The 70,731-nt window shown below is 38.8% G+C and overlaps 6 protein-coding genes and 1 long non-coding RNA gene across 14 annotated transcripts; 1 reads left to right on the top strand and 6 right to left on the bottom strand.

The window, feature by feature from the left end:
- Positions 1–7,964: 7,964 nt before the first annotated feature.
- On the bottom strand, positions 7,965–9,751 carry LOC133726899 (2-alkenal reductase (NADP(+)-dependent)-like). The gene is made up of 4 exons (XM_062154534.1): positions 9,284–9,751; positions 8,981–9,158; positions 8,728–8,894; positions 7,965–8,620 (listed from the first exon to the last, which is right to left on the bottom strand). The coding sequence occupies exons 1-4, from the start codon at positions 9,584–9,586 to the stop codon at positions 8,159–8,161; spliced, it is 1,110 nt and encodes a 369-aa protein (XP_062010518.1). The 5' UTR covers positions 9,587–9,751; the 3' UTR covers positions 7,965–8,158.
- A 9,725-nt stretch (positions 9,752–19,476) lies between these two features.
- On the bottom strand, positions 19,477–21,726 carry LOC133726898 (uncharacterized). Of its 3 annotated transcripts, none has more exons than XR_009854946.1 (5): positions 21,409–21,726; positions 21,191–21,255; positions 20,945–21,055; positions 20,488–20,545; positions 20,146–20,285 (listed from the first exon to the last, which is right to left on the bottom strand). XR_009854946.1 is itself a non-coding variant. In XM_062154533.1 (3 exons), the coding sequence occupies exons 1-3, from the start codon at positions 20,621–20,623 to the stop codon at positions 19,534–19,536; spliced, it is 369 nt and encodes a 122-aa protein (XP_062010517.1). In that variant the 5' UTR covers positions 20,624–20,631; the 3' UTR covers positions 19,477–19,533. The 3 variants fall into 3 exon arrangements, 1 of the variants encoding a protein (XP_062010517.1); XR_009854947.1 differs by having other exon boundaries at positions 21,415–21,726; XM_062154533.1 differs by lacking the exons at positions 20,488–20,545; positions 20,945–21,055; positions 21,191–21,255; positions 21,409–21,726 and adding exons at positions 19,477–19,721; positions 20,583–20,631.
- Positions 21,727–31,585: 9,859 nt separating this feature from the next.
- Positions 31,586–33,163, bottom strand: LOC133708137 (F-box/kelch-repeat protein At3g23880-like). The gene has a single exon (XM_062133597.1). It carries the CDS (start codon positions 33,152–33,154, stop codon positions 31,829–31,831), a length of 1,326 nt encoding a protein of 441 aa, XP_061989581.1. The 5' UTR covers positions 33,155–33,163; the 3' UTR covers positions 31,586–31,828.
- A 6,395-nt stretch (positions 33,164–39,558) lies between these two features.
- Positions 39,559–43,206, top strand: LOC133708128 (uncharacterized). Of its 3 annotated transcripts, none has more exons than XR_009845592.1 (5): positions 39,559–39,703; positions 39,982–40,164; positions 40,257–40,348; positions 41,431–41,782; positions 42,686–43,206. It is a non-coding gene; the product is annotated as an uncharacterized LOC133708128 (long non-coding RNA). The 3 variants fall into 3 exon arrangements; XR_009845593.1 differs by lacking the exon at positions 39,559–39,703 and having other exon boundaries at positions 39,783–40,164; positions 42,686–43,079; positions 43,173–43,206; XR_009845591.1 differs by lacking the exon at positions 39,559–39,703 and having other exon boundaries at positions 39,796–40,164.
- Positions 43,207–48,447: 5,241 nt separating this feature from the next.
- LOC133708118 (2-alkenal reductase (NADP(+)-dependent)-like) lies at positions 48,448–51,478 on the bottom strand. Its single transcript, XM_062133576.1, has 5 exons — positions 51,112–51,478; positions 50,619–50,796; positions 49,699–49,865; positions 49,501–49,583; positions 48,448–48,929 (listed from the first exon to the last, which is right to left on the bottom strand). Exons 1-5 carry the CDS (start codon positions 51,352–51,354, stop codon positions 48,551–48,553), a joined length of 1,050 nt encoding a protein of 349 aa, XP_061989560.1. The 5' UTR covers positions 51,355–51,478; the 3' UTR covers positions 48,448–48,550.
- A 3,342-nt stretch (positions 51,479–54,820) lies between these two features.
- Positions 54,821–55,737, bottom strand: LOC133726852 (probably inactive leucine-rich repeat receptor-like protein kinase At5g48380). The gene is made up of 2 exons (XM_062154498.1): positions 55,304–55,737; positions 54,821–55,175 (listed from the first exon to the last, which is right to left on the bottom strand). The coding sequence occupies exons 1-2, from the start codon at positions 55,735–55,737 to the stop codon at positions 54,821–54,823; spliced, it is 789 nt and encodes a 262-aa protein (XP_062010482.1).
- Positions 55,738–56,876: 1,139 nt separating this feature from the next.
- LOC133708095 (uncharacterized) lies at positions 56,877–61,846 on the bottom strand. 4 transcript variants are annotated; one of them, XM_062133547.1, is made up of 4 exons: positions 59,932–60,176; positions 58,508–59,842; positions 57,739–58,089; positions 56,877–57,649 (listed from the first exon to the last, which is right to left on the bottom strand). In XM_062133547.1, the coding sequence occupies exons 2-4, from the start codon at positions 58,967–58,969 to the stop codon at positions 57,134–57,136; spliced, it is 1,329 nt and encodes a 442-aa protein (XP_061989531.1). In that variant the 5' UTR covers positions 58,970–59,842; positions 59,932–60,176; the 3' UTR covers positions 56,877–57,133. The 4 variants fall into 4 exon arrangements, with proteins under 4 accessions (XP_061989531.1, XP_061989553.1, XP_061989538.1 ...); XM_062133569.1 differs by having other exon boundaries at positions 58,396–59,842; positions 59,932–60,175; XM_062133554.1 differs by lacking the exons at positions 58,508–59,842; positions 59,932–60,176 and adding an exon at positions 61,424–61,846.
- Positions 61,847–70,731: the final 8,885 nt, after the last annotated feature.

The raw sequence follows: 70,731 nt of genomic DNA, 5'->3' as shown, positions 1-70,731 counted from the left end.
ACTACAGAACCTTTGTTACGCCCCGAATCAAATTTTTCATGTTTAGTTGTTATTAAACAAGGAATGACGATTTTCTACACAATTTATTTAAGTTTCGATATTTTATGGGGCCCTAAAAGTTGACTTTTTGACCAGGTCAAAATTTGATAAGTTTTTCTTCATGAAAGTCGTAGAGGACGTTAAACCGAGCGCGTGCATATTTGGTTCGTAAAAATCGGACTTCGTATTCAAAAGTTATAAGCAAAATACGAAAGTTACTGTTCATGGTAATTAGTATACATATGGAAAGTTACAGTGGGTAGGTCAGAAACCTACCCAGCCACTTTTCTCTCTCTTCTTCCCCGATCTCTCTCTTCCTCTCTCTCCCCCGCGTCGGCCCTCTCCCGTTTTTCCTTGATTTCTCCAGCATCCGGCAACCAAACGGCGCGCCACCACCCATAAAAGAACCGTCTCTTTCTCCTCTACACGTTGGTACCTGTGGGTCACGGCGATTTGGCCAGAAAACCATCAATTTTGGCCAAAATCGTCACTGTAGCAGTTGTGTTCTCTGGCGAAATTCTCCATTTTTCGGCCACTTCCGAAAGTGAAATCGGTCCTATTAGGAGCGCCTCGAGTCACTGATCATCTTCCCTCAAAGCTTCTAGCTGAAATTCTCACTGTGGAAGGAGAATTTGAAGGATTTCCAAATCGGTGAGTTTGGAAATTGATGAAACTCGGTTTACGGTTTGGGTATTGGACAGTGGCAGTGCCGTAAATTATGATGAAACTCGAGTATTTTAGTCATTTGCCATTAAAATTGGGAATCAGGCTTGATTCATTTGGCTTTTGGGCCTGGGCTCATGTCCTTATTTGTATAAATCTTTTTGTAAGTGGGTTTTCTGTGTTTACGTCTTTGGTCATGTGCTACTATGTAATTTTCTAAATTTTCTATTCGGATTTTGTTTGTTGCAATGGTGTGTCACCCTGGCTGCTCAACTTTGGACTTCTTCTAGGACCTTCTTAATTAACATTTCTTTTTAAAACTATTTGGTCTATTCTTTACCAAATTTAGTAGTTTACTCTTCTGTACAAACACTGCTATATTTTTTTTTTTGGGAAATGATCATTTACCCAATTTCAGCTTAAAAATTGCCCACTTGCTCCACTAACTATTTTTTAACCTCATTTACCCAAAAGACTCTAAGAGATTATTTCCCTAATACCCAATTAATTATTTTTTATTTATTTTTGGGACTTTTTTGCCCTCTCCTTCTTTCTCACTTAGAGGGAGAAGTCATCCTCCACCTTGCCGGACTTCGGTGACCAGTGGCCGGCCGCCGACTCCGGTGATAGGAATCCGGAGACCAGTGACCGGAATCCGGAATCCGGCTACCGGACTGGTGTCGGGATTCCGGTGTCTGAATTTATTGCCCCCTAATAATACCCAGTAACCATATTATTGCCCCCCAGTAATCATATTATTGCCCCCCAGTAATCATATTATTGCCCCTCAATACTCATATTATTGTCTCACAAAAATCATATTATTACATCCAATAATCATATTATTTTCGTCCAGTGAATTGTATACACTCCCAAAACCAAAATGAATACACTACAGGCACAATTGATCATATTATTGCCCCCCAGTAATCATATTATTGCCCCCCAATACTCATATTATTGCCTCCTAATAATCATATTATTGCCTCAAAAATCATATTATTGCCCTCCAATAATCATATTATTGCCCTCCAATAATCATATTATTGCCCTCAAGTGAACCAAAATGAATACATTACAGATACAAAAAAAAATCTCAGGATACCGAAAAAAAAAAATTTCTCTGGGCACCCACCGGAGTGTGAGGCCGATGCAGGAGTGGTCGGGGCGTGTTTTAGGGTGACGGCGACGTTGGAGAGGAGTCGATTCGGGCTGGGATCGGAGTCGGATCGGCGGTGGGGCTGAGTTGTTGGAATGGGCCTTGGATCGTTGGATCTGTGGTTTGGGTGACGGCGACGCCGGCGGTGGATCGATCGAGTTGTTGGCCCGAAGCCGAAGGTGGGGCGCCGGAGCAGCCATGGCAGAGAGAGAGAGAGTCTGGTTCGGGTGACGGCGGCGCTCGGAGGTTGAGTTCGAATCAGGATGCAGTGCTCCAATCTTGGGGCTGGCTTGGGGGACCCATGATGGTTGAGATCGTCTCTGATGGCGGTGGAGACTTGAAGGAGGTGGTGGCCCGAAGCCGTCGGAGCAGCCATGGCACAGAGAGATAGAGAGAGAGCGAAGCCGGAGGTGGGGCGCGGCACAGAGACAGAGAGAGAGAGTGAGTTTGAGAGGAAAGAGTTTAATAGGGGGCAAAACTGTCACTAGAGATTAGATTGGGTAAATGGGGTTAAAAAACTCTTAGTGGAGTAAGTGGGCAATTTTTAGGCTAAAATTGGGTAAGTGGTCACGGCCCCTTTTTTTTTTTTTCCTTAGAACGAGGACTGAAAAGAGAATACTCTCCAACCTCAATTTATTAAAAGAAATATAAAAGAGTTACGACCAAAGAAGAAGAACAGGGTTTAGGCTTCACAAACAATCAAAAAGAAATTAGAAGTTTTGTCATTAGAAATGCTAATGGTAATATGTTAGTTGCTGCTTGCAGGGTACCATTGGGTCTACAAATATTTTAGTTGCTGAAGCCACAGCCCTAAGAGAAGGCTTACTGACTTGGATACACATTTACGCAAGCGTACGTATCATTGTCAAGATAGGGAAATATTATGCCCAAAGTTTATCGTACCACGGGGATTAGTGGCTAACCCACAATCCTTGGGTAATCGGAAATAAAGACACTTAGCAAACAAGGAAAAGAAAAAGAAAATAAATAAAAATGTTAATCTAAGGCACCAAGCCTTAACAATGCTCGACTTTGATTTTCACCAAAGCCTAATCAAAACTAAGAGCCTGGTGATGAATATTTACAATGAGTTGGAGTTCAATATTTTGAGAGTTGATTTTAGATTAACAAAATGTAATGAAATGTAAAGCAATTAATAAAAATGCAAAGAAATTAATAAAAGTGTAACCAAATAAATGGGAATGTCGGGTGTTAGGGATGTTCCTTCACCCAATTTCATGTGTCAGAAGCTAATCTAATATAGATGCAAATTTCCTACTTTGGCGGTAGTCGTATCCAAGGCGGTTCAAGGCTCAAGGACCGAAATTCCCTTTCATGGTATTCCTACTCCGGTTCAAGGGCCGTAGGAACTCACTTGGCATGAATTAGAGCCGGTTCAAGGGTCACTAATTCACATCAAGAGGCGTAGAGATCGAGGAATTAGACTACTAAGCGACCCGCCCGCGCAATCACGCAACGGGTGTAAATAATCATGCTTATAACCCCTCGAATACGAAATTGAAGGTTTCTAGCTTAGGAATTAGAGGGGGTCAAGCCTCTAACTCCGTCCTAGACATGCTCAAAATACACACCCTAGAGTTGACTAGGCTCCTAGACATGCATTTTAACCCAACAAAAATAGATATAAGCATCTATCATATGAAAATTGCATCATTACATTAAATTAAACATATTTTACACAAAAATTTGAGTTAGGGACACAACCCTAACCCCCAACAAGGAAATTACTCACAGCCCATAATCATAGACATCAAAATTACAAAATTCAAATACAAAAGAGAAGAGAAGTGTAGGAGAAAACAAGAATAGTCACAAATAGCTAAAAAACTAGCATGACTAGTCTTGATTTACAACTCCCACAATTACCCAAGTCTTGAATCTTGTAGAGGAGAAGTTTTTGATGAATCTTTGAAGCTTTAGGTGAGTAAATCCCTAAAATAAAACTAAAGAAAATATGGAAAGTGGAGGAGAAAAATGGGGAAGAGAGTGAGAGGAAAGAGAGCAGCCCAAAGGCTGCCCCCTGTTTTGGTATGCGCGGCGCTGCTCGGTTGGTTCTTCTCTGTTGGTTCTGAAAAGGATGGCATGATTTATATATAAGAGAAGAAGATAGGTTTTTGCTAGACACGTGGTGATGTTTGGCTGGTAATGAAATGAAGAATTGTCACAATGCCACGTGTCAAGTGATCAAATAATCAATGGGTAATTAACCCATACTTTCTGTGTGCTGCACGTTGGCAAGTTGATAACCAATTAAGCTTAATTAGTTAATTAACCAATTAAGCTTAATTAGTTAATTAACCAATTAAGTTTAATTGGTTAATTAAGATATCTACCAACTCGTCCTTTTGTCGAAAATTCGATTTTCATCATTTTGCTTCATTAATTTGTTGATTTCCGTGACTCCACTTATTTCCTACAAAATAAATAAAAATAGATTAATTACATAATAATTGACTCGATGATTAACTTATTTCTAGTGTTTTAGATACAATTACATGTATAAAAATGCGTGTAATCACTTACATACAGCTTTTCTTCAAAACATATCGCATATCATTATTGAAGGAGATTCCAATTCTTTTGATTGATAACATTCTCGGGTATGCATCCATCCCTTGGACAATGAAGATGTTAATCAAAGATATCAAGCAGTTATCTACAAATTTCCAAGATGTAATTTATCGCCATACTTTTTAAGAAGCTAATTTTGTAGTTGACCATTTAGCATCTTTAACATACTATTATCAAAACCCTAAAGTTTGGTTTTCTTGTCTTTTCTTGTCTGTGTACCCAGCGTTCTATTTGAATCAGCTGGAAAGGAGAATAGAGCATGGTTTTTCTTTTTCTTTATAATTTAGTTTCTGTCATAAAAAATAAAATAAAAAAGACATTAGAAGCAACACAAGCAACTTAACATATTTGAAAATTTGGGAGATCACTAAGTTCATCTCGCCGACAATACCGACAGATAGAAGCAGGAGGATCATCCCACCATGTCATGCCAGTCAAGGACAATCCTGTCACGCCCCTGATTTTTAACACAAATAAAAATCAATATATAATCCCATAATTATACATGCGTGAACGTTCAGCCATCAATACAACATACCTGGAAAACTTTTTCCCCTTATACAACATACATATTGATGCCCTGAACCCACTATGTCAATATTGACCCGTCCACAGAGTCATATATTACATAAGCTTACGAATTAAATTGTCAACAAAATAAAACGTAAAAGCTCCTCAGAGTTTACTACATAGCGGAAGTCATAACAATGGCAAAGCCAATCAAGTTTGCTTCCTACCAGTTCTGCTGCCAACAAGCTACCTCAGCTTCAGCCCCAATTATCCTACCCTGCAGGATTAACCCCTACACCGTTGGAATGGTGCACCAGGTTGTCACACAACAAAACCCGGTAAGCTTTTGCAAGCCCGTATGAGTAACTCAAAACAACTCGCACAAAACTACGGGATAAAAGCCCGCACGTTTCGATCGAGGAAACAACTCACACAAATCACGTTTAAATCAATAAACAAAGATTCACCATGAAGCCACTAATACATGAATATATATATATATATATATATATATCCCATAATATATATATATATATATGTACACACATAGTCATCCACTCAGAAATGCACGTTTAAATCAATAAACAAATCACGGGATAAACCCACACGAATCACGAGATAAACTCACACAAATCACGTTTAAATTAATAAACAAATCACGGGATAAACCCACACGAATCACGTTTCAATCAAGAAACAAAGCACGGCGGACAGACTAGAGCTCTAACTGATCGTATCCACAAACCCGGCCAAAGGCGTGAAGTCCCGATTTCCCACCCACGATCACATTTCGTGATCCACGACCCTCAACTCGTAAGTCTATGGATCCACGGTATAAATACCAAAACATTAAAGGAGTCGCACAGGACCCAAAATGTTACACGAATCTAAAATGAAAGATTCCCGGTAATTGATCCTTATCAATTACTCCCTGTTCAAGACCCACATTTAAATAAACCACCCGCGAACTAAAATGTTCCACAATACACAACACTTTTCAAAACAATAGAAATCAACCCTTTCACAAAATATTGTTTCACGAAAAGTCACACCCAAAACAATAAAATGAACGCACCCACAATTATTGTTTTATCACACAAAACCACCTACACATATATTTCACGTAAATATATATATACGTAGTCATCCGCTCAGGGATGCCTACTAATACCAACTATAGTTTGCAGTTAACTAAATAACTAACAAAACGAAAAGGTAAGCCCGTTCGTAAATGAACATTGTGAGATTACTCACCTCGAAACTCCCGCTGCGTCTTCAATACAGAACAAGGCAGCCACACCACAACACAACCGTCCAAGGATACCTCGTCAAGCACCTAATCACATACGGTTTCAACTTAGCAACAATCCACAAACGATTTAAGTCCGAAACCCCTGTTTTGAACTAAAATCCCCAAAGTGACGCCAATCGAGGCGAAACCACATCCGAGACCTCCCAAAGTCTCCGGAATACATCCACAATCGATACGTCTCAACCACAAATCGATCGGACGCTCGGATCCTCACGGATCGAATAAATCAACCGGTATGAAACCGTAAAAATCACAACAATTTCATACGAACTCCAAATTTTGCATATTATATATCGAAACGCTCGTATCAACGAGTAGAACATATATAACAGCAGAAACAGTCCCTTACATGGCCGGAACACCACCGGAACGCCGCCACAGGCAGTGGCGCACCGCCGCCGGCCAAAACTCAATATTTCCCAAAACTCCCAACATCAAAAAGCTTCATCTAAGCATGCTTGTGAATTCTCATAACTAGCTCGAAGTCAGAAAACAAGCATAAGGGATCGAAAACTACCTCACAAGTCGTGAACAGAAATCCAAGCTGAGTTGAACCAAGTTTTACGTGAATCGATCCAAACAACCACCAAGGATCGATCAAGGAGGCTGCTCTGAGTTCCCCAAGCCCAGCTAGAAGCCTCGCTTACGTCGGAACAAGGATTTCCGACCGGGTCCGAAATCCTCAACTGCACCGCCTTGCTGCACTTCCTCCACCGAGAATCGCCGCAAGAGGACACCACAGGGATGACCAGACGGGGGAGACGAACCAGCTGACCAAAATTCACGGCCAGAGATCCCCGGAAAAGCCGGGTCGGATCGCCTGGTTCAGGTCGGGTCGAGCGCGGGTGATGAGAGAGAACGGAGCGTTTCTGGTTTCCGGAAAAGGAAAATGCAAAATGGAAATAGTGACTTTCCCGAAATGGAAACCCCTATATATAGCAACTTTCCCAAAACTTCAAATGCTCATAACTTTCACATACGAACTCCGATTTCCGCGTTCCACATGTCCACGAACTCGTATTGATGCGCTCTACAAATTTCGTGAAGGAAGTTTTCAGAGAATCTCAACGTATCAAAAGTCAACCTTGAACCCCTCCTAAATCCACACTTTTCGAATACAAATTCATCCGAAACACTTCCGCTCCGTCCACGAGCCACGAAACCATCAAATAACCACAATTTAAATTCCGGAAAATCCTCGGAAAATAAATACGAATTTCCGGGGCATCACAAATCCAATATTAATAAGAGCATCAGCCACTTGATTGCCCTCCTTTTTTTCAATTTGAAAAGCATTATAAATGACAATTTCGTCTGCAAAAATCATTGAAAAACATTACTTACAATTTTTTTTTTCAACGATTGTGTCATTCCCCTAAATCCCTAATTATAATGTTGTCGGTAAAGGTCATGCTCCTAATTTAATCTTTTAAATTAAACGAATTTTCATTGGTTGATAAACAATGTCGACGATCGTTTCGTGAAAAAACTTATTCACAGAATTTAACTTTTTGAATTTCAGAAGCATTGTCAATGACATACATTTCATCGATAAAAATCATTTTCTTTTAATTTTAATTTTTCGAATATGAGAAGCAATGTGGAGCGGACTTGTTAATTATTTCCCATTGATCGTAAGTGATTAAACAAGAGTAAATACAAGTACTGATTGATGAATTTCAACAAACATAGTGACAAACTTGTTAATTATTTCTCATTAATCATAAGAGATTAAACAAAAGTAGATACAAGTACTGATTGATGAATTTCAACAAGCATAGTGACAAACTGTAGGCAGATCAACCGCAAAGAAGTAACAGAACATAACACTCAAACAAGTAGTGTAGGCAAACTCCATGACTTTAAATGATTCATTTGATGGATCATTCGCGAGCAACTGCAACGACTCCTTTTCCAGCATTGCGACCACTGAAAAGGCGTACTAGAGAAGCAGGACCATTCTCAAGTCCTTCAACTATGTCCTCCACATAGGCGATCTTCCCTTCCTTGATGTAAGGCACCACCAGGTCCAAGAACTTGGGGTAGAGGTGGTAGAAATCAAACACGAAGAAGCCTTCCATGCGAATGCTCTTGTAAATCAGGTGCATCAAATTGGTGATCCCTTCGTGTTGCTCGTAATTGTATTGAGAAATCATGCCACACACGGCAATACGGCCGTGAAGTCTCATGTTGAGTAGCACTGCATCCAGCATTTTGCCTCCAACATTCTCAAAGTAAATGTCTATGCCCTCTGGGAAGTACCTCTTCAAAGCAGCATTCAAGTCGGGCTCTTCCTTGTAATTGAATGCCTCATCAAATCCAAACTTGTTCTTCAGTTTGTCAACCTAGTTAATTGTAAGTAGGAAACAGATCGAATGCAGTTAATTAGTACATTTCATATATAACTATTAATAATCAAGATCGAACTAGCTAGGTAGCGGTAGTCGCGTACCTTTTCTTGACTGCCAGCACTTCCAACAACATAACAACCCATAAGTTTGGCAAATTGGCCAACAATCTGACCAACAGCCCCAAATGCTGAGGAAATATACACATACTCTCCTTTCTTTGGATTGCAGACTTCATAGAAACCAGCATAAGCAGTCATACCAGGCATTCCTATACAATTTACATAATTATTTAGTCAAACACATACATAATACCAACTACCAAGTATTTTCATAAAACTAACCGATATTACTTACCGAGAAGTCCAGTGTAGTAGGAAAGGGGTACATCAGTGTGGTTGATTTTGAAGAAGCTTTCCATGTTAGTGATGAGAGTATACTCCTCCCACTTTGTTATACCCCAAACCAAGTCCCCTGCCTTGAACTCTGGATGCTGAGAATCCACAACTTTTGACACTCCATAACCCACTATTGGCTGCGCACAAATTCATTCACAGTAGTTTAACAAGTATTCAAATTAATTAACTAGTACTAGTTTTGAACCAAAAAAAAAAGAAGATAAATTGAGTAGTTAAATGATGGATGAGGTAGCTAGCTTACAGAGTCAGGGGAGAAGAAGACAATGCGGTCTTGTCCGGTAGTGGCGGAATCACTGTGCTTAACGCCTCGCGTGTAGGGATCGCAGGAGAGGTAGAGGTTCTTCAACAGCGCAGATCCTTTGAACTCTTCTCCTGCAGGTACTTTGAGCTTAATGGTAGACGTGTTAAAGTACATGTCTGACTCCTCCGGAATGGCGCTTATGTAGTCTCTAGCTAGCACTTGCTGGTTCCTCACTTGCTCAACATGATCATCACCATTACCGCCTGCCTTATAATTGGTACTACTATTAACAGCAGCTGCCATATTGATTCTAGCTAGGCTCTCTTAACCTTGATATGCTTATGTAGTTGATCTAGCTAGCTCGATCTCTCTGCTTGATCAGGTATATATTTTGATCTCGGCTGAGGAGAATGAGCGAGCAGATAGGATTATATATAGGTACAAAAGTAGACAGGGGCGGGACTCGATCAAATGCGATGCGAGGTGAGCAATGCTGTCAGCAATCAGCACCGGGACAACAAATATTAATTAATAGGACATTTTGACCAGATGGATGAAAGAGATTCGGACAGGTGTTCCGTCCCGGATATGTTCTGTCCCGTCAATCATATCATGACACATGTCCATCTATATACTTAAAAGAAGTCTAATTCTGCTAATTCTATTATTTTTTCTGAAAACAAAAATGTATAAGCAGAGGAAAATCGTGTTATCATATTTCTTCTTCCTCTGAATCCTCCCTACTTCTTGTCCATCTTCATCATCTTTGTTTCAATTCTTCGACGTCCTCCTCATTCAGTCCATCTCAAGTTCTTTGTCTTCTCTTTCTATTACTTTCTTAAATAATCTCTTTTTGATTCAAACTCTCCAACCAACTCAGAAACAACAATCTCCAACCAATTCTGAGACCATTACCTTTTTCTTTTCTTTTTTTTTCTTTTTTTTTATAAGCTTTCACCGATTACCGATTTACCCGTGAACCTACCATCCAACTTATGGTTCCAAACAAGAGTTGGAATCCTTCTGTTTGCCCATAAGGCTAGTTTGATTCAAATGAAAAACATATATAATAATAGTTATTGACCCAGATGGAATCAGAAACTCTGATTTAGGTTCCAAAAAGTACTAGTTTTGAATAATTGATGGGGATCTCATACCCAAATCAAAATCCAAGTGTGGAGAAGTTGAGTGATAGAAAGATTGAAAATGATTGGCTCTCCAATTCTGACAAAATCACTCCTTTAATTCACTTTGGTTTATTTCAACCCTCTCCACAACAGCTCCGTCAATAATTACAAATCCTGGACTTGGGAAGCTTCTTCTTCCTCCGTCTCCGCCTGCAGATTTCAGAAGGTGGGTCGATTCGAGTCTCCGATTTGCTCAATGGATATTGGGTTGTGGTGGCCGGGGACTCTTAGGCGTGTTGGAGAGGAAAGATCCCACATTGGAAAAGTGACAAATAAAATATAACTTATAAGTGGGTGGATCACACCCAATTGTACCGAGACCTTTTGTGATTAAAACTCAACATCTATCGGGTGGTTAAGTTGGGACAGTAACATGGTATCAGAGCGGATCCTTCTCCAATTGCGTCTCCACGTAGGCACGTATCATGAGCCCAAATTGGGGTTCCCTGTATTGCCATCGAAATTACCAAGTATCCAATGTGGGCCTTGGATTGTATCGACCAAGTCTCCGATATGAGACTTGTGTCCCAATTTCCAATGTGGAAATTAGATTAATTAATTTCACGTGCAGACCTAGAGTTAGGTTGCACGTGAGGGGGCGTGTTGGAGAGGAAATATCCCACATTGGAAAAGTGACAAATAAAATATAACTTATAAGTGGGTGGATCTCACCCAATTGTACCGAGACCTTTTGTGATTAAAACCCAACACCTATCGGGTGGTTAAGTTGGGACAGTATCGGTACAATGGTGGGCCACGGGCCACGCTTGTCGCTGTTTAACAAGGCGAGGTTGGTGGCAGTCTAGCTGTTGAGTATGGTTTTGGATTCTGGGCAGATGAAGAAGGTTCGGTGTGATATGTTTAAACGACACAGTGATTATCAGATTGTGGTTGATGAGGTTAGACTTCTTTTGGATGAGGTTGACGAGATTGGGATGAGCATCCCAGTTAATAATTGAAGAGGGAGGCGGAATCCTGATCTGGGTTTTTGGTATCTTCTTCTTCTCGTTAATTATTAGTTTTCAAATAAAAGTTTATAAGGTGTTTTTTTTTTGAAAGGAAGTTTATAAGTGTTTTGTTACACAGAGTTAACTTGTTGTTAGAATTGGCACAGAAAAAGTCGGGACAGGTGATCTCCTCCCCCTTAATTCCTACCTAGCAGCTCCAATGATTAATGCTATTATTCAATATTCATGGTCAAATTGCTGCGGCCACCTATACGAATCGATCCATAGGATCAAATTTCTGGATTCTTAAGCTGTGTTTGGTACCATGGATTGGATTAGAAATCCAATCCTGATCAGACTGGATTATATGGGATTGGAGAAGTCCTGCACCTATCCAATACCACGTTTGGTATGTATATATTTATGGCTGATTGGATAAGTCAAAAACAGTCATTTGTGTTGTAAATATTATTATCTATGTGGATGTCCATATAAATACTCATTAGTTATGTACTTTGATGTAAACCTTACCTCTATATAAAGGAGGCTAATGAGACTGAATGATGACAATTTTACTTCCTCCCAACTATTCTCTCTACATCTTCTCGCTACTTTATAACACGTTATCAGCACGCTCTGCTCTAAAAGAGTTCTTAGAGTTCTTTCTTATAAACTCTATGATGATCAAAGAGTTCTTGATGCAATGTTGTTACTTCTAATCAAGATTCATGATCTACGAGTTTTACTTATTTGTTTTTCTATTGATATGATTTCCTTTTTAAAATCATGAGGATGAGTACATACATATTGGGTGATGCAATTTTAAAAATCACCGAGAACTCTATGTGGTTTAATATCTATTTTCTGATTATGTTTTGTTATATGGGCATCTTGTTTCACAAATGTATTGATCCCATATTATCTTATGTCATCCATCTTTCCATGATATCCATTCATTTTGTAAACAAGTAAATTGCGAGTTCTGATAGGTATGGTACTTATCATATCAAGGGGTATTTTTGATTTTCCCATATACATATGCGAATATCTAGCATGCTTTACTAGATGCATGCATGATAGACTGAACGTTTTGATGTTTTACTAAAACTCAATAACATATCAATCCCTTTTGGATAGTCATGATTTGTTTTTATCTCCTATACATCTAAAATGGGCATGTGACCATAATTGCAATTTCATTTATTGATTAATTTTGTTTCCTACAGAGAAAGGTTTAGCATTTATTGGTTCAGGCAAGGCTGGTAAGTTACTTCAATGCCGGGTAAATTTTGATTAGTTATAATTATACCGCTGAATATACATCCCTGATTTATGCTTCACAAATGTTATCCCATGGTCCGATCGAGCATATATTTTTATGTTCGAAAAGAGGGAGTTTTTTGTTTTTGTTTTTGGATATATATAATGGGTATATATACGGATGTATCTCCATGTATTGGCAAACATATATCAATGATAATTATTGAACTCCAGATCAAGGCCTGAAGTCTTTGGATCTGATTGCATGAAGACCTGAAGCTCTTCAGAAAACTATCTAATATAAACTGTGATGTGAAGTTTCTCAAAGCCCATACAATTAACGAGGGCTAGAAGTTCCCCAGACTTATACAGTGATCGAACCACATGTTGTGATCCCTGGTCATATGGGGACCTGAAGTTCTCTAGGGTCATGAAATGTAAATTGGAAAATTGTGACATGAAGCTCTTCAAAACTTATGCAATTACGAGGGCCAGAAGATCCTCAGAGCTATATAATCAAGTATATGAACTCAAATGTTTCTTAATCCCCAATTATATATAAGAGGGCCTGAAGTTCCTCCAAATATCTTTTGATGTTGGGATTCCTTCCTCGATCCTTATGACTCTTTGTGAATTTGGAGTTTCAAACCACCTCTAGAAGATGTAATTTGAGGTTGCACACTTGGTCAATGCCAAAAGCCTCTTGGCTTTACATTTTTTTTATAAAGAGAACCTGTCTAGAAGACAATATTATGTTCTTGTGCAATTAGAAGTGAAATAAAAGATTATCAAGAACTAGACCAGAAGTTCTGTGTATTCTTTTCGTTAATGGAACCAGAAGTTTCCATGATTATTTTATTTATTTACTTGCATCCTATTAATTTCTTAACGTTCATTAAAGTAATTTTTTTTTTTTTTTTACGGACTAGCAGTCCTAAATCTTGAACCTCGAATTATCGAGTGTGTCATTTTAGCCAGAAGTTCAAAATGCATTTGATGTTAATACCTACATCAAATAACAATACAATAATTGAACATCAAATTTTACATGAATAACACGGACCAGAAGCTTCGTGTGTATCTTATGAGATCCACTGTTCAATTCTTTTAAATTTGATTTGTGTCATCTTCAAACTTATGTTTTGAGAGACTTTCAGGCAATGCAATTTTATCCATGATCACTGTAGGTCCAAAAAACATTACTAAGGTTTATGATTATGAGGCTAATATAACAATAATCTCAGATCTTAATATATGATTGATGGCTCGAGAAGAGCACATATATTGTCTCGTTGCATTTTGTGCCTCCAATATTACTAGAGATGTATAACCTCTCACTCTCATGGATCTCATTATATAGTAAGAAAGCTTATTAACATGGCTATACCATGAAATGCCACCAGAAGTGAATCATGGCAAGAGAGAAATCAGGAGTCAATAATGTAAATACTGCCCTAACATCCACACATGTGAGGCAATTAAAAATTGGGCGTGTGTCGCCTATGGTAGGGGTGGGTTCAGTTTTATTCGGTTTGGTTTTGGGCCAGAACCGAAAACCGAACCGAATTTAGGTTCGGTTTTCCATTTTTGAAAATTTAACACCGAAAACCCATCCGAACTGTTCGGTTCGGCTCGGGTCGGGTCAAGTTCGGTTTTTATTTTTTTATTTAATAAATAATTTTAGTTGAACAAAGAAATTTCATTCTGTTGTAGAGAGACTGAAATTGAGAGGAATTTTCTGTCTATATCATTAATAATAGGGGCCTCTTTATATAGAGGATTACAATGCATAGAATCTCAATCATACAAGGAAAGTAATTCTACATTGATTAGGATTCTAGATCCTTCTAATTAAATCCTATTACCACTAGGTCAAGTAACCTAGAGTTTGGTCCAAACACAAATAGAGATATCCTTAAACACTCCCCCTTGTGTTGTCCAAACGCGGTGCTTCTCTCGTTGCCTCGTTAAAAACCTTGCCGAGTAACAAAAACCCAGTGGGACAAAAATAACCTCGGTCGAAAGGGAAAAAGAGCACAACACACCCTTCACGTTTCGAGGTGAACATGTAGACATCTCCCCCTGATGTCTGCGCCTCCCCCTGATGACTACGATCATGGGAGTTCAGATAATTTCCGCAAGCCAATTCTTGCCACATGTTTCTCGAACGTGGATTTGGGCAATGACTTAGTAAACAAGTCTGCCTCATTGTCCTCAGATCGAACCTGGTTCACTTTGATCTTGAGGAGTTTCTGTTGTTGCTGATTGTAGAAGAATTTGGGCGATATATGCTTGGTGTTGTCGCCTTTGATGTAGCCTTGCTTCATTTGTTCAATGCAAGCAGCATTATCCTCATAAATGCTCGTTGGCTCATCTGTGGTAGACTTCAAACCACAATTGCTTCGGATATGCGTAACTATGGATCGAAGCCATATACATTCACGAACTGCTTCGTGAAGAGCAATAATCTCTGCATGATTCGAAGAAGTAGCGACTAAGGTCTGTTTTGTAGACCTCCAAGATATCGCGGTCTTTCCCATGGTGAAAACATAACCAGTTTGGGAGCGACCTTTGTGTGGGTCAGAGAGGTACCCAGCATCAGCAAAACCTTCCAAAACACTTATATCGTTTTGGGATGGGGATAGGGGACGCAGTCCATCATGTGTGGCGTCCCTGCCACTTGATGGGTCCGAATCCATCTTCTCTCTATAGGGATAGAACAAGCCCATATCGATCGTACCACTTAGGTATCGAAAGATATCTTTAACACCAGTCCAATGGCGTCGTGTAGGCGCAGAGCTATATCTAGCTAGCAAGTTCACAGCGAATGAGATATCCGGTCTTGTGCATTGAGCTAAGTACAATAATGCGCCTATTGCACTTAGGTAGGGCACCTCTGCCTCTAGCACTTCTTCATCGTCATCTTTTGGACGAAATTGATCCTTCTTTGGATCAAGACTACGGACGACCATTGGGGTGCTTGAAGGCTTAATCTTATCAGTGTTGAAACGCCTAAGCATCTTTTGGGTATAAGCTGATTGATGAATCAGGATACCATCTCTACGGTGCTCAAGTTCTAAACCGAGGCAAAACCGTGTTTTCCCAAGATCTTTCATCTCAAACTCGGATTTCAAGTGTTCAGCGGTTTCCCTTAACTCTTTAAGGGTGCCAATTATGTTCATGTCATCGACATAAACCGCTACTATTGCAAATCTGGAACTTGTCCTTTTTATGAACACACATGGGCATAGTTCATTGTTGACATATCCCTTTCCAATCAAGTAGTCACTTAGACGGTTATACCACATCCGTCCGGATTGTTTCAATCCATATAGTGAGCGTTTCAATCTAATCGCAAACGCGCTCCGTGGTTTAGAGCCACTTGATTTGGGTAACTGAATTCCGTCTGGAATCTTCATGTATATCTCTGTATCGAGATCCCCATATAGATACGCTGTAACCACATCCATAAGCTGCATGTTCAGTTTTTCGGAAACTACCAAACTGACAAGGTAGCGGAACGTTATGACGTCCATTACGGGAGAATAGGTCTCCTCGTAGTCGATTCCAGGGCGTTGTGAGAAACCTTGCGCCACAAGGCGAGCTTTGTACCTTACAATCTCGTTTTTCTCATTACGCTTTCTAACGAATACCCATTTGTGACCAACTGGCTTGGTGTTGGGCGGTATTGGCACAACCGGTCCGAATACCTTTCTATTCGCTAGAGAATCAAGTTCTGCCTGGATCGCATCTTTCCACTTTGGCCAATCAGCTCTACGTTGGCATTCATCAACGGAGCGTGGTTCGATGTCATCGGTCTCAATAATCTCACGCGCCACTGAATACGCGAATACATCATCAATGATGATGGAGTTTCTTTCCCATGTCCCATGTACACTAGTGTAATTAACAGAGATCTCTACGTTCTCAGGGATAGGTTCTGACATTGAGGCGTCCCCCAATGATGTCTCTTGGACATAACCATAATCCGGAACATTTTCATGGGACGGATTTTGAGTATCGATGATCAAAGGATTTGTTTGTGCCTCATTCGCTCTCTTTCTAGGGCGAGTATCCTTCGAACCAATAGGTCTACCGCGCTTTCTTGCGGGACCTGCGGCCATAGATGCCACATCATTGCCATGTTGGGCAATGACGCCATCTCCTGGTGTCACAGGAGAGGCGTGATGTCCAGTATTTGGGACATCAATCCTTGCAGGCACGTTTGCAGCAGGTATGTGTGATCTCGTCACTTTGGCAACATCAGAAAACGTATCAGGCAGAGTGTCTGCTACGTTCTGGAGCTCGATTATTCTTCGCACTTCAAGTTCAGACTGTGCGGTACGGGGATCGAGATGAGACATAGTGGGGACAGACCACGACAATTCATGTCGTTCCTGTTGAATAGATGTGTTCTTATCTCCCCATAACGATGGGAAGACTGTCTCATCAAAGTGACAATCCGCAAATCTAGCGGTAAAGAGATCGCCTGTCAAGGGTTCAAGGTAGCGGACGATCGTTGGAGATTCATATCCAACATAAATGCCCATTCGTCGTTGTGGACCCATCTTAGTACGCTGTGGCGGCGTAATAGGCACATAAATGGCACACCCAAAAATGCGTAAGTGCGAGATATCGGGCTCGTACCCAGTTACTAGTTGTAACGCAGAGTAAGATTGGGTGGCAGTGGGTCGTAGACGAATTAGCGTCGCTGCATGCAATATTGCATATCCCCAAGCAGAAACAGGGAGGTTGGTGCGCATAACCAATGTCCGTGCTATCATCTGTAGTCGTTTGATAGCGGCTTCTGCGAGACCATTTTGGGTATGAACATGGGGAACTGGATGCTCTACATCAATCCCCAGTGACATGCAATAGTCATCGAATGTTTTCGATGTAAACTCCCCAGCATTATCAAGTCGAATTGACTTAATAGGATGGTCAGGATAGTGAGCCCGTAGACGGATAATCTGGGCGAGGAGTTTAGCATAAGCAGCATTTCGAGTGGACAGTAGCGCAACATGTGACCAGCGTGTCGTCGCATCAACCAAAACCATAAAGTATTTAAAAGGTCCGCATGGTGGTTGAATGGGTCCACAGATATCCCCTTGGATTCTCTGTAAGAACGGAATGAGTATTTTGGGATCCTTTGCGTAGGACGGTCTCGGTCCTAATTTCCCGAAGGAACAGGCTTTGCAGAAAGAGCGAGGGGCCTTAGAAGCAACCAATGAAGATTTTGGTTGGGTCTGAGCGTTTGTAGCGCTATTAGAAGCAAAGTGTGTGACTACATCTCCCATTATGGCGTTAGAGCCATGGAAATTGGTGTGTGTGGCGTCATGGCCACTAGGAGGAACAACCATGGCGTCATGCTCATGGTTGGCGCCATTAATGGCGTCATCACACGGGACTTGGGCGGCCTTATGGCGCCCCAAGACGGCTGCAGCTCCAGATGCTGCAATTGTTGCGGTCTTGCTAAGTCCTGGAATCAATTTTCGATTCTTGCTTCTTCTCACTCTGAAGAATGGATGTCCGTGTGAAGTCTTTAGTATACGGAGCATCATATCACGACCAGGATGTCCTAGTCGGTCATGCCAAAGCCAATATGTGTCTGAATCCAAGAGATCTTCTCTTATGACATTGTGGGATTCAATTGGTCGAATTGTAGTGACATAAAGTCCACTAGATTGACACATAAGCTGCTCTAAGATGCGCTTTCTTCCGCAATCATTAGAGGTAATGCAAAGGAATTCTATCTCGTTCTCACTATGCGTTTCCGCATGGAATCCGTTGGCTCTAATATCTTTAAAGCTCAATAAGGTTCGATTTGCCTTAGGAGCGTAGAGAGCTTCAGTGACTTTAATCAAGGTGCCATTAGGCAAAAGGAATTGGGCCATTCCATGTCCTTGAACTAAACCTGATGGCCCAGCCATCGTAGTCACAGATGAATATGTAGGCAACATCTCCAAGAATAATTGCCTATGTCGTAGAATGGTGTGCGTAGTCGCACTATCCGCAAGACATTGAAGTTCATCCATTCCTTGAAAAGATGCCGGAATTCTTGACCGGAAAAGATGTTGGTTGGGTTGTGCAGTGATACTGCAGGGTCGCTGCGAGGATGCTACGGAGATGTCGCGAGGACTATTGCAGGGCCACTGCGGGGATGCGACTGCTACGGGGATGTCGCGAGACCGCGAGGATAGTTGCGGGGCCGCTGCGGGGATGTCGCGAGGCCGCGAGGACAGTTGCGGGGATGCTGTGGAGATGCCGCGAGGCCGCTAGTGAGTCGCGATCGCGAGGGCAGGCGAGCGCGCGCGAAGGTAGAAGGCAAGCAGTGCTTGCGGGCGCTACAGGGGCAGTGAGGCTAACCTGGTAGGGTTAGCGATGAGTTGCGACGCGGGGGCTGCGGGGGCAGTAGTAGCGTAGGCAAGGCAAATCTGGTGGAGCTTGATCAATTTCTGGGGTTTTGGTTTCTAAAGCTAGGGTTAGGGCTCGTGCTGATAACGTGTTGTAGAGAGACTGAAATTGAGAGGAATTTTCTGTCTATATCATTGATAATAGAGGCCTCTTTATATAGAGGATTACAATGCATAGAATCTCAATCATACAAGGAAAGTAATTCTACATTAATTAGGATTCTAGATCCTTCTAATTAAATCCTATTACCACTAGGTCAAGTAACCTAGAGTTTGGTCCAAACACAAATAGAGATATCCTTAAACACATTCTTATTTTTTTATTTTTTTAATCATTTATATATATCCATTTGAGCCACGAATCAATCCCATCTATAATCCGGAAATTAAGAATAAAGGCCATTGGAGCCTTCCTTTCAAAAATAATAAAGGCCATTGGAGCCTTATTTATTATAAAAAGTAAAAAAAAGCAACCCATTAACCATATACAGAACTGAAAGAAAAAAAAAATTTAATAAACAGAGCAAATCACTCTTCCACCATGTAAACACAAATTTCACTACTTGAGCTTGCAGATTCTCTCCCAAGTCAACATCTCCGTACCAAGAGCAGCTTGCAGCACTAGATTGAACTGAGCCACAAAAAATATTAGACAGAAGGTAACAATGCAGCATAAAAAACATTAGACAATGCATACAGGTATAAGACCCACGCAATAGAGGAACAAATATATTAGCAAAGATCTTCCGAGTCAGAGAAAGGCAATGATATTCAAGTGCCTTGTTCATGGTCAGTAACTAATATTCATGGACACATTAGTTATCAAGAACAGTAAGCATTGTTCTTCTTGTTGGCAAAATACTTGAATCATTCAAGACACCAATGAACCTAAAGGGCAAGTTTAATTACAGAATCAAGTAAGAGCGTACTTCTTGGTGATTGAGCACCTAGTAATTAATTACACGTCCCTACAAAACCTACTTCTGAATATTTATCTACTAGTATGAGGTCTCGATCAATAAGATCAGTTGGACAGAAAATAAGTAGGAACTTGCCTGCAATTGTCAAGGAAGCTTCAGCCAGATTAAGACCATGAAGCACATCTCCTTCAAGGGTGCGAAGCATGGCAAAAGCTGAAATCGCCAAGTCTATATTCTTTTTCCTCTCAAAAAGATTGATAGAGAGAAAATTTAACCTACCAGGAAAAAAAAATAACAAGTCTAAGCCTCCAAATCAAATTCAAAGAAGAAAGACATACAATTAATGTCTTTGCACTAACAAATGTATAAGCATGTTCTTTGCCGAAAACAATTAGAATTAGAAAACAAAGATGCAGTATTCAAAGGTTTATTTGCTGAACTAGAAAGAGAACATAAAGGAAACAAAGTAGAACTTACTGTCATCAGTTTTGAACCATTGATAAGTTCCCCAGCTTGAGTTGATTCTGTAATTGTACTGCCAGATGGTAAGAGCAAAAGTTAGCATTCCATACCCAGAAATTTCATGCTCTGCTAAAGCAACTTCCACCAACATAAAAGAATCTGACAATTTTGATACCGCACAAAGCAATGACAACACTCATCAGTGATAAAACACAGACCAAGCAAATGCCATTTCCATCTATTATGTACCAAATTTGCAATTTAAACAACATTGCTACCAGAACCAAGCAAATGAAAAGAAAGTTAAGTGCCATTATGCGATCAATAAAGCAATTATGTATCCAATTTGCACACAACACTCATCTATCATTCTATCCCATTCCAACATAATTGCCAAAATAAAAAAGAACTAAAGAAAACGTCAAAATAAAAAGCTAAAGAAAAAGCTAAGCGTACACAAGTGAAGACTTACAGTTTTCCAACCATCTTGGTCTAGAAAAAGCTAAGCAGCAAGCACTTTTGAAGACATCATCAGTTTCAACAGCAATCTGGATCTGATTTCCATTTCCTTGGATGTTTCAAGCTTTGGATCAAACCAAACCAAAAACAAAAAGGCAAAACAATATATCATGTATCAGTATCATAACTCATACCTCACACTGAGGCTTGTTTGTCATAACTATCAACTCAATATCAGAAAAGAAAATGAACAACTTACAGGTCTTTCGGCATTAAGATACCAAGGTGCAGAAGATGTATCACTGACGAATATAAAGATTGGTACTGAAAAAGCAGAGAACTATTAATCAAAAGCGAAAGAACAGAAATATTCATCATATATGGGTTTATCAAAAAGACGAAACTACGATTAAACAAAGATATAAACCCAGCATCAAGAGCAGCGAGATTTGAAATTGAAAAAGCTTGAAATCATACCAGCACCTCAACATCGCCGTCGGTAATCTCCTGGATAATCTACGATGAAAATCCTACAGATCCTTGCCTTCGACCCAGCACCCAACCGAGAGAATCTCCTTCACTATCTCGCTCAGATCCCTGGCCATCGATCTGGTCTTCATGACCCAACCGAGACCTTAGCCTCGTGAGCTTGATCGATCTACTGATCTAGTCCTTGGGGATCTCGAATTCTCTATGGCGATGAGAAAACTGAGAGGATTGACGAAGAGAAATGAGAGGGCGAGAGAAGAGAGAGAGCGGCTGAAGAGAAGTTCTCGAGATAGAAACTGAAGATTGACCGAGGGATTTAGCATCTATATATATGGCGGCCATTAGGGTTTCCGAAGTTAAATCCAAAACGACGTCGTTTTGTAGTAAATGAACAGTGTTTCTGTTTTGCGGTTCGGTTCGGTTTTGGCGGGGCCGAAACCGAAAACCGAACCGACCAGATTCGGTGTGGTGCGGTTTTTTTCGGCTGCGGTTCGGGTATCGGTGCGGTTTTTTTCGGTTTTCAGTTTCGCGAGCCCACCCCTACCTATGGTACATTATATGGTGGATGTTTATCAAGCTATTTTCAAAATGGCACTAGTGAAATTAAATTTCATTGACTAATAAGAACATTGAGATTATCACACATCCCTAATGTCTTTTGCTTACAATAAGCAAAGTTGAAAGCACAATTGTGTTATTCCTCAGATTTATGGTAACCTCTTGAGTTTCCATTGAAACTAAATGTTTCTTAATCTGATTATCTTAGAACGTCATGTTCCTCAAGAAGTTGTTACAAAAATGAAAAAAAATCGAAATCTCAAGTTTCTTGGATCTCCAATTATATGAGGGTCTAAAGTCCCTCCTCTTTATGACTACACATTTATATGTGACCTAGAACTTGAGGTTCTCCGCATGATAAAGTTACTTGTTCTTATGGATTGTAGTCTTTAACCCGAAATTTTGAGTATATCATTCTGGCCAGCAATTCAAAATGAATTTGGTCCATTCCAATTGTCAATATTTCACAATTGATGTTTACTAAAGCTATGGTAACACTCATATCAAGAGTTGTAGATCTTGATTTATGGTTTCGAATGAGCTACTATCATGTTACCGAATTTGAAATATTGTTGCATTAAGTGCCTCCTATATTGTTGGAGAAGACTTCTTGCCATCTCATATATACTGTGTCAAATTTCTACAGTAAATTGAGGCATACAATGTTATGAACCATAAGTTCATTGAACCAAATACACTATTTTGGCTTGACCGATTACGTCATCTTTGTCTACCATGTTGCATGGAATCACTTACAAGTTTTGATGACTACTAACCTTACTCCCAAGCAAATTGTTTATTTACCGCATATTTGCGAGTTATCACTTTAATGAGACTATCCTCTTGCCATGAGAGGGAGAAAGATTGTTCCTGAAGAACGACATGAATTGGTGTGAGATATTTATCTACTGTCTCATTTTGACTTCGAGAAATATCTAAGCCAGTGAATTGATAAAAGAAAGTAACAAAATCATATGCTAAATGCAAAGGCATTTGCGTGGGTTAAAGTCTCTAAAACCAAACATACTATCACAAACAATCTAGACCCCATTTGATTTGTGGTATACATGTATCCAAATGACATGGTTCTCCCTAAGAGAATGTCATAAAACAATGTCAGAGCACCTAATATGGCTACACATACAAAGGTTGTAACTACGTCATTAGGGAATGATGTATTGGTGATACAATAATACATCAATATGGTCAATGCTCATGAATTAAATGTTTTGACCTAAATCTTGGTTTGAGTTCGCCACCAACCAATGAAGATCTTCACTCCAAAGAAAGTGATAGATCTTTGAACGCATTTTTTGCGCATGGTCATAATAAGACAGTCTTCCAGCCGTTAGGGGGAGGAAAGACTACTGTCATTTGTATAACAGCGTGAATTTGTGTGGAATTTATCCACCTGGTCTAAAGTTTTAAGCTCCCAAAAAGGGGAGATTATACAAGCCCTATAATGCTCTACATGAGATTATAAGTAAAAAGATCCACATTCTCTACGTGATTCATCTATGAGAGATGAGTGTCCTAGAAGTGACAATGTATGCCCCAAAAGTGGCATGGGTACCCAATATCAATAAGCTTATTACAGCTAATGCATGCATATAAGAATGTGTAGGATCTATGATTAATGATCATCGATGATAATTTACATTTGGTAACTACCAAAAATCATTAAGGGCTGTCTTGACACGTTTCATTATGAATGTCGACAAAGTATATTACTAGCCAAATTGGAAAGAGGCAATTCCAATGAAATTGAATATTTGAAACGTGATGAAATACTTGGACTTTTAATCCTACAAGTTACAAAAGGGTATTTATTGAAGTGAAGATAAATCACTATGACACAATGTCTATTTATAGAGACATGCATGAGATTATGAATATCTTCCCTTATATGAATGACAATTTTCTATAAGTACAGTGTTACATATAGCTGTTATATTGACGAGAGATTTATGGCACGTTGTTATCGTATATTATGAAGATCTTAAAGACGCATTGCTAAAAGTAAAATCTCAAACGTAAAGTGTCATTATAAGCGCATTGCTTATCAAATCCTCAAGGGATTCAAATACATGAATAATTCAAATGCAAGTCCATGAAAGGTTGAAAGAGCCTGGAGCTCACTCATGGAATCAAAGAGTCTTAAGCTAGCTCATATGTACTCATTCCGTTATAGTTAACGCGACCGAAATTGCCTCGATGAATACTATGACGTACAAGACTACAAAATCGAATTCGAATTATGATTATAGTATTGCAACATATTCTAACTTTCGCAAAGTCATGAATTACTTAAAGCTCTTGAAGAGCTTATATGAGACATATCAATACATAAAGATATTGATATTTATGGCTATGTATGCCATGGTGATTTTTCTATGTTTTAAACTATACAAAGATAAATGTATCAATTTCTTTATATTGTCTAGCTTTGTTAGTATTGCTTTAACTTTGCAGGTATGAAAATTTGTGATAAGCCCCTATATGCAAAGCATACATGGTCTCACTTCAGTGATAGACACATCAAACTACCATACATGTTACATGCATGTAGCTTATTGCATACATAATTGAGGCTTGCAACAATCAGGGGGAGATTCTCATCAGAGAGAGCATCCAGAAGCATGCTACATAGGACATATGCGCATTGTGCTCTTTTTGTCCTTTGACCAGGGTTATTTTTGTCCCACTGGATTTTTGTTACCTGGCAAGGTTTTTAACGAGGCAACAATAAGTGCGTCCAACCATCATTCATTGGTGGACATCCAAGGGGGAGTGTTGTAAATATTATTATCTATGTGGATGTCCATGTAAATACTCATTAGTTATGTACTTTGCTAATGAGACTAAATGATGACAATTTTACTTCCTCCCAACTATTCTCTCTCCATCTTCTCTCTACTTTATAACAATTTGAACATTTTTCTTTTTATTATCATTTTTTTATTCTCTCTTATCAAGCACTCATAAACATTTGATATAATAAGAAAAATAAAAGCACTCAAGCTAAAATATGAAATTTACAACAATAATTATGGATCTATGATTTAATAAATCAATTTCCTAAAAAAAAAAAAAAAAACCTTATACTAGCAAGTACAATTACTATCTGAAAATATCAAGTTACAAGACCAATTAGACCAAACAACATGCCAAGCCACAACATGAAATAATTCACATAACAGATGAAATGCCCTCCTATCCATCCGGAGTTCATTTATACATGTTGTGTCACTTGAATTTATGAACTTATCTAGAACACTAAAACGAGTATCATGCCTAACAAATGTTCGATCACTTAAAACCTTTCTTTTCTTCCGGGATCTATGCACCACAACACATAAATACAAAAACATCATTGCGCCCATGATTTGTTTTTGTACATGCAGCTGCCTTACCAACAAAAACATCCAAAATTTTCTTCTATCATCATCTAATCATTAAAAACATGCCAAGAAGAAAAGAAAAGAAAATAAGTATGTGACAGAAAAATCTAAAAATGACTATGAAACTTTCATAAAAACCGCAGCAGCAAAACACATACAGTGACTATTCTTATGAGTTTAGAAAGTTGTCGCAACTCTCAGTAGTCAATAAATATAACAATATATATATATATATATATATATAGAGAGAGAGAGAGAGAGAGAGAGAGAGAGAGAGAGTTACCAAAAGATACACCACTAGAAGCCATGATAACTCTGCACACATACAAAGAAGCATTTCATATCAAAAACTTATCACACTACTGGAAAGCACCAGACTAGAGGGAACTCCAAACCAAAGATATGAAACATAATACTAATGAGTTGTAATGAACTCTAACTGTAAAAATGGAAACGAGAAAGAAATCATGGCAATGCAAGACATAATAACACATTATTTTCAAAAACTTCCACCCCTCGTTGCAGTTAGGCCATGTATAAGACACTCTTAGATAATCAACACATTGTTATCAATTCCCATCTTATGCAAAACACATTCATGAGTCTGATTGTTGCAACAAGAAGAGGAGAAAAATAGTAACATAAAAATTGAAAACTAGTTCATGAATACAAATATATACAAACTACTTCATGACATCCATTCTCGATGAATTAATCATATACATACAAATACTTGCAAACCAAATCTCAATTAATCAAAAATTCATAATACCCATGAATTAAACTTACAATCCCAGATAAAAGGAGAAGAAAACCCATCAAATTAGAGAGAAAGATTCATTACATTTACATATGACTGAAGTTGAATCTCCTAGAGAAAATAGCAACTACGAATCGAGAACCACAAACAAGAGTTAAAATCGAAGAGAAATTTACCTAAATGACAGCAGAATGAGATTGGAGAAGGTTGAAGACGATCGGAAGCAGTCGAAAATGGCCGGAAAATTGGGACGGAGCAGGTTTGCGATGAAGGTCTCGAGCGTTTTGCGTGGTCGGGATGAGTCAAGAGAGAGAAAGATGAAGCTGGATTTGTTTTATCATACCATTCTAAATAGATTTGTTATCCATCTTTGATAGGACACAAGATTTTCGGCCCAACCATATCTGGGCCTCAAAACATGACTAGTGGTTAGATTGGACTTTTGTTTTCCTATCTAGTCCTTATATGAAGGAAAACGAACACGGCCTTAATGAAGAAGAACCTACAAGGAAAAACCAAAGCAAGAAATCAAGTCAGGATCCAACTCTTTTCTTCTCTTTTTGGGGTTCTAGCCCACTTATCTTTTCAGCCCATCCACAATTTTGCAACTCATCTATGTATATGAGAGAGCCCATAATTCTCGCATGTGGATCTGTCAATCATTCCTCTAATATTTGCTAGCCATGCGCTTACGGTCCACAATGTTTGAAATCTAATGTATGGTGGCCTAGATGTGCCATAAATGTGAATAGAGACTTCGGTAAGCCCCACCTTAAAAATCCCTGTGAGTTGCCTCAGGGCTGTATTGTCTTCGCTCAATCACAATGAACAATATTTTGTATCGTTTGATTGCAATCTGTTACACTTCATAATATTTCAACGTATATCATTTTAGGCCTTTAGCTATTCTAATTGCATTTCATACCTTCGTGTTTACTCTATTCCGACGTTTATCACTTCATCTCAATGTTAGCTAGAATTCTTATAAACTTATTAGGCAAACTTAGTGGTTCTAGTAATAGAATAATAGTTATCTTTAGTGTAGAAGATATCGTTTTATGCTAATTTATGCAAATCTTGACATTGTTTAGTGTCGATCTTCGTTTGGTGATAACTCAAAATAATACTTGAAAAAGACTACTAATTAGTCTTAAATTTTTGGACCTTCTAAAAAACTAATCTACATTACCATCTAAACAATAATAAAAAATGCTATTGGCAAGTTGGGTAGTTTAAGATGCTATTGATCTGTCTCTACATTTGTTTGCATAAGCTACTAATTCCACATTAACTATCTCGATGTTCACATATATATTGCATGACCCCAAAGATAATCTTCAAACAGATTAGAAATTAAGCGAATTAAATTGTTTGAGGAGATCGATAATAACAAGGAAGCACCGACAAAATTAGATGAATAAAATTACAAGCGACTTTGACTCGATCGATCATGACTGAGTGATCGAAGTTGAGAGGAGCTAGGAGGCAATAATATGTGATGAAATCACCTGTTTCAGATTCTTATGTCCCAATTATGTCCTCTCAACATGATTGGTCCACAAAGATTAAAAAATAAAACAAAATATTAAGAAAATATTTTTTTTTAATCTATGTGGACCAATCATGTTAAGGGGACAGAATAGGGATAGAATAAATGGGACATTTGATTTCATCTCCCAATAATTAATATCCCTCCAAGTCAAAGTCCAAATTTATGGACTACCATCTCTTTATTAATTGATTGATTGATTAGGCTTTAACTATGTCTATTTGGCCCCTAGCAAGCTAATTACACTGTGACTTGATCTGTGACATGCATGTTTAATTTTTTTTTTTTTTTTGGGAATGAAAACTTTCATTAAAACAGAAACCAAAGGAAACAAGCAGAAGGACAAAGCTCATAAAGCCTCAAAAAGGAGAGGCCAGAGCAGAGGCCATTAAGGAGGGCCAGGGCACCCATCATACAACAAGATTTCAGAAAGAGAAGAAGGCGGGTGTGAAAGCCAGTTCACAGGGCACTTTCCTCTGCAAGCAAGAGCAGCTAGATGATCTGCTGCACAATTTGCTAATCTGCTGGTCCAAAGCCAGCTGACTTGCCGGGTTTGAGCTAGATACCGGACTTGAGTGATAATGTTAGTAGCCTGCCAATCTGCAGGGGGAACATTTGTAGTGAGACTCTTGATGAGAGATTGAGAATCTGAAGCTAATTCCACATGCCGATGAGGGAAGGAGAGAGCAAGAACCATGGCTTCATTCATTGCATAAGCCTCAGCTGCCAACACAGAAGGAGCGGAAATGGTTTTAACTGACCCAGCAATTATACGACCGTGATGATTACGTGCAATTGCGGCAACACCACATGATAATGAGTCAGAGTGCCAGGCTGCATCAGTATTAATTTTGAGAGCATGTATGGGGGGTGGTTGCCAGTGATGAGAAGCACGGGATTGGGAGGTGGAAGATGAAGGAGTGTGAGGGGGTGAAGGACATTTCTTATGCACAGTGAATTCTGAAGCTGCATGAAATGCAGAGGAAGCAATCAAAGACGGGTTGGGTTCAACATGGTTAAAGAAGCAGAAGCACCTATGCTTCCAGATTCTCCAAAGAAGAAAAGATATCTGAGTGAAGAAGTCCTCGGAGGCATCCATCAAACTGATTTGGTGAAGCCAGCGATCAAAAGAGGTAATTTGTTGAGGTTGGATTTTATAACTTAGAGGATGGCCAAACCAAGTAGCCATTGACCATTTGCAGGTGAGGAGCAGATGTTCAACAGATTCAGGGAATAAATTGCATAGAGGACAAAGGGCAGAGGTAGAAATATGCCTATGAAAAAGAGTAGCTTTGACAGGCAGGATGTTATGGCATGCTCGCCACAAAAAGATTTTTATTTTTGGAAGGGTTTTCAGTTTTTGGATCCAGGGCCAAATGGAGGGTTGAATTGAGTGGGATTGGTGAGGATGAATGGAGGAGTGGATGTGTGAACGACTGTGGTGAAAGTGGTAGCCCGAACGGACCGTGTAATTACCATTTTTCACATGAGGCCAAATCAATTTGTCCGGGGTCTGAGGGTCAATGAGAGGGATGGCAGAGATACGCCGAACTGAATCTGCAGATAGATATGTAGAAATGCGGCTAGTGTCCCACTGTTTGGAGTTCCAGTCAATAAGAGAACTTACTAAAGAGGAGGAGTCGATATGATCAGCACATATTGGGGAAGGGGAGGGCATTGGGACCCAATGGTCAAACCACAAATTGACTGAAGAACCATTTCCAATATTCCATACAGTACCTTGGTGCAGATCGAAGATCTCTACCGATTAGGATGCTAGACCAAATCCATGATGGGGTGCCACCTTTCCGAGCATGGAGCAGGGTAGTGTTAGGGAAGTATCTCTGTTTAAGAACTCTAGCACACAGGGAAGATGGATCTTGAATTAGCCTCCAAGCTTGCTTGGCAAGTAAGGCATCATTAAAGGATTGCAGATTTCGAAATCCAAGGCCACCCTGATCTTTAGGCAAACTAAGGAAGTCCCATGATTTCCAATGAATTCCCGAGGAATCAGTGTTACCCCACCAAAAGTTACTCAATATAGAATTAAGCTCATTGCAGGTAGAAAGAGGGAACTTAAAGCACGACATTGGGTAGGCCGGGATAGCAGAGGCTACAGACTTTATTAGAACCTCTTTCCCAGCTTGACTGAGTGAAGTTTGCTTCCAACCTTTAACTTTTTTCAAAACAGCTTCTTTGATGTAAGCTAGAGCACCTCTTTTGGAACGACCCCAAGTGGTGGGAAGTCCTAAGTACTTGCCCGGATCAGTTACAACCTTCATACCCAAAATGGAGCTGAGAAAATGGATTATTTCTGGCCTGGTATTTGGACTGAAGTAGAGGGAGGACTTGTCGGCGTTGATGAGCTGACCAGAAGCGAGGCAGTAAGTATGAAGAATGTCGGAGAGATGTTCACAATTTTGAATAGTTGCTCTTAGAAAGAAAAGAGAGTCATCTGCAAAGAACAAGTGACTAATTTCAATGCCTGGTTGACCAAGAGATATTGGATGCAGGAGTTGAGTATTGCAGGCTTTGATCAACATTCTAGAGAGGACATCGTTAACGAATAGGAATAAGAAGGGAGACAGGGGATCTCCTTGGCGAAGGCCACGTGAGGGTCTGAAACTTGCACCTGGTTTTCCATTAAAAAGAACAGAGTAAGAGACTGAAGTTACACAGCTCATAATGAGATCCACCCAATGGGCAGCAAACCCCAATTTTCGGAGAACAGCATCTAGGAAGGTCCATTCCACTCTGTCAAAAGCTTTGCTCATATCTAATTTCAACCCAAAAGCACCATCATGACCAGAGCGAAGCAGTTTGAGATGGTGGAAAGCTTCATGAGCAACAATGATGTTGTCTTGGATTTGCCTCTGTTGGATAAAAGCTGACTGATTCTCAGTGATTAAGTCAGACATGAAAGGCTTTAGTCTGCTTACCATAATTTTGGCAAGGATTTTGTATGAGAAATTGCATAAAGCAATAGGTCGGTATTGTGAGGCAGAAACAGGGCACTGGACCTTGGGAACTAAGGCTATATGAGTTTGGTTAAAGTGAGAGAGAGTGTTTTGTGCAGCAAGATGGTTGATAGCAGATTCATGGACAACAGACTTGACTATATCCCAATGAGTTTGATAAAAAATGCCAGAAAAGCCATCAGGTCCCGGTGCTTTAAAGCCCCCCAAGTCAAAAACAGCATCCTTGACTTCTTGGAGAGTAACAGGAGAAGTTAAGGACGTGTTCATATCTGGAGTCACAAGCGGATCGACAAAGTATAGAACTTCATCCAAGATTTGAGGGCCATTTGAAGTGTAGAGCTGTTGAAAGTGCAGAGTGAAAAGCATGCTGATATCAGCCTCGCTATCCAACCAATGTCCAGCATGATCTTGAATGCGCAAAATTTTGTTGTACTGTCTTCTTTGAAGGGTGGTCTGATGGAAAAATCTAGAATTTTGGTCACCAAGATTAAGCCAGTTAATCCTCGATCTCTGGTGCCAGTACATTTCATCTTGTTGCCATAAGTGAGCAATTTGGCCGGTGAGGTCGCTTATTGTTGCAGACACATCCGTCGAATTTGACTCATACAGAGCTTCAAGGTCAGAGATTAAGGACTTCACCTCCTCATTTGAATTCGGGAATGCAGTTGCAGACCAAGATTGCAATGATTTCCGACATCGACAGAGATTAGAGATCCAAGTAATCATGGGGTTAGCACCAGAGGGAGGATGCCAGGAGTCTTGGATGACAGAGGCACAGTCTTCATGAGTATTCCAAAATTGCTGGATGGCGTAATAATTAGTAACTACTACTCCAATTTGGATAATTAGTTTCTGGTACCATCACCAATTATATTATTCAAAATGTACAGTACTATCCAAGTCCAAACTGGAAAAGCTCTTCAGAATGAAATTTATGAACTCAGAAGTTTCCATATACAATAATCAAGCTTAACTTTTGCAAGGACGGAGATACATCACACGTGCAGCTCGCATATGATATATATATATATATATATATATATATATATATATATATATATATATATATATATATATATAAAAGATTAGTAATAAGTTTACAGGACCAAATATAAGGATAGCTTCTTCCTCGATGATACTAATTCTGGGGCTAGCTTCACCTCTAGGTAGCTAGGATGCATGGTGATGAGGATGGTGCATATATTTTTGGGGAAACTAGAGTCTCGATGTATAAGGCCACTTGGGAAGAGCCTATTTCCCCATTGAATATGGTACGAAATTTCCTCTGTCCGGGATTGTATATCACAACCTTTTTGTGGTTGTGCAACATCATTAGAATTTCGCCGTTCTTCAAAACGCACAAAAGCGACATCAATCCCATGTACTCCTTGGTATCCTCCATCTTTTGTGGGATGGTTGTGAAAACGCTCCAAGACGCCTTGACTCCATATTCCTTCATAACCCACACTTGATAATCAGACCCGTGGGGGCTGTGGAGCATACTCAGACACCCTCCTAAAACCCCCAACCCATAGAAAGAGAAATGCTTGTCACCGTCACACGGCAGGGGTACTTCTTTGTAAACCTCCTCCGTCAGATCAAAGGAGACGATGCCGAAAGGCCTCAGGTCATGGTCATCGCCGTCAGAAGGACTGATGTTGATTCCTCGACGGACTGCCCAGTGGAGAGCCCCATTTAGAAGGGTACCCACCACGCTGGACATGAAATAAAAGGGGATGGTTTTGGTTTTTGTCCGCCAAGAGTTGGTCTTCAAAGTAAAGATGTCAAGTTGGGTGACGAAATTGCCATTCCTACTCGAAGAAGTGGCCCTTACTATTTTACAGTCCTCGTTGCGAGAATCGTATCCGAAACCGTAAAAGTAATCTTTACCGACTACAGTTTCCTCTGGGTTGGGGACTTCTTGAACGTGCCTGGTGGAGGGGTTGTATATGATCATGTGTTGGGAGTCGAGCACCAAGCATAGCAAGCCGTTGCAGGAACCGACGATTTTGATGTCTTTGACAGCTGGCCGCCTCACCGTCGATGCCACCGGGTACTCCACCATGGACTCGAGTACTACTGCATCATCTGCATCAGTTGGAGCAGCAGCAGCTGGGGCTTCTTCTTCTTGTTTGGTACGAGCATTTGGTAGTTGTAGATGGAGCGAGTGAATGAGGGTTGTTGAGGAGAGCATGAGATGTGTGTTTGATATTCGATCACCATCATCATCATCGTGGTGAGGGTGTTGTTTGGTGGAGTGGTGAAGGTGTGACTTGATGAATTTGTGGTCGGAGATGAGATTAAGCCATGATTTGCTCACGCATTTGAAACGGAGCAGCGACTTGACCGGCAGCTGCAGCAGAATTTCCTCCATGATCTCGCAAGGAAGATCTTTGCTAGTAATGGGAAATGAGCTGCTGCTGCTGCTTGTTTCCATTTTCATTGTGATCTGTGAGTTTGGGATGTTGGCAGGGGGAGAGCCGGGCATGCTATCTATAGAAGGAATACAGACATGCCACAGTTTAGCTACACGTCGGTCAAGTTAGAACCAAAAGTTAATTGGGCAGTCCCAATATTCTCACAAGTTAGGACCACAGGGCACAGGCTTCATGTCAACCGGCCAGTCCCAATCTCACTTGGGCCAGATATATGATTGAGACCATTACTTTATCAAGCTCCTGCCAGCTAAATAACTACTTAATACTTCTTTTTTTTCGATGACAACTACTTAATACTTGAATAACAAGGCATGCGTATAGATATAGTACTGCACCATTCCAAAGCTAAAGGCCGTATTCTCGTCTAAAAAAAAAAAAACCAAAGGCCGTATGTGCTTCTGATGCATGCTACTGTCCAGGCATGCATACCTATAGTTCTTCGTCAATTAATATATAATTGGAAGAATTATCATCACAAGAGATAGCTAGATTCATATAAAGTGTGTATTAATCCTTTAAAATAAAATTAAGATAAAAATAATAGTAATCAAATAGCTAAATAATTTATTTATTTATTTGTGTGGTAATGAGGAGAGAGAGAGAGAAAAGGAGGGGTCCTCGATCTCTATCACTTTATGAGATTAAAGGAAAAAAGAATACAAAGGAGGAGGCCAGAAATCAAAACCTTCGATCCAATGCAAAAAATAAGCATAATGAAATTCTAACTAGTTAATGCAAACAAAATTGAATAAGACCGAACCGATCACTCTTGTAGTGCGAAAAGATAAATGAAGGAGGTGATTTCTTTTACTTAGGTGATTTCTTTTTTGTAATATTCATCAATAGGTAATAAATTAGAGAATAAACGGTTTTCATAATTCATCTATGATGTTTACATTAAAAAAAAAAAAAAAATTCTTATTTAGAGATCTATAGGAGTACAAGTAGCTAGCCAATTACGAGGATACTTTTACATATACAGATACCAAGTAATGATAAGACCAACTAGTTCGATATGCCAAGTAGCTAGCTACGCTACATATATGACCCGCCAAAGTTTTCTTCATTTTGCCATCTAGGGACCATATATAATAAAGCTCATTTGGCATAACTTGGATCCATTCATTGAGTTCACATCCAATGCATGACTTTTGGTGTATACATATTCTTCGTTCAACGGAATTCATAAATTTCCATCTGGACCATCATATATATAATTCAAACGCAATTGCGCCTTATATTATTAGTTGAAAACGAAAATGATAAGGATGCTAGCTAATAATTAATGATCCCTAATGTATATGATTATACAAGATTTATCGTCCACACCGTAATGAACCTTCCCTTAATCATATCTAATATGGTTAGTACGTACTACGTAGTAGTTAACATAGTACTTACCACTCTTAAAAGTTAAAACCATACATGCTGACTTTGTTAGATGCATATATAGTTAAATACTAAACACAGGACTAAATGCCATTACCAAACTTTCGTATCCTACCAACCGTTTGACATTATTTAAATTATCAAAAATGAATAATTTATTTTTAATGCCTCCACTACCAGTTGGTTTCCTATATATTTACCTACTTCTGTGTCATATATATATATATATATATATATATATATATACACACACACACACACATTTAAAAACCAGTCGATTGCCCGGTCTCTTTCATTTCATCTAATTACGTTATCATGCTTTCTTTGGCTTCAAAGTCCAATCAATATATACTAGCTAGGTTCTGGTATATATTATCATGCACTTGATCGCATGCATGTAATGTGTACAGAATAGTTCAATCCCTAGCTAGATATACAGCAGCACGCACTTGCGAGGTGTACGGAATCGATCAAAGTTGCGCATATATATTCTTGCAATTAATAAATCCCGATCTGTACGTTGCTTACTTGCAACCCAGTCAATTAGATTGATGTATACTTATGGTCCGTATTAAAACAAGAAAAAAAAAAATTTGACTTGACCAGAAAGGCAGTACAAAGATTTACAAATACTCATGTTATCTTGGGCCTTTTCAGAATGTCAATCCCAGCTAGCCCTTGATCGATCGATTTGGTGTTATTCCGTGCTTCAGTTCTAGGTAATACCCAATAATCATATTATTGCCCTTCAATAAACATATTATTGCCCTCCAATACTCTTTTTATTGTCAATCATATTATTGCCTCCTAATAATCATATTATTGCCCTCCTGTGAATTGCATAAACTCCCAAAACCAAAATGAATACACTACAGGCACAATTGATCAATTTATATGTTCATTTTTTTTTCCCTTTCTCATTTTCGGAGCTCACAGTTTACCAAAAAAAAAAAAAAAATTTGGCCACCCAGAGAAATGCTCTGAGCACCAAATCGGAGCAAACCATGAAGTCTTCCACCACCCCCCCGGCCGGGACTTCGTCTCTACCAATCCTTCCAATTGCCACCTCCTCCTCGTCGCCGGCGACTGCCAGGGCCGCATCGCCCTCCTCGACCTCCACCACAAGTCCCCGTCCTCTGGTTCGATGCAGACACCACCAACAACTCCCCCCTCGCCGTCCAGGCCCGACCCGAATCCTACCTACTCGTCGCCATCTCCGGACTCTCCTTCCTCTCCGCCTACGTCCCCAACGTGTCGTCCAAATCCAATTACGAGAGTGACGACTACGACGAAGCCGCATATGATGACGAAGCCCGTAGACGTTGGTGTCGATCTAGTTCATACATAGCGAAACAGTGAGCCACCACTCAGCGACAGAGGGCAGCGGCGTTGCCGGATTTGGTCTCCGGTGAGAGAAGAAATCGGTGAGGGGGGAGGAGAGAGAGGAGAGAGAGAGAGAGAGAGAGAGAGAGAGAGAGAGAGAGAGAGAGAGAGAGAGAGAGAGAGAGAGAGAGAGAGAGAGAGAGTCTGAGAGAGAGAGTCTGAGAGGAGTGTAGTTTATTAATTAAAATGAGGGCAAAACTGTCAATAAATGGGAGTAAAAAACTATTAGTGGAGCAAGTGGGCAATTTTTAGGCTCAAATTGTGTAAATGGTCAATATCCCATATATGAACTAACCAATTAAATTTGTTTACGTGAGTCATCGTCCTCCTAATTAGTCGTTGGTTAATTAGAAACCAGTCACTCTCCACATATGCTCTGCATGTGCAAGTATTTTTTATTTTATTTTTTCAAAAATAAAAAAGAAATCTGTCATTACAGAGAGAATATAGTGGGAGTAAAAAGTGGGTTGTGAGTTTTTTTTCGTTTTTTTTTTTATAATAAAAGTATATTTTGTAAAGAGTTAATTACTGTTTACTCCCTATACTTATAGGGTTTCATCGTTTCAGTCCCTGACCTTCAAATTTTACCTAAAAAGTCCCTAAACTCTCAATTTCCTCCCAATTCGTCCCTGCCGTCAAGCTCTGTCCAAATTATCCGTTAATTTGCTGATGTGGCACCCATTTTATGCCAAAATGTCTATTTTACCCTCACTTTAAAAAAATTCTCTCTTTTTTTTATTTTTTATTTTTTCTCTTTACATCCTCTTCTAACAGAGCCCTAATCTAGTATCGGAGCTGCCCTCCATCATTATCAGTAAACCATATTTCATTTCTCTTCTTCCTCACCTACTCAAAACCCCCGATTTCATCTCTCTCTAGACATGACGGCGACTCTGTGTCTTAAGGCCACTACCTCTTCCATTCTCTCGCTCTCTCACCTCCCAAACACCACCACCACCACCACCTCTCTCTCCCCAAAACCCGCATCCCCACATTCGCCACCATCACCATGTCGTCATTCCCCGTCGTTGAGCACATCTTCCTCTTCAAGGTCAAAGACAACACCAATCCCTCCAAGGTCAACGACCTCACCTCCCTCGGTCTCACCCCACCTCTCCGCTGGTCCCCTCCTCTGCACCTGATCCACCCTCTTCACCTTCAGTCACCGAGTCAATGCCGCAGCGTTCTCCGAGTCGCTGCGGATCTCCATGCATGATCTGGTTTTGTTCCTCTACATCGCCGTTGCAGATGTTTGGCCCTCCACCTCAGCTTTCGACTGGATATTTGTCGGCTCTGTCGCCGTTGCAGGTGATGATTTGTGCCGGAATTGATTTTTTTTTGCTTTGGGGTGGTAGATTGTGCAGTGTTGCTGTGCTTAATTGGACCGTTGAATTGCGTTTGGCAAATTGAAGATAGGTTTGAGACGCATTGAATTGCGTTTGGCAAATTGAAGATAGGTCAGCGCCACCATCTCGATCCTCCGCCTTCTTCTCTTCCCTCGAGCGCTTCTCCTGCGTCAACGTCGCCACCACGAACGCCGACGAGGACGACGATGCCGCCCACCGCCCTCTTGCTCTCACCAATCTCACCCGCTCCGATCAACAGAACAACCACGCAAACGCAAACTACGTTGCTCAGTTCCCCGTCTGATTGGGTTAGATCTCGGTTTTTTTTTTTTTTTTTTTTGTAACTGGATTTGCCAAAAAAAGGGTTCTGGTTGTGAATTTTGCTGTGCATGAATGTGGAATTGTATATGAATTGTTGAATTATCAAGTTTAATTGATTCTTGATTCATTGAGATTATGATCTGTTTTGGTTTAATCAGTAATTGAACTGAGTAGTGAATCTGTGATTAGGTTGGATTTATGATATTATCTCTGGTCCCAATGGTGTTGATTGGAGTTGATCAGTGGTTTGTTTGTTGTTAAGATAATTTTCAGATGATTCTGGTCATGGGTATGCATATTCTTGGTCCAGCGAGAAAGATGCCGGAGGATGAGAGCTTCCGGATAATAGACTGAGATAAACAGAGGAGAGGAGAGATGTGGAAGAAGAAGAGGTACAAAAAAAAAAAAAAAAGAGAGAGAAAAAAAATTAATTAAAAAAAAAAGAGTAAGTGAGGGTATAATAGACTTTTAGCATGGAAATGACCGCCACGTTAGCGAGATAATGGAGTCTTGGACGGAGGCTTGACAGCAGGGACGAATTTGGAGGAAATTGAGAGTTCAGGGACTTTTTAGGTGAAATTCGAAGGTCAAAGACTGAAACGATGAAACTCTATAAGTATAGGGAGTAAGCAGTATTTAATCCTTTTGTAAATGTCATAATTGTTCTTATGATTTAATTAAGGGTCTTACTAAATGTACCCAGCAAATTTCTTAGTATACCAGCAATCAAAAATTATTTCATATTTTCCCACTTTACCCTTACAAAAAAAAATTAAAATCTGCAATACCCCGGCCATCACTCCCTCCTCTTCGATTCCTTCGGCAGAATTCTAAGTTTCAAACCAGCAATCAAATTTGCAATACCTATCGTTGTCCTTCCTTAGTATGGAATATTGGAATACTATACATACTTGCATGGGATATAAGAGTAGAATAAAGTTTATGGAGAAGAATTAAACAATGGAGGGGGAACTACAGTAGATTGGTCATAGCCATTAATATTGTGGTCTTCTCTTGCACAATTCAAAATGAAAGGAATAGAATCAATTCTGCAATATGAAAGCGGTAACTGAACACAAAAGCCGTGTGCAATGTTTTTGGAAAAAAGAAGAATTAACTATAGCAAATGTCTCCAATGGGGTTTATAGAATACCCAGAGTGTAATTTCAACTCCTTGCGCAAGAAGAAGAATATAACAGAGATGGGAAAGAAGCTGCCAAACGACTGAGGCCTGTCAGCCGCATGGTGAAATGGGGGATGGCATGGTGGCTGGGTGTGATATATATCTGTTTCTTCACATTTTGAATAAAGGTAAAGTGGAAAAATATGAAATAATTTTTAGTTGGTTGGGTATACTAAGAAATTAATTTGCTGGGTACATTTAGCAAGACTAAAAAAAATTCTCAAAGTTTTTTAATCTTTTAAAGTCATTTCTGTCAAAGTTTTTTATTTTGGCTAACAAACCATTTTCTCTTAATAATAATATAGATATACAAACTTACAAATTAGCATGCAAGTTGCAAGTAACTAATTACGTTCAAAATTAGTCAGCCCTCCCATCCCTATCGCAATCCCAATCCCTTGATCTCATTCAAATTCAACGTACGGAAACCCAAATTTGATATTTTCATTCAAAGTTGAGCATATCCGATCCATATATACTAGTTCTTTTGGCTCAAAATTAAGTCCAGTTGAGTTTTTGATGGGTGTTAACTGAAAGTCTATTCATCATGCACTCGCATGCGTGTTTTTACAGAAGAATTCAATCCTAGATATACGTACAGCAGCACGCACTTGACAGGCAGCGACCTAGCTAGGTGTGCGGAATTGATCAAAAGTTACGTACGTATATATATATTTTTGGGAAGCCCGCAATCGATCGGATTCTTTTATCTTAATTTCCTGAGAAAAGTCAGAAAACAACCCAGTCAAGATCGATCGATGTATAAGTACGGTACCAGCCTATAAAAAACGAAGAATCCAAATATATATAGTTAACAAAGTCGACTTGATCAGAAAGGTACAAACATATAGTACTATCTTGATATACTCATCAAATCCTGGGCATAGGGAACTAATCGATCCCGACCTTATCAAATAGGTAAATCCCAGCCCTGAGCCCTCCCTTCTTCCTTGCTTCAGTTCCAGCTTTCCGGCCAGGTTCGTCCCTTAAAACTTAAATCTTAATTTGTTTACACCAGGCATCGCCTCTTAAGTCATTGCTTAATTTGAAATCAAAACCTGCAATAACTAACTAATTATACATATATAAAAGATGAGTTAACTGTTCATTCCGCGTTACTGTTCATTCATGGGCGAAAATGCGACTTTGCCCTCATTTGAATTTGTTTTACGACTCTGCCACTGACCAATTTTTTCCTCTCTCTTCCTCCTTTCTACCTCCCAAACCGAATTTTTTCCTCTCTTCTCCCGAACAGGCAACAGCAGCTGCAGCTTGCGCTCTCAACTTCACAAAACAATCAGTTTATTTGACGGTGAATATAATTAAGAATGCCATGTTCGACACAGAGAGAGAGAGAGAGAGAGAGCGAAGAATCAAATCGTAGGTTTTGCGCAGAAGGAAAGAAGAACTGGAAAAGTTGAGGCATCTGATTAATAAGGTTATCTTCTTCTCTGACTGATGAGTTGGTAATTCAATTCCCATAATTGGAAGAGCTGGAGTCATTTGATTGGTAATATATGAAATTAACAGGGGAAGAAGGTAGATATATAAGATAACTCGGAGAGATGGAAGAGGGGGACGGGAAGCTATCACGGTTTCGTTTTGATTTCGCACAACAATCGGTATTTTTTTTCTTTCTCCAGAATCGCAACTCGATCTGTTTGTGGGTATTTGTAATTTTTTTTTCCCTTAGAGTTTTTGGGTTTGCATGGTTTTTGGGATCATTGATTGTATGATCTTAATGTCTCTGTTGAAGGTCTGGGTGGCTGTGATCTTAATGCAATTTGGACTCTGGAGTCTGGAATATCATCTGGGTTTTATCTATTTTAGGTGTTTGGGGGTTTAATTTTGAGATAGATCTTCATGATCTTCATAGTCTCTGCAAGTGTTTAGGGTATTGTAAAATTAAGAATTAGGTGAGAGCCAATGAACCCAGCTATGCTATTAATTTCTTCATTACTAAAGTGATGGCTCATGATCTGATCGTTTACATATTATTAGCCCATGTGTTTATCTTGAAGTTGCAAAAATGTGTTTACATCAATATTCAGGTCATTAGGTGCTATGATTATGCATTCTTTGGTAAAGTGAAAGAAATGTCAAAAATTAATGCCAAGATGACCTTTTTTAACTTCTATTTGGGAACATGAGCTTACTTTCAAGGACATGGGCTTCTGCTCAAGTATAAGTATTTATTTCTGCTCATACTGATTTATATCAGTTTCAAGGACATGGGCTTCTGCAGTCTTAGTTTCTCTTTAGATGAAATAGTTGATCCCTCTTATATCAATATGAGACTTGATTTAGTTTTCCTCAGAAAGCTTTACTATATATCACCAAAACGGTGAATGTTAAAAATTAGGTGAGAGCCAATATGAAACTTGATTTAGTTTTGTTACTTATTAGAATTTGTTAAAATTATGTACTCCTTATACACCAAAAAGAAAGAGATTAATAATCATGTATGAATATGCATTGACAATATCTTGAAAATCCATTATGGCATTATATCATCTATATTCGTTTGATTTATTCTATGTTTTTCTTTTATATAATTAACATACTCTATTCATTTAATACTATAATGAACACTATTACTTACTATTAATGAGGGAAAAAAGGTTCTATGTATACTAATTTTTTTTTGAAAAGAATCATAACAGTAAACCAAAGAAAGGAACTGACTTTTCTGCTTTACATGCAGTTATAGAGTCTATATTACTATTGAAGATGCCAACGATCAAGCCACATTTATATTGACGGGAAAGCAAGCGCAGAACAACTATTCGGAAGCAGCTGTCAAGATTTGGTCAACAAAAGATCATATCCAACAGAGAAAAACAAGGGTCCAGAAGTGACTTTTTGAAATCAAAGTTAACGCCACAAGTGAACTCATAATCTAAGGTATCTTCCCAGACATACAACCCTTTGGACCACCACTGCAAGAAGAGCCAACCACTGCAACACCAAACCATCCTGCTTCTGATAGAAAAAAGAGCCATTCAAACAAGCAGAAGAGAATTATTCACCTCTGTATCGAACAAAAAAGCCAAGAGGTAAATATTACAGAAATTTAGTTTCTATAATCACTACACTATACTATTTTTGGTACGAATAATTGAACCCACTTGAATCAGTGTTTTGTAACCATGAATAATTATTTGAATCATCATACCTTGAAACAAGTTGCTGTACACAATATATGATAATTCAAATCATTATTCATGGTTCCAAAGCCTGGGAAGAACCCAACATTACAGCTTTCATTTCTTGATGTAATTTGAGGATGTTGAGTTTCTATGGATATCATGATCAGTTGAAAGAACAATTATTAAAATACATTAATTGAATGCTCTTGATAAAAATAAATAAATAAATCAATAAATCAATAAAAAATCACACTCTGCACAACTTCATCCCAATGGTTGGTCTAAACTGAAATAGATTAAGGGATTGGAATGTAATATATAACACAGCAGGAAATTTTGGTTTTTCTACATGATCTTGGTTATGGTTAGAAGATATCTTTATGTGATGAAAATAACATTCATGTAATCAAACTTTAAAATCAGTTTTGTTGACTGCAATATACTCATTTCTAGATTATTCATTCATTTTTCAATTGGCTATACATCTTTTGTTACCAGCATTTTGTTAACTTGCAACATTTTGGTTTCTGATTTGGGTGCTTTGGGGTATTTGCATAGAAATCTGAAAGTTTGATTTATCTATTTGAAATGGTATAGTACTCAATACATGATGTGTAGAAATATAGTTGTACATCTTCTGTTACTAAAATTTGATATTTCATTTGGTTTCTGATTTAATTGAAACTGTGTGATTCATTCAGAGAAAAAATATGCTATCAAATTCTCTGACTGTTATATTTCTATTTTATATCAAACTGCAATTTTCAAATTCCTTTCTGTAGCTCTAACTCTGTTTTCTTTGTTTTAAAGTGACAGGCAAGGTAAACATGGAACAGCAACATCATCATCAGGAACTAAGCACAGCCTCGCAACCAGAAAAATGACTAAACACAAATAACCATGTTGTACAGCTATAACTAGAAGAACCAATGCTTTGAACCAGCTCCAACAACAACTCCAGCATTTTGCGTAGCTTTTGCTAACCAACTCCAGCATTTTGCGCAGCTCAAACTGAAGCAATCAACTTGATTTTGTACAGCTACAACTGGAACCATCACTTTTTTGAACAAACTCCAGCAGCAGCTGTTTGTAAATTAACTTATAACTAAACCAGCCAGCTCTTTCAATATTCTGCAGCTGCTACTTTTACTATGCTAATAGCTACAACTAAAGCAGCCAGCTTTTTTGTACAGCTAGCATTTAGGTAAAATGCATAAAGACTCTTTCACTATTTCAACAATTATTTTTCCTTTTGTATTTCATCGTTCTAATTTGTACACAAGAACAAATTCTGCAGCAAAGCGTGGGTAATATTTCTAGTTCGTTCAAAAGTCAGCTCTCCTATCCCGATCCAGTCAACTTTAATGTACGGAAACTCACTTTTCAGCACTCAATTAGTACCGTACTTTTCCAGCACACATAATTGTTTATCCGCTACTGTTCTGCATGCTAATAACCAAGCCTCTTACCGATTACAATAAAAGGTACGGCTAAGAGCAAGTTCACCTGTAGTCAAGAAATGTCAAGGTCGAAAAGTCGAGGCGTCGACCAGTCAAGTAACTGTTCACTGGACATGGGTTTCCACCCGTTTTTTTTCTTGACCAGTCAAGACTGTTCATGTATCACTGTTCATCGATTTTTAACTGTTCATTTTCATTGTTTATTGATTGTTTTAACTGTTCATTTTTACTGATTTTTTTAATATTTTAAAATTAAAGTATATTTGATGTAAATAGATGATAATAATGGAGATTTATGGATAATTAATGTCATAATTATCCAATTTACTAAGAGGTGTGTGCTTTAATAAGAGGAATTATCAAATACAACTTTTATTTCATAAAATTTATGCTTACATAAATGAAAAACTAGGAATAAGTACAATACAATTATACAACATGCATAATCACCTAATTATTCAAATCATGATCCTCATCCTCTTTAGGAATCCAATTTGTGTTTGAAGGGTCATCATTACGGTTAGGGTTGGTGGAATCACCCGTAGAGAAAGGTGAAAATTGTGGTTGTGTAGGATATCCCCCGGGGTAAGGTAGTTGCGGATAGTATCCACCGGGGTAAGGGGGTTGTGGGAATCCACCGGTGAAGGGAGGTTGTGGGAATCCATCGGGGTAAGGTGGTTGTGGGTATGCACTAGGGTAAGGAGGTTGTGGGTATGCACCACCAAAATTTGGTTGTGGGAATGCACCACCAAAATTAGGTTGCGGATAGTATCCACCCATAGAAGGTGGCGTCTGCTCGCCAAGATCTTCTTTCTCCGCTATCTTCTTTTGCCTTCTTGATCAATAACGATTTTTAGTTGGCGTCATTTGACTTGTATCAATCTCCATAATACGCTCTTCCCTCTCTTGTAATAGGAATGCCTCTTTTCGCATTTCCATTTGCAATCGGATACATTCTCGTTGATTTTCCTCTTGGAGACTTCGAGCGAATTCCTCATCAAGTTTTTTCTTGCCAGCAGTTGCCTCTATTTGGTTATTCTCTATACTCTCGACAGCGCTTGACAAAGGACTTTGATCTTTCGCTGCCTTCTTTCCTTTCCGAATTACTTCTTTCGCAGCCTTCCTTCCTTGAGGCCTCACATTCGGATCTGCAGTTTCACCTGCAATTACCTCATCTACATCCATGTCCAAGTTGATGGGAGAATTTTCAGCAATTGGTTGTGTGTGCGTATGTTGACTTCCTACATTTGATGTTCCTCCGGATGTATGGCTAGGGATGTCTTTAAATTGTGCAAAGCCCTCCACAACAACGTAACTATCAAAACTCTGAAAATTGTGTCTTCTTTTCTTCCCTTTTCTCTTCATCCCGGCATGCCACAATTTATGTGCTTCCTCTTGCTACATAATTAAAAATAATAATAAAAATTGCAATTAGTACAAATATAAACGCTATTATGAAGGGTCATCTATTATAAAGGTCATAATTTTAATAAGAAAGTATCTCACCGTTTTACAATAAAAATCAATAAGTACAAATATAAACATTGTTGTAATTACATCATTATTTATCAACTAATTATTTTAATTATAACGAAAAGCAATTACTACAATTAAAACGATATTATAATTACAACATTATTTATCAAGTAATATTTTACTATAATGTTTCAACAAATTAAATGATTTATCAACAAATACATACTTCATCAACCGCATTCGAACTGCTCTTGTACCAATTTTTCGCTTGCCTTAATGCACAATGTCACTCAAAGAGTTCAACCTTCAAAATTTTCCACCTTCCCTGCAAAGAGGAAGATGATCGGCTCTTGGGCCAATTTGCGACAAAGTGTCGCTTCACGTGCCTCCATAAGTCATTTTTTTTTCTGATTTGTGCCCACAGCTGGATCTTGGCCTACAGCTTTCCAAGACTTGCACAATTGAACATCTTCCTCATTCGTCCATCTCCTCCCGGATTCGGTATTATCATCTGAACTTTGATCTCCCTCTTCTCCGGCCACTGGACCTGTGTTTCTCCTTTGTTCGGCCATTTTGGATATAAACAAATTTGGATGATGAGAGCTATATGAAGAGGAGGAAGCACAAAATTGGGTTACTATGAAAGATAATTTTTTGGGTGTGAGATGTAAAATAAATGGTAGGTATTTATAGAGAAATGTTTAGAATTTTTTTTAAAAATTTTTGTTACCGTTTATTAACGTTACAAACATATATATACATGTTAATTGTAACCCGTAGGATTGCCCATTTAATTGAAATGAAGGGCTGGGATTAATTGACTGTTAGGCCCAGATTTCAAATAGGACCAACGACTATCTTCCACGTGGCAAGGCCGGCCCCCTCACTCTGTCGCTACGCGACAAGCGACTGGCTTCACGCCTAAAGGCTTTGCGGCGCCACGTTGTCGTCCAGTTCCCTCCCTCGGCGCGTCGTCGTCTGATGAGATGGTGCTCACGTCAGCCATGATCAGGGCTCGGCCTAGCTGGCATGTGGGCTTGGTCGGTTATGGAAATAGTCATGGACTTGACTATTTTCTTGGCTGTAGTCAAGAGGGGGTGGGTTTTGCCCGGTCAACAGCCCACCGTTGGAGCTGGTTTTCTCCCATCGTCGGTCACCACATCAGCTTTGCCTTGCTGGTGACCAGTCAAGACTCCACCGGTGGTCTTGCTCTAAGCTGACTTGTTAATCGAGACTGATTTTATCCTGTGAACCTGTCGCATTTAAAATTAAATACTGATTAATATTTGTATTAACTTAGTGTCCTCCGCATATATACAGACTGCATGTATACCTAAACCTTTATTTTTTTCTATCCCATCACATAAAACCAAACCGGCCAGTCAAAAACTCAAAATATATATTAAAATGCCAAAGAAAGCTAAATTAAGTGATTACACCCATTTTTTATGCGCGTAATTACGTTTTAAACACTAGAATTAAGCTAATCTCTAAAGTAATTATTATGTAATTAATCTATTTTTATTTATATTGTAGTAAATAAGTGGAGTTGTAGATTTCGGAAGAAGTTATGCGAAATTGGAGCAAAATGAAGTTTCGGACAAAAAGACGAAGGTCAAGCTTGAGACAAGTACATTGAGAACTTGATGGAATTGCAGCAGAATTAATTAAACTAATTAATTTTAGTTTAATCGGAGAATGGGGACAGCTTAACTATTTGGTTTTATTAACCAAAAAGGGTGCTGCCACATGTCGATCATTTAATTAAACAACCCCTTTGGTTAATTATCCATTTTGCTGCCTTCTTTCCCTTCATCACGTGGTGCACTAGCATGGCCACCATTCTTTTAATTATTTTTTCTCTCACACAAAGGCCCAGACCACAATTTCATTCTGCTGATATTTTGGCTCCTTTTTCTCTCTCATTTGCTGACGTCACTAGCACATGACCTTATCTTCCTCTCTCTTGCAAAACGACCAGCCACACATTGAATAAAGAATACCCTGCAGCCGCACACCCATATATATATCCCCTCTCTCCAACAGTGCCGGACCCACCTCCATTTTTATCATTCCTTCCCGTTTGCTCTCACCTATCACCTCACACTCTCTCCTCTTCCCTTCTTCATTTTTTATTTCAATTTTTGGGATTGGACACTCAAGGCTTCAAGGAAATCATTATCAAGAGCACATATCCATTTTTGGGTAGTTGAGTGAAGAAATTACTTGGTTCATACTAGCCCATAGCTAGAAGTGACCAAGCTAACTTTCCTCTCTCTTCCTTATTATCTCTTTAATAATTTTTCTATGCTTTTGGTGATGTATTTGATAATGGGTTGTGAGTAGTTCAATTTTGGGAGTTAGGGTTGTGAAGCCCTAACTCATCTTGTATAAATATTGATGCTTTACTTTTAATAAATGCAATTTCCATTGTGTATGCTTTAAATCCGAATTTATTGGTCCTTAGAAGCATGTTTCTAGGCTTTGTCACCCTTTGAAATTATGTTGTGGGCAATTGTGATGAATAGATTGATAAATTGACAACTTATTAATCTTGTGGCATCTAGGATTTAAGTGTGGTAACCATTAGCTAGCTTAATTGTAGCTAAGCTTGCTTGGGTCTCTATTATCTTGCTCTCTAGGTCTCTAATTTGGATATTGCGGCCTTAACCGGCGTAATGCCCAAATTAGAAAGTTGATTGTGGCCTTAACCGGCATAGTCAAAACACCGAAGGATAATTGGTTTAGTAGCCTTAACCGGTACTAGATACGGGACTCGACACATATAGGAAATGCATGCATTTGTGAAATTGACATCGATATTTGCAAGGTAGTTAGTGTGAATCACCCGACACTCCCATGTTTCCATTAATTTGAAATCCGAATTTAATTTTCTTGTTTGATAATTAGTTGTTTGGTTTACTTTTCAATTGCGTTTAATTTAGTTAATTCCCAATTCAAAACTCCCGAACAAAATTCTACCTTCTATTGTGCATAACTCATTTGGGCTACAAGTTAGTGGCTTTGATTAGGCTTAGTGTGAGCTAAGCCGAGCATTGCCAAAGCTTGGTGCCTTGTGAATATTATTTCGCTTTATTTTATTTTTATTTTTCATTGTATGCTTTTAAGTTACTCTACCGCCAATTACCTCGGTTAGGTCCAACGCCTAATTCCCGAGGTACGATAATTAAGGTTCAAATACTTCCCTTACTTGACAACGATTCGTACGCTTGCGAAAGTATATGAATCAAGTCATTAAGAAAGAAAACTTTCATACAAATTACCAAGAAAACCAAACCGGCCAGTCAAAAAAAAAATTAAAATGCCAAAGAAAGCTGAATTAAAAAAGAAACTTTCAAACAAATTCCCAAGGAACGCTTCATGAGGGCCAGCAAGTGGAGCATTTGCACCGGTGCTATATGGCAAGCCCAAAGGTAGCCCTTAAGGTCTCTTTCGGCGTAGCCCCTCAAGCCCATTAAAATGGGTTTCCCCAGTCATATATATTTCAGCCCACGAAATTTCGTCATATGGCAAGCCCAAAGGCCCAAGCTCAGTTTGGGCCATAGATGGCCCCATTGCACTATCATGGGTGGCCCCATTGCCTAACATTTAACATGGGGATGGAAATTTCACTAATTCAAGCATAACCTCACAAATTTTATTTCATGTTAAACATACTTGGAACAAGCAAGATATACAACACAAGTACAGGGAAAGGCCAACAAACTCAGTACGTTACTTACTGGTGGGAAATTGAAACTAGTTGTTTGCCAACATTGTGACCACTAAAGAGTCCTACCAACGCTGATGGTCCATTCTCAAGGCCTTTAGCAATGTCTTCCAAGTATATCACCTTTCCCTCTCTTATGCAAGGCAGAATATAGTCCAGGTACTTGGGATAGAGGTGATAGTAATCGCGGACTGTAAATCCTTGCATATGAATCCGCTTGTATACAAGGCACATCAAATTTGTCACACCTTCAGGCTTTTCAAGATGGTATTGTGAAATCATTCCACACACTGCAATCCGGCCGTGGACTCTCATGTTGAGCAGGACTGCATCCAGAAATTTTCCACCAACATTCTCAAAGTATATGTCAATGCCTTCTGGAAAATACCTGATCATCATACAGCTAATTAAGTGCTAGTTTCATTGAGACATCGACTGCTCAAACCAGTTCAACGAAACCATTGATAAAGGATCAACCCTTGCAACTCTCTAATTTAAAGGACTGGTCAACAAAAACGATGCATCTTTTCAAATGGAAAGTTTTTCATATACCAAATGTCCAACAAGAAGTCATAAATCCACATTAACTGCATTGCTAGAAGACTCATTGCCTACAAGACTAATGAAACTCCCAAACTCTTTGTGATTGAAGGAAATAATGTTGAAACAGATTCTTAGATCGTGATTTCCTTTTTCTTATCTGAGTTCTCAATGTTTTTCTTTCCTATTCTGATGAAAACATAGCTAAACACAGTGCTATCTCACTGTATGGCCTGGTTCATATGCAACTTTAAGTTGTATAGGCCATATCCGACTTACTTGCAGTAATTTGTGAAGATATATAGATGAAGCCAAGTTTGAGTATTTACGGGAAATAGACAAGGAGATCAATGAATCTCAACATATGTTATTTGAGTTCCAGAGCAATATTAAGGTTCCTTGGTAAATTATGGACTGACCTTTTCAGAGCTGCGGTTAAGTCATGCTCTTCCTTATAGTTGAAAGCTTCATCAAAATTTAACTTATTCTTCAAAAGGTCAACCTAGTATGAAAGCAGTTCAGAAGAACAAGAGTATCAGTCTTGTGTAACCAATATATTACACTCTAAACGGCATCTGACAGGCATGTAAATTGGCCAATTGATGTTAACTTTATACCTTTTCTTTACTTCCAGCACTTCCAACGACATAACAACCCAACAATTTTGCTAATTGTCCAACCAGCTGACCAACGGCACCTGATGCCGCTGAAATGAAGACATATTCTCCCTTCTTAGGAGAACAAACTTCATTGAAGCCTGCATAGGCGGTCATCCCAGGCATACCTATAAACGGACAATGAATAAATGCACACAAATTTACAGGGAGAACTGAGAGTAAAAGCAGAAGATACATGGCAAATACATACCAAATGATTTATAACTCTTTACTACAGAAACATAGTAACATACACCAATTTGGCTTTTAATACCAGTAGAATTGGCTGTACTAGTGCCTGTTCTCAAACCACTATAAAGATGAAGACAAGACCTTGCTTATAAGTTATAACTCATAAGTCCCAGCTCAAGTTAAGTAATTCAGGAGACTCAACCCAAGCTGATATCAGCATCTCTTTTATATAGTTCTGCTACAAATATGATTGCAATTTCCAATGGCCAAGCGAACTAATTTAATTGATCAAATTTGAGGGAACACAAAGTCTCAAACACCTTGGAGTCCAGAAGTGAAAACATGCATCACAGACTCGCTCCAAAGCAATATAACAATGCGCTTCAAATATTTTACAGTAGTTTGCAAAAGTTCAAGTTGTTACCCTGAAACTTAAAGAGGCGCCATTGAATAAAGTGGTAATACAGATTATTGCTATGTCATATTTTCTACAGTCACCAATGAGCTCCCAGCTCCCACCTAAGAATTAAATTTCTCCTAAAATGTCCTAATTAATATTCTAGATTGGGACACTCATTGAAATGGCCATCTTATATAAAACAATTGCCATTAGTTGATGAGACAAACAGATGAGTAAAGTAAACCAAGAATGATACGAGCATATATGAGTTTGTGAGCAAATGACTTACCAAGTATACCGGTATAGTAGGAAAGAGGAACGTCAGCGTGTTGGATCTTATGGAGGCTTTCTGGTTGCGTGATTAAGGTGTAGTGTTCCCATTTGGTTGTTCCCCAGACAAGGTCACCTTCCTTAAAGTCTGGGTGCCCAGAATCTACAACTTCACCCACTCCATACCCACTCAAAGGCTGCATTAATTAATAACCATTAGAATTGTTTGGCCATTATAATCTCTAACACTGGATATAACATCAACTTGACTGAGAACTGAAAGTGTATATATACCACCAGTCAATGCTTTAAGAAGTTCCAAGTAACTAGGATATAATCAAGTTCAGTATAAAAGAAGAAAATTGGAATCGAAGGTTGATAATTTTATATGGTAGAAATGAAAAGAGAGAGTCTTGAAACTGAAAACCCCAAAATTTTATATGGTAGCAAAAACAATTAAAGGAAAATTGAAGAGCGCAAGTAAAGAGAGAATTGAAGGAATGATTACATACGGAGCCAGGGGCATAGGGCGTAAAATAAGATGAAGTTTCGTCTCCAGGTTTCCTCATGAGGATGCGCATGACTGGATCGCAGGACAAGTAGAGGTTCTTGAGCAAAACGGAATTGGGAGCATCTGCCGGAACTTTGAGTCTGATGGTGGAAGCATCGGTAACGATCATGTCCGACTCTTTGGGAAAGCCTTCGACATAGTTGTTGAACAACACTTGCTTGTTCTTCACTTCAAACTCCGCCATTGCGTTATTGCTTTGCTTTGCGTCTCTGTTTTCTGGTGTGCTTCAATCTATATATTCCAGACACTGACACTAACCGACTCTACTGGGGTACTGGTCATGGTCAGGACAGTCTTTGTGTGTGTGTGTGTTTTTTTTTTTTTTTTTTCGGTTAAAACTTATAAGTAGAGTCTTTGTTTTAATACTATAGTATACAGGCTTTCTTCCTTTTCTGTTCTACTTGTACGTACTCCGGTGACTAGTATTTCATCAGCACTTACGGTTTATCATAATTTGTTATTACATCAGCGCTTACGTTTGTCTTCTATACTCTCCTGTGTAATTTCCATTTAAAAAGAAAAATAATTTATTCTACTAATTCCTTGTGTCACAGTAATAAACCATCAAAGTGCACATGATAGGGTGCACGAGTCTCAGAATTCTCTGTTTCGAATCAAAAGGATTCATGCATGACTTCTTCTGTGGCCTGTGTTGATGTCTTTCTTGGCTTGAAAAAATAAACTTGTTAGATTAGAAACTCATCTCTGTTTATCAATGAATTAAAAAACGCGCCTTGAGGCGCGCCTGAGGCTTAAAAAGCATAAATCAGCCCTTAAATTGAGTGAGTTTCGTTGCTAAGGCGACAAGGCTTCTGAGGCGGTGACCAAGGCATGAAAGGCGCCGAAGGCGACGCCTGAGGCGTCCAAGGCGCACACGCAGGATTTTTTTTCTTCGTTTTTTGAAACGACTTCGTTTTAGGTTGTTTGAGGTTTAAAGCCCTCTTAGGTCGCGACTTGCAGCAGACAAGAGCTAGGCTCTCCATTTCAGTACCCGAACTTCCAGAAGGCAGCAAGATCATACAAATCTCTTCAAACCCATTAGTTTTTTTGAATGATTTGACTTTAACGGAGACTACTTTCGCACTTGGAGTTCGAGTTGCAGACTTGGAGTTCGATTGTTGGAGACTTGGAGTTCGATTCGCAGGAATGTTTGAAGATTTGAAGGTATGATTCCAATTGATTTTCACACTCTGAATGTTTAGGCTTTGCTTTGTGAATATAAGATTGTTGATTGCTACAATTAAGGATAGGATAGTGATAGACTAATAGCCTAGAGTGGTTAACATGAGCCATCTCAATTTGTTGCAGGAAATACTAAATCTTAGAACACATTCATCTGAAGATTAGTGATCATCATAAGACCAAACGTGATGCATATTTGAATCAGGGAGTTGAAAAGACCGGGGCTGAACTGTTGTATCAAGGTGATTTACAACTCATTCGGAATTGCTTTGTATCATTGACTGAATGCATATATGTTGTTTGGTGTTCTTCAAATTCGCTGCCCAGATTTCAATTGACTGAATGCATATATGTTGTTTGGTGTTTCCTTGCCAAGATCATTGACTGAATGCATAGACTTGTTTCCAGATTGTTATGCTTCTGAAAAGGTATGGGCTGGTGATTGTTGTGCTGGTTTCGGTTGATAGCTACTTATATATATATAGGCTGCTGATTGTTGTGCTTGTTGGAGTGAGTCACTCTCCATAATTGTAGGAATTGTAGTATAATTAGGATTGTATATTTAAGGAGGATATCATGTAGTTAAGAAGGAGAATATCACGGTGTAATTAGTTTCCTATTAGGAATGTGTATACTTTGTATATGTACTCCATCTTTGGAGAAGATCAATACATCAGAAATTCCCAAACTTTCTCTGTCTTTGTTCTGTTTGACTTGGTATCAAAGCAGAGATCCGTCTGGACTCTGTTCGTTTGTTTCCGCTGCAAATTTGTCTTTGTACTCTTTAAGAGTTTGTCCTTTGTCTTCATCCTCTGTTCCTTTTGCCTTAGAACCCTAAAGTTTGCAATACCTTGCCGTCAGCCTCTCCTTCCTTAGCCGTGTCAAATTTTGTAGTTTGTGTTGTTGCTTGAAGAAGAAGAATGGCATATTTGTCCCTTAGTTCGTTGTTCAACAGTCAGGTGACTTGCAGCTATTGTAAAACTGTTGGCCACTACAAGAGTCAATGCCCCAAGTTGCTAAGACTCAACTCCAATAACCCTGGTTGGAAAAGAAGTAACAATGGTCAGAATAGCAGGGCGGCAATCCAACTGGTGCAGGAGCAAGAACCTGATTTCTATAATGTGGAGGATCTAGATCAAACTATGGGTAATGTTTCCCTAACTCAGGAGAATCGAGGTAAAATTGGTGTCGCTTTAAATGTTTCTGGCTTTACTGGTAGTAATACATGGATAATTGATTCTGGTGCGTCTGATCATATGACCTATGATAAGTCTTTCTGTCACTTTGTCCTCCCCATGCATAACACATGTCTCTAATGCCAATGGTGAGTCCTTTCCGGTCTTAGGAATTGGGTCAGTCCAGGTTACACCGTCCATTATTCTTTATAATGTCCTCTATGCACCCTCTTTATCTCATCATCTTTTGTCTGTGTCTCAATTAAACACACAAAACAAATGCTCTGTCACCTTTTATCCTATGTATGTTATCTTTCAGGATCTGTGTACTCGGGTGATAATTGGCAAGGGAGATTTGAGGGAGAGACTGTTTCACTTGGATTGCATGTACGGAGGACCAACACAAGTCATCTCTTTTCCTTTCGTACCTACTGAGGAGCAGTTGGCGGACATTCTTACAAAGGCAGTTTCTAGCAAGGCGTTTTGTGACTCACTTGACAAGTTGGGCATCCGTGATCTGTATGCTCCAACTTGAGGAGGAGTGTTGGCGTGAGTCACTCTCCATAATTGTAGGAATTGTAGTATAATTAGGATTGTATATTTAAGGAGGATATCATGTAGTTAAGGGGGAGAATATCACGGTGTAATTAGTTTCCTATTAGGAATGTGTATACTTTGTATATGTACTCCATCTTTGGAGAAGATCAATACATCAGAAATTCTCAAACTTTCTCTTTGTCTTTGTTCTATTTGACTGTGCTGATTTCAATTGATGGCTACTTTTATGTATATTGATATGTTGGTATATATGTTGCCCAAATTGTCAAACATTGGTATATTTAACTGATATGTTGCCCAAATTGTTATATTTTAATTCTTGGTCATTTATAGGTCATGTAAGAGTAATAATTATATCAATATAGGTCATTTATACGTAAGGCTTACGCCTTACGCGTCAAGGCTAACGCCTTACTGAGGCTTACCGGAAAACGCCTCGGCCTACACCTCAGCGTTTTAAAACATTGCTGTTTATACACGTTTTACTTTATTAATATTGAACCCAGAACAGCTAGAACTAAATCAACTGATAGCAGACATACCATTTCACCACTAACATTGTAGTTAGAGACTCATAATATACACTACAACATCTTCTATCTGTCTCAATGATAGTTCTACAGTACTTTAGCGTTCCAAACTAATTGAAAACTGACAACATTTACAGTTCCCTGTTTTGTTTAATCTAGTGCTCACGTTCTTGGCCGATCCGTATTGGAGGATCCTGTTCCCAAGTTATATCAGAAATCCAGAATCACATGGAATGTCATAATTCTGCCCAAGAGCGCCGAGTCTTCTGTATACTTCAAGCATTGTAGACCTCTGAAATGGATATGGCTGAACGCAGTCACATAAAATTTTAAGGAACTGAATGATCTCCTCATCAAACCCTTGCCCAATTAGATGTCTATCAATGGCGTCATTGAAAATGAATGAGCTAGTTGAAACATGATCAATCCATTCAACCAAATTCTTGTGCAGACTGTTTGAACAGCCAGTAGTTATAGGCTCCTTTCCTGTGATTAGCTCAACAAGCACAACTCCATACTCATACATATCCTTCTTCACAAAATCTGACTCCCACAGCCCGCTGTTAACAAACTGCCCGGACTCACTGTCACTTGAGCACAAAAACATTACTCCTCCTCGGTTCGAGATGATTGCATCTCCAAAGTTGGATATATTGGCCGGGTTCAAAATAACGATCAAGCAATATACAGTTTGAGCTTAATTAGGTTGCGGTGGACTATTCGGAACTTGGTGTTATGGTGGAGACATGCCGAGCCTCTTGCAACCCCAATGGCGATCTTAACCCTCAAAGGCCATTCCAAAATCTTATTAGCATCTGCCACTGGGTGCAACCAATTATAGAGGTTTCCGTTTGACGTGTATTTGTACACAAGAAGCTTCTCATTGTTTTGTATGCAGAATCCGAGCAGAGGAATCAAGTTAACATGCCTCAATCTGCTCAGAGCCAGTAGCTCTGATATGAATTGCTTCTCAGATTGTTCAGAGTCATGATGCAACTTGTTAACCGCAAGAAACCAACCATTTGAAAGTGTGGCCTTGTACATAGCCCCCATTTTTCCAAATCCAATAACATTGTCCAAACTGAAGCTGCCAGTTTCTTTACTCAGTTCTGTAAAACTCATTTTATTTATTGTTCTTTCAAAGCAGGTGGACCAAATAACAACATTTGTGTTACTGCATGTCACAAAATATACATTCCTGTTCAACAAAATAGTAATAACATTACTTTTTCTGCAGATGCATGCTTGTACATATGTGACTTTAAAACGAAAAGGAAAATCATTGTGAAGCATTGTATAACTAATATGATCGCTTGTGCCCTTGTACTCTCCAATGTGATTGATTATAGCCAATCCTTAACTAATCCATCAATTTCTTCATATAGTGTCGCCCACTCAAACTAGATTTTGGCCTTCAATCATGCAAGAAACACATCATTTTCATGTCCAAAGCGAAAAACTGACCCTAAGTGGACTCTCATCATCTCCAATTTATGAAGAAATTGATGAATGAGTCTACTAATGGCATTGGTTGATCATATTGGAGAGTATAAGGACATATGTGATCAAATTAGAAGTTTGGGGACACAAATGATTTTAGGTGTAAAGTTTAGAGTGGTAAAATGATTTTAACTCTAAATAATATGATATCTATCTCTAAATGCAATAAACTGTAAGTCAACTAGTTAGGCAAGCAATTTAACACACAGAGAGAGAGAACCTGTTTTACAGCTCCAAATTTGATCAGATTATGATGAGCTTGTTTTCTCTTGTTTCTGTTCTCTAGTAGAGAGAATAGTATCCACCTCATCTCCATCTTAATTTCTACCCATGGCACGCAACATGAAATAAACACGGCTATGAATGAAAGCGCATAACCAATTCCGAAGGGAACTTTGAAGGAATGAACATATGATTTCCTTTTGTTGTTATCGCAACTTTCCAAGGAAAACCAGAGTCATTTGTTATTTTCAAAACTCTCCCCTGTAATAGAAATATAATGATTATAGAAAAATGGAGGAACTGGCCCCGACAAGAGATTATTACAGACCCTAAGGCTATGTTTGTTACATGGGACTATTATCCCCAAGCTTATTTCATATAATAGTCCAGGACTCTTCTAGCCTGGGATATGCTATGTTAATACATGACCCATGTTTGGTACTGCTTAGGACTAAAGAGCAGAATAGTGAAAATAGTCATATCCCATGTTTGTTAGTGTATTGGACTAAAAGTTGGTAATTTGCAGCAAAGTTCACATACAGCAAAATAATCATAGATTGAGAAGAGCAACCACAATCTACATACTTTGTAGTTAGTTTTTACACATCAACAAGTCCACCTATTAATACAACACAGTGATACACTGATTTAACATTCCACATGCTAATAATGTTTCATCTAGCAATTACAAAAATGAATGTTAATCTAGCAAAAGAAGGAACTTGTCCAACATGTGTTAAGGCAGCAACTGTTGTAGTTGTCCAAACAAAAAAAAGAACATATCTTGCAACAGCAGCTAGGTAGATCCTCTAGCAGTGCCCGCAAGCAAGTTCTCGACATACACTTTCCTCACTTCATCATCTAAGGACATGAACACAGATATGTTTTGGGGCTTATCCAAAATGATTTTCAATGCCTCAATTTGGTCTAGAACAGAAAGTCCCATTTTCTTAAGTTCCTTAGCAATATCAGATCGATCTTCATTACCTTTCACTATGGCATCAGTCACTGCTTGCATTCTTTTTCCAGATTCTTCAAACAATTTATCCAATGCAAGCATAATTTTATCTTCATCATTTCTTTTCCTCTTTTTCTGACTGACCTGAGATTGTCCAGTGCTATCTTGCCTCATTGACATGGGGCTTGTGTCATTCCCAATGCCTATATCATCTTCATTGTTGCTCTGCTCCTCCATCATATCAGCAGGGACCTCAGCCCCATTTCCAGTAGCACGGTCACTCCCAAAGATGGTAGCTAGTCTATCAAATAATGGATACTTCTTGTTTCTCCATCCCTTTGCCTTTTTGTTGTGCTATGACAGAAACAGAAAATGAATCGATCAAAGTGCAGCAATGAAATAAGTTAGCTTAAAAATCAAACTCAATGAAACTTCCTCATTACCTGCAAATACGTTTCCCATACTTCATTACTATCAACTTCAATGCACTTTTTGATATCATTCCATGCAAATCCACTCTTGTTCATCATGTCATAGATTATGCTATAATCTTTCTTAAGTTTCTTCAACTTTGACTCAATATGTGGACTTGCCTTCAGATTGGAATTGGGACATAAAAGATTTAAAGCATTCTCTATTTTGATTAAAGTACCAGATTTGAAACTACCAGTGTCGCAGCGTTGTCCTCCAGCAATAATTCCGTCAAGAACATTCAACAAAGACTCTTCTTCAAAGCTGGTCCATACACGTCTTGACTTCCCTTGCTCTGTATTTTCATCACCACTTTCCATTTTCTAAAAAAATCAACATGACATGGTCAAGGAAACATAAACATGATTATCTAAAGAGCATAAGTGGTAAATGGCTGTGTCTAGGTTCCTCTTAGGTAAGAAAAAGGATTGTAACAAAAACTTCGTCAAGAACTAATTGATTTAATTCTTACCACCAAAATCAAATCCTTCTGAATTTGCATTTTCAGTACAGTTACTAAAGAAGGATTTGTGCATCAATTCAAAATGTGGAAATTAGAAGATCAATATTGAGATTTTTCTTGCCTAAGACGAGACACAGCAATTCACATCAACTTGGACATCACATACCTACAGAAAAGCTATATCTCATACGCATATAGACTCAAATAATACACTCATACGCATATAGACTCAAAGCTTAGAGTAGCATCTATTATTGTAAAGCATAGTACAAGCACACATTGTCTCTAGGCTCCCCGTCTTGCTCCACCAATAAGAGCAACATAATTTGCCTTCGATCCATATCTAAGATTTCACAGTAACATCCAAAATCAATGAAAACAACCAGAAGAAGTTTTTTGGAGCAAGTTTTCACAGTAGCATCTGTTATTGTAAAGCAATTAATATGCGTAGAAAAAACATATAGAGGAAAGGGAAAAGGAAGACAACAAAAGGTAAAAGGGAGACAGCAAAAGGAGAAAGGAGAAAAGCAAAAGAGGAAAAAGAGGGAAGCAAAACGGAAAAGAGGGAAAAGAAGGAGACAGCAAAAAGGAGAAAGGAGAAAAACAAAAGAGGAAAAAGAGGGAAGTAAAACGGAAAAGAGGGAAAAGAAGGAGACAGCAAAAAGGAGAAAGTGCAAAAAGAGTGGTTGCACTGCATCCATTCGAACAATCCACAATATAGAAATGCAATCACTCCCCATTATGCAGCATAGTAGATTCCCAAACAATTGAACACGCAGATTGTTTCTCTCTTTACAGAAGATAACAATAACATCACCAAGCTACATATCACGAGAGTAGATTTACAAAAGAAACTCAATAAACAAACCCATGTTTATTCTCAAGTAGAAAAACACTCAACAGATGGTTGAAGCAACTGGAATTGATCCTTAGTACTTAGTAGAAAAACACTCCTAAGAATTAAAATGCATTAGTGTTCACAACAAATCAAAAACTATATAAATAATGATCCTTAGTACTTATTAGATGTATTTAAAGCATTCCGTCAATGATTTATTCTCTTGAAGCTCTTGCATCCCTTGCATCCCTTGCATCCCTTGCAGCTCTTGCATCCCTTGCAGCCCTTGCAGCAGCACCTGAAACCCCTGTATCTCCGGCAGCCCTTACAACCCTTCTTCCCGTCCATTCATTATGCATTTGTGAAGCTAATTCATTCCTCCAAGTAGTCCATTGATTAGACGCTTCAACCGTGCCAACTACATCAACTTCTTCCCCATTTTGAGCATCTAATTCACATACTGCATACTCCATCGGATCAATGGACATTTCTCTCCTAATAAAATTATGTAAAAGACAACAAACCGTAATTATGCGGCATTGTGTCTTTATTGGATAAAATGATGGACTCCTTAGTATTCCCCACCTTCCTTTTAGCATTCCAAAACACCGTTCTATGACATTTCTTGCCTTCGAATGCTTCATGTTAAAATATTCCACATGATCCCTAGGCATATTTCTTTCATCCCATTCTGATAAATGATACCTTGTTCCTCTATATGGTGCAAGAAATCCTTCACCATTTGTGTAACCCCCATCTACAAGGTAATAATAACCTAATAGCCAAAATAAAAATTCCTATTAGTGTGTGAAAGGCACATAAACTGCATTAATTTAATCTACACAACTAATCCAATAGCCTTACCAGTGGGAACTCTTAATCCATTCGGCCTAGTCACTGCATCGTGAAGAACTCTAGAGTCCGATGCCGATCCCTCCCAACCCGGTAAGACAAATATGAACTGCATATCACGAGAACAAGCAGCTAACACATTTGTAGCAACTTCACCCTTTCTTGTACGGTATCTTGGCTTGTCAATTGCAGGTACACGCACTCTAATGTAAGTTCCATCTAGTGCCCCCAAGCAATTCTATTACAAAATATATATATTCATGAAGTTTATAAACTGCATATATAGAGATGAACCTTTAACAATCAGAAAAGGCATAACTGGAGTCCCTAAAAAAACTAACCTTAAAGAACTTCCATCTACGATCTGTGCAGTCAGCAAGTACCGGATCAGGTACCCTCAACAAACTACCTTGCAATCGTAAAACACCTTGTAGTATAGAATGGAAATACCTACTAATAGTCTCTCCAGATCGAAAAAATCTACCTCTAATAGTACGATTCTTCACATGATGTGAAAGTATATGTAAAAACATACATACTTGCTCTTCCACAGACACCAAACCATCACTCTTTATCTTTCCATCTGTGCGAAGCAGTTCACACAAAAGGCCAAAAGCCCTTCTATCCATTCTTAATTCGTGTACACATTCAGTGTCACTATTACCTATAATACTATCTAGATAACTCAAACGAGTCTCACGTCTAACGAATGAACGATTATTTAGAGCATGTCTTTCAGCACGTCTTCGTCTCAAATTAAACATCAGTAGCACAAGCATAGTACAAGCACACATTGTCTCTAGGTGCCACAACTCCACCAATAAGAGCAACATAATTTGCCTTCGATCCATATCTAAGATTTCACAGTAACATCCAAAATCAATGAAAACAACCAACCAAAGAATAAGTTTTTTGGAGCAAGTTTTCACAGTAGCGTCTGTTATTGTAAAGCAATTAATATGTGTAGAAAATACATATCTGATGGAGCAAGTTTTTCCTTCTTTTATCTGAATTAAATTAATCTTTTACAAGAAGGAGAAAACATATAGACGGAAGGGAAAAGGAAGACAACAAAAGGTAAAAGGGAGACAACAAAAGGAGAAAGGAGAAAAACAAAAGAGGAAAAAGAGGGAAGCAAAACGGAAAAGAGGGAAAAGAAGGAGACAGCAAAAAGGAGAGAAAAACAAAAGAGGAAAAAGAGGGAAGCAAAACGGAAAAGAGGGAAAAGAAGAAGGCAGCAAAAAGGAGAAAGGAGAAAAATAAAACACAGACGTTGTTAAAAGAAGAAGAAAAAACCAGTCTTGAAATTGATCAATTCTTAGCAAATCAAGCTACCCAGACACCAATTGTTAGAACCCATAAACAATTGTTCATAGAAAATCAATCCATAGTTTTCAATTTAACAAATCACAGTAGATACACAAGAAGAAGAAGCTAGAAGGGGTCGAAGGGAAGAGGGAATCAGAATCAAAGCAAAAGGAGCATGAGAGAGAAGAAATTGAACCTGGATGAGCAGTTCAAGGAGGATGAAGCTTGATCGAGAGTGAAGAGATGAGGCTGAAGCGCGAAAGAGATGGAGAGGCGAGGCTGAAGCGCGCGAAAGGGATGGAGAGACTAATGAGCGTTGTTGAAGCCCTTGCTTCCACAGTCCGGTGAGATTTGGGGGTTCTATGTAAGAAGGTTGGGAGCTGATGCGGGGACTCCACAATCTCATTTAATTGGGTCCTCATGTGTGCCAAACATGGGATAAGTCTTACTTAATAAAATAAGCTACTCCAATCCAGTCCAATCCCACGTAACAAACATAGCCTAAAAGTCTTGATCCGGGGAAGCATGGCTAGTTGAGTTGGTAGCTAGTGAACCAGTAAGTCGGTTGTGGTGAAGGCCAACTACATTAAGATAGCTGCAGTTGGCTAGGCTCTCTGGGACTTGACCAGAAAAGTTATTGTTGGAGAGATCAAGGCTGGTCACAAAGTAAAGCAAATCAGATATGTCCCATGGGATTGGCCCTGAAAGGTGATTGTAAGCTTGGGCAGTTTACGATGCCCCGAGGGAAGTTGCCTTAAGCCCCATGCTGGAGAGGTTGAGGTTGAGGGCTTTGCTCTCATCGAAGTGCCAGCACTCAACCCCGCTAAACTTGCGGATAAAACCTTGTGTGCTGTTGTTAAAGTCCCAGTCGCCGAGGGAACTCAAAGGGTCCTCCAACGACTCTTTAATAGATTTCAAGCAACGGATGTCACTAGGATTATCTTCTTCAGCATAACAAAAGGTAAATGTACCCAGTGCTAGTGACCAAACAAATAGCAGGAGCATGAGCATAAGCAAGGCTTCTTCTGCTGATTTCATGACAGGCATCCTTGCCGTGTGAGATTTTATCAACATCATTGAACTCCTTAAGCACATATAAGCAAAAGTTAAAGGGTTGTGGAAAACAAGGTGATGTAGAACGAATGGCAGTTCGAATTGAAGAACAGCTCGATCGTGGAAAAGGAGGAAAACCCGGTTTGCTGCAACTTTGGCATTCGGTGTCCGAATCACAATTGCTATAGCTTTCCGGAGGGAACGACGCCAGGAACAAAACTCGTTGCGTTGCCACGACGTGTGAGTTTTTTCGGGCTTTCGGGGTCGTTTAGGGCCTCAAAACTGCAATTTACTGTTTTTCAGAATTTTCGGTTTCCTAGTTTGTTTTGGATTTGTTTTATTTTTACCCGTGGGCTTTAGGGTTTCATTGTTAGTCACCCTAGGGTTTCTTTTATCATATATAAACAACCTTAAACGGCTGCAGAACCTATCTTTTATCATATTATTAATCAAATTGAGAATTTTCTCTTTTATCTCTGGTGGACTTCAGAACATTTGTTTTAGGTTTATTGCTTGTAAACCTAGGTGATCTTTCCGACTGCGTCACAAGGGCACTAAAGTGAAAGACGGGAGCAACGACTGAATAACGAAGTCAATATAGCTAAAGTCCGTTTACCATAACCACGTCAAGCTCATCATAAGTAACAGAAATGAAATAAACTCTTCAGGAAGTGAAGACCAGTCTATGAGATGCAAACGAATAGTCAGGTAGCAAATTGGCAGAGAGTAAAACACATGATGAAGTAGAAACTTAATTCAGGAATGCTTCAATGCTTTATTATTCTCCAATTGGAGGTATATATATTGATACAAGTCGTATTCTAATAGGAAACAATTTTCCTATAATTACAGGGTATAAATGACCATAATTATACAATAAGTCAACTACATATATGAGGAAAGGATCTCTATATAAATGACCATAACTATACAAGAGGTCAACTACGTAAATAAGGAAAGAATCTCTACAGCGATTCAACACTCCCCCTCAAGTTGGAGCATAGATATTGATCATGCCCAACTTGTCAATTGAGTTGTCAAACACTCCCCTAGATACTCCTTTAGTAAGGACATCTGCTAATTGTTCTTTTGATGATACAAACGGAAAATGAATAATCCTCCTATCCAGATTCTCTTTAATGAAGTGACGATCAATTTCCACATGCTTAGTCCTGTCATGCTGAACTGGATTATAAGAATCTCAATAGCATCTGTATTATCATAATGCAAGTCTATACGCTTTTGGAGTTTAAAGCCTAGTTCCTTTAGAACATTCCGGATCCACAACATTTCACATACTCCATGCGCCAAACCTCAAAATTCTGTCTCTACACTTGACCTAGTAACAATCTTTTGCTTCTTACTCCGCCAAGTAACAAGGTTCCTCCAACAAAGGTGAAATATCCAGATGTAGACCTTTGGTCAGTCTTATCACCCACCCAATGTGCATCAGTGTATCCTGTAACTCCTAGCTCATCCTTTTTCGCAAACAACAAGCTTTTACCTTGTGCCATCATCAAATACCTCAGAATACGATATACTGCATCCATATGCTTTTTGCTAGGATAATGCATGAACTGACTGACCACACTAACAGCATAAGCAATGTCAGGTCTAGTATGAGATAGATAAATTAATCTTCCTACGTACTAACCACTAGTATCAATTAATCTTCCTACGTACTAAACGCTGGTATCTCCCTTTATCAGTCAAGACTTGATGGGTAAATCGCAAGCTTGTGGTTCATCTCAATTGGTTTGCAGTCAAGCATCCCAGTCTCTGTTAACAAATCCATAACATACTTTCTTTGTGACAACGAGATTCCTCTATTTGATCTTGCAATTCTAATACCTAGAAAATACTTTAACTGTCCTAGATCCTTCATCTCAAACTCCTTTGAAAGATACCTCTGTAAATCTTCCATCTCCCTCGGATCATCTCCTATGACAATCATATCATCAACATATACTATCAGAGTTGTAAGCTTAGCATCGTTGCGCTTGATAAACAAGGTATGATCAGAGTTGCTTTGTCTGTATCCAAAAAGTCTCATTGCTTTGGAGAATCTTCCAAACCAGGCTCTTGGAGATAGTTTCAGTCCATATAAAGACTTCTTCAGTTTACACACTTTTCCAACATCGCATGGTTTACATTTAATTCCTGGTGGCACATCCATATACACTTCTTCCTCCAAATTTCCATTCAGGAAAGCGTTCTTTACATCAAACTGGTGTAAGCCCAATCTTTAACCGCTACAAGTGATATAAGAATTCGAACAGTATTGATCTTTGCTATTGCAAAGGTTTCTTCATAATGAATCCCATAGCGCTGTGTATAACCCTTAGCAACCAGTCTGGCTTTGTATCTATCAATGCTCCCATGAGCCCTGAGTTTCAATGTGAACACCCATCGATCGATATCCTACAGTCTTTTTTTCAGCTGGCATGGACACAATATACTAGGCGTGGGATCGGTTCTAGTTTTGGCATTTTTTGTCGGAACTGGAACCGATGTCCTTTTTCGGGTTCGGTGTGCCTGTTTTTTTGTCGGAATCGTTACCAAACCGAAACCATTATTTTCAGTTCAGTTACAGGTTGTAACCGGTTCCTAGCCACAAAGAAAACAAACAATTTTTTCCAGTTTCCCAGCCACATTTCATTGCAGTTCATAACTTCATAAATCATTAAACTTTAATGTAGAACACAACTACACAATCAAATGAAACAATCAGTAGTTCAGTACATTGAAAATTTAAACCAAATGAATCAAAAGTTCAAAACCACTTTCAACATTACAGTTCAGATGTTCAATAGTTGATGAACTTCAAGTCTTCAATGCAATTTTCAAGACTTGGAAGTCTTCTCAATGAGTTCATGAACTTCTAACTTCTTCAACTATGTAGAAGCAGCAATACACAAGTTTACAAATGCCATGAAAATGCCACAATGAAGTGATGAACTGAATAAAGAGTTCCAACTACATTATATGCCATAATGCAGTCTTGCACAAATCACAAATGGAATTTGAATCGCAATGCAGTCTTGCACAAATCAAATCATAGATGACACATAAATCATAAATGAACACAAAAGAAAGTTCATAAAAAAAACAAAAAAAATTTAAAAAAAAACTGAAATCCACAATGCTAGATAGTAGATTCAGTAGATTGCTGGTGCTTGACTTGCAACCTTGAGTCTTCCAACTGCATTATGCAAAACCAACATGATATTATGTCATTATCAAAACACAGCAACATGCCAAAACTCTTCTTTGCACAGCAAGATGCCAAAACACAGCAAGATATTATGCCAAGATAGCAAAACACAGCAAGATGCCAAGATATATCAATGAATTGCATTATGTCAACAGTCAACACATCATTATGTCATTATTAGTATTCTTCCAGAACATAATGCATTATGAATTGCATTATTCATACTTAAATCAGTGTAATCATTAAACACAACAAACTGCACACTTGAATCAGTTAAATCATTGAATGCAAACAGCAATGCCACCACCAAATCTCCAAATAGCCAAACACCAAGCCACCAAACAAACTCAAAAATGAACCTAAACACTCCCAAAGTGCAAAGCTGCATAGGTACACACAACCAAACAGGAAAAAAAAAACACAGCAAGCCGCACACTTGAATCAGTTTAATCATTAAACTTTAATGCAAACAGCAAAGCTAAAAATTGAATGCAAACAGCAAAGCCACAACCAAATTTGTAAATAGCCAAACACCAAGCTATGAAATCAAATTAAAAATAAAGCTAAACACTCCCAAAGTGCAAAGCTGCATAGGTAAACACAACCAAACAGAAAAAATAAATAATAATAATAAAATAACAAAGCAAGCTGCAGTAGCCTATATCACCTCAAGCAGACGCTTGGATGGCTTTGCTGCAACTGTGCTTGTGGATGCCATGCTAACTTTGCTTGCCTTTGTAGATGCAGTAGCCTCCTTCTTCTTCCTCTCTCTTTCTTCTTTATCTTGTTCTGCAAAACAAAAGTAAAAACAGGTTATGAGACATAAAATTAAAGTGTGATTCCAAGCTGAACATAAGGTTAAAAACAGACCTTTTTCAACATTTTCAAACCATTCCATTTCCTTCGGAGTATGAACATAAGCCAAGCTGGTAATGACATCTGATTTCAGCCAGTTTTGAAGGCAAATCAAAACCTCAACTGATTTAGGAGTTAAAGAACTCCTGTGAGGATCTATAACTCTCTTTCCAGCTGAAAGTGGATTCACTAGCCAGGGTTGACACTTGAATGACAAGAACATCTTTTGCTAGGGCTTGCAGATTGGGATACTTAGGGCCATTTAGCTTCCACCATGTCAACATCTTGAATTCAGCGCATTTGGGGGACTTTTCTATAGGGTCTAGAAGGTACCTTTCAACCTCATTATTCAAGACAACAGCATTACCATCTTCAAGCTCTTTCTCCCAATCCTTAAGCATATCTGCCATCTTGCCACTCACACTACTACTGTCACCAACTTGAGTCATGTTAGATGATGATTTGGTCTTTTGTGAACTTGCAGCACCATTAGAAGAGACATACAGATCAGTTAGAGTCACCACCAAGTCTTTCAACTCACTACTCTTCTGCTTCACTACTGAATCTTCCATGTTCAACATCCATTTGCACGTCCTTTCAACATTCCTAAGCTTATACCTAGTATCCAAAACCAAGGCAACCAACAAAAGCTAGTTAATGTCCTCAAGCTTTCCGAAGTATTTTTTATACTTAGCCATCATCTTCTGTGCCAACCGAAAAAAGGACTTTTTGTGTCTCACTTGCATCACCATCTGTAGGCTGCGTAAACAAGTCTTCAATTTCAGCATGTATCACAACAATATCATAGAAAGCATGAGGTGAGGTAGGGTGTTTTGTGGCACTAACTCTCAAAGTAATATCGTAAAACACCTTTAGAAACTTCATGAACACTACTGCCTTTGCCCAATCATGCTGATTAGGTGGTCCAACTCTCTTACTAGATGCCCTGCTCTTAATTTGAGACAAAGGCACACTAAAATCATCCGGTTCATCACCATCCTCCTCAACCAACTCTTCTTCTTCATCAAAGTAACTCGTGTACTTCACATCCTCATCATCTTGCTGCCTATCAAATGCCTTCCTAATTAAGTCCGAAAGCTGTATCCAACATAATGTAGGTGGAATTCCACCTTGTTGGAACATCCAACACACAAATTTTCTTCGATTCAACATCCTCCTTTTCACAACAAGCCTTGAATGCATCCAACCTTGATGAGCAACTTCAGACATATCTAATTGCATTTCTTATGCTACCAACAGATTTGTCCAAAAAATGTAATGCAGACCTCACAATAAGGTTGATGATGTGCGCTAGACCTAATATGTACAAATTCACCTCCCAAAATAGTTCCCTTTTCCCAACTGTTCATTTTTTTTCCTAATGTAGTCTATTGTATGCTTATTTGCAGAAGCATTATCCACATAAATAGTTAACACCCTCTTAATAGACCAAGCCCTCAAACACTCCAAAATCTTTCCTATTGTAATTCCCTAATGATTTGGGATCACACTGAAATTGATAACTCTTTTGTGCAATTTCCACCCATTATCTATGAAATGGGCAGTTAAAGCCATCTAGTTAATGTTCTGAACCGATGTCCAAGTATCGGTTGTCAAACACATACAATGAGAGCTCAATTCCTTTTTCAGCTCTTCCTTCTTCTTCTCATACATTTTCAAAAAACAAAAAAAAAATTCACAATAACCTTCCTACAAGGATCTTTCCATTTTGGAATAGCCACCTTACAGAAATACCTAAACCCTGGTCTTTCTATGGCACTAAATGACATTTCATCCATGACTATCATAACCGTAGCAGCTTGAATGCAACCTTCCTAAGTTCAATGCCTAGCAGTTATAGTATCATCCAAATCATCACCTACAATCTGAGTTTGACCCTGCCAACTGATTTCTACCGGATATTTCTTGCATATAACTTTGATGTGTTTTATCAGAGAACTAATTCCACTACTAGTCGAATTACATGCAAGGTGAGATGGACAATACTTACACTGTGCTCTTGTGTTGTGCCCAACCTGCTACTCAACTCCATCAACAATCCCCATATGCGGGTGCTCCTCCTTGGTGAAATGCTCCCAAACCCAGCTTCAAGGAGGTTTCTATTGTTTCTGTGTCGATGCCCTCTTCAACACCCTTCTTCGATATGCCAGGATCGTGAGACTCAACTTCTTCATCTCCTTGTTGTGCTGCTGCAACAGGTACAATCTCATTCTCAGACCGAGAATGACTACTTGAATTCAAAGGAATGGAAGGAATTGAAGGATTCGAAGCCATCACCTTCAAAATTTCGAATTGGGAATGGTCGATTGGTGATGAAGATGAACTGCGTCTCAATCTTCAATTAGATTAGGGCGAGCTGAAGAAGAACTGAAGAAGAGCGAGCTGAAGCTCAGTTTCAGGGGCAAGGTCAGTTTAATTGAGAATGAGTAGCAGGTCTGGTTTTTTTTTTTTTTTTTTTTTTTTTTTTTTCTATTTTTGGGTTACCTAAACTGGGCTAGTGAGCTTCCATAAAATACAGGTCCATATATATGATTTGCTCATATTTTCCTATATTTCTATGCCTCTTAATCTTGATATTTATGTTTAGTTCTCTTGATTTATGATTCATTTACATCTTTTAGTGTTTTTGTAGGTTTGTTCCATAGAAAGAAAAAAAGAAGATAAAATGAGCTAACTAGGATTGAAAAGACAATGTGCAATCTGAGACTGGGAATCTGCCTGTGCAGAACATCCAACTTCACCGAATTACTGGGAGTTATCCAGATCGAATCATATAATGAACCTTATATCATTGGAAAGCTACGAATGTCTACTTTCTGTCGAATTTTACAGATCTCGATTTCGATACTTCTGGAGAAAGTTATGATTATTTGAGTGAAGATAGGTCGGACAGTAAATCTGCTCGGGAATTTACAACTATTCGTGGAGAACTCAAGTTCCGTGGCACAAGATCGTTAATCCTAATGTTTCAATGAAGTTAATTCAGATGAGGATTCAAAGAGCACATGTATTCCTACTTCTACAAGAGATATTTCAAGGTTTTCCCATTCCAAATGAAGAAAGGAATCCAAATCCAAGTCTTACAAGGAAACATGAAGCCAAAGATGAGCAGAAATCTTCCCTATATAAGGGAGCACGAATTTACATGAGAGGAGAGTCTCGGGAGCACAATGTAGATGCCTATGGAGCAGAGACCACTCATCCATCTTTCCTTTCTTTTCCCCTTCCATTCTTTTTATGTTTTTCCTATGTTTTATTTAGTTATCTTTTGTTAAACTTTTTCTAGGGTTAGGATGATGCCCTATCATGATTGTTTATGTACTTTGATATTATATTGATGGATTTATAGTTTCTTTATGATGAATTCTTAGTCACTATTTGAATTGATGCTTTATGTTTAAGTTCTTTGATTGATCACCTTAGGGCTTTGCATATAGTAATTGGAAGACAAATTTGAAGCAGAGATGCAATATAATTTGATTAGCTTCTTGTGATTAAGTGTGGTAAATTACATTATTACTTGAGAAAGACTAATGGTTTGCTTGATTCCCTTGTTTTCTAAAGCGTAATTAGTCTTGCATGTTAAATTTATACCTGAGAAGGATAAACTGCATAGTTAGGATATACGATCTTTACCCGAGAGGGAGAGCATCATACACTTAAGGAAAACTATGGTCTAGAGTACCTGAGAAGGACTTAGATACGGGAATTATCATCAAAAGAAATAAAAGAATCTGTTAATTACATCGAAACATAAATAGGATTGTTAGTGGTTGATTTAGAAACCCTAGGTTTTATCATTATTTGTTTATTTGTTTGTTTCTTTAATTCTCAAATTATTTGTTTATTAAAAAACCCAAAAATCAATATCTTCTTTTGCTTGATTGTTTATGTGATTTTGTTAATTAGGTTAGGATTTAAATTGATTATCAATCCTCAGTTGGAACGACCTCGTACATGCACACTATACTAACGACGATTCGTGCGCTTGCGAGTTTTAATTAAAATTTCACAACAATATACAAAAGCCCTAAACCATAGTTCTCCCGGTTCCTAGCAGTTACAGAATTCCGGAACTGGAACCGAACCGGAAGATGGAAAACGGTTCTGGTCTATCAAAAAACACCTCTTCCAGAACTAGATACCAAATCGAACCGGGGGTTTCGGTGCGGTCCTGGCATGTTCCACCGGTTCCCAGTTTGAAAATTCTAGCCCTACAATATCCCATGTTGAGTTCTTCTGTAGAGCTTCCAACTCTTCATTCATCGCCTTTGTCCACTTCGGATCCACCAAAGCCTCCTGTACATTATTAGAAATAGATACAGTGGATAATTGATTAATAACAAGTGCACGTGACTCAA

This window comes from Rosa rugosa, chromosome 1, assembly GCF_958449725.1.
Source record: "Rosa rugosa chromosome 1, drRosRugo1.1, whole genome shotgun sequence".
Taxonomy (NCBI): domain Eukaryota; kingdom Viridiplantae; phylum Streptophyta; class Magnoliopsida; order Rosales; family Rosaceae; genus Rosa; species Rosa rugosa.
Note: the sequence above shows the minus strand (reverse complement) of the source record. Positions and strands in the feature narration are given on the sequence as shown.

What these genes read in the sequence shown, in the direction of transcription:
- LOC133726899 (XM_062154534.1), bottom strand. Translation starts at nt 9,586, where the DNA reads ATGGCAGCTGCTGTTAATAGTAGTACCAATTATAAGGCAGGCGGTAAT. An exon ending in CTACTACACTGGACTTCTCG is followed by an intron (nt 8,895 to 8,980) that starts GTAAGTAATATC and finishes TAAATTGTATAG; the next exon opens with GAATGCCTGGTATGACTGCT. An exon ending in GTGCTGGCAGTCAAGAAAAG is followed by an intron (nt 8,621 to 8,727) that starts GTACGCGACTAC and finishes ACAATTAACTAG; the next exon opens with GTTGACAAACTGAAGAACAA.
- LOC133726898 (XM_062154533.1), bottom strand. Translation starts at nt 20,623, where the DNA reads ATGTTGGTGGAAGTTGCTTTAGCAGAGCATGAAATTTCTGG. An exon ending in GCAGAGCATGAAATTTCTGG is followed by an intron (nt 20,286 to 20,582) that starts GTATGGAATGCT and finishes TTTTCCTGGTAG; the next exon opens with GTTAAATTTTCTCTCTATCA. An exon ending in AGCTTCCTTGACAATTGCAG is followed by an intron (nt 19,722 to 20,145) that starts GCAAGTTCCTAC and finishes TTTGTGGCTCAG; the next exon opens with TTCAATCTAGTGCTGCAAGC.
- LOC133726852 (XM_062154498.1), bottom strand. Translation starts at nt 55,737, where the DNA reads ATGAGTTTTACAGAACTGAGTAAAGAAACTGGCAGCTTCAGTTTGGAC. An exon ending in AACCTAATTAAGCTCAAACT is followed by an intron (nt 55,176 to 55,303) that starts GTATATTGCTTG and finishes GTTTGTTAACAG; the next exon opens with CGGGCTGTGGGAGTCAGATT.
- LOC133708118 (XM_062133576.1), bottom strand. Translation starts at nt 51,354, where the DNA reads ATGGCGGAGTTTGAAGTGAAGAACAAGCAAGTGTTGTTCAACAACTAT. An exon ending in CGCCCTATGCCCCTGGCTCC is followed by an intron (nt 50,797 to 51,111) that starts GTATGTAATCAT and finishes TAATTAATGCAG; the next exon opens with CCTTTGAGTGGGTATGGAGT. An exon ending in CTACTATACCGGTATACTTG is followed by an intron (nt 49,866 to 50,618) that starts GTAAGTCATTTG and finishes GTCCGTTTATAG; the next exon opens with GTATGCCTGGGATGACCGCC.
- LOC133708095 (XM_062133547.1), bottom strand. Translation starts at nt 58,969, where the DNA reads ATGGGGAGTGATTGCATTTCTATATTGTGGATTGTTCGAATGGATGCA. An exon ending in ACGGGGAGCCTAGAGACAAT is followed by an intron (nt 58,090 to 58,507) that starts GTGTGCTTGTAC and finishes TGATTTTTTTAG; the next exon opens with AAAATGGAAAGTGGTGATGA. An exon ending in TATGGGAAACGTATTTGCAG is followed by an intron (nt 57,650 to 57,738) that starts GTAATGAGGAAG and finishes TTTCTGTCATAG; the next exon opens with CACAACAAAAAGGCAAAGGG.
- LOC133708137 (XM_062133597.1), bottom strand. Translation starts at nt 33,154, where the DNA reads ATGCCCGGCTCTCCCCCTGCCAACATCCCAAACTCACAGATCACAATG.